Source organism: Haliotis rubra, unplaced genomic scaffold (assembly GCF_003918875.1).
Source record: "Haliotis rubra isolate DU_JTF1 unplaced genomic scaffold, ASM391887v1 Scf1125, whole genome shotgun sequence".
NCBI classification, from domain to species: domain Eukaryota; kingdom Metazoa; phylum Mollusca; class Gastropoda; order Lepetellida; family Haliotidae; genus Haliotis; species Haliotis rubra.
The window spans coordinates 71,653-143,741 of NW_025765032.1; the positions used below are offsets into that span (position 1 = coordinate 71,653).

General features: G+C 41.1%; 3 protein-coding genes and 1 long non-coding RNA gene across 7 annotated transcripts; 3 read left to right on the forward strand and 1 right to left on the reverse strand.

Moving 5' to 3' along the window:
- Positions 1–1,731: 1,731 nt before the first annotated feature.
- LOC124290537 lies at positions 1,732–18,405 on the reverse strand. The gene is made up of 4 exons (XM_046727288.1): positions 17,960–18,405; positions 7,751–8,224; positions 6,525–6,688; positions 1,732–2,817 (listed from the first exon to the last, which is right to left on the reverse strand). Exons 2-4 carry the CDS (start codon positions 8,215–8,217, stop codon positions 2,540–2,542), a joined length of 909 nt encoding a protein of 302 aa, XP_046583244.1. The 5' UTR covers positions 8,218–8,224; positions 17,960–18,405; the 3' UTR covers positions 1,732–2,539.
- Positions 18,406–21,237: 2,832 nt separating this feature from the next.
- On the forward strand, positions 21,238–32,797 carry LOC124290528 (SAC3 domain-containing protein 1-like). Its single transcript, XM_046727279.1, has 8 exons — positions 21,238–21,463; positions 22,789–22,881; positions 24,073–24,201; positions 24,925–25,095; positions 27,457–28,161; positions 28,793–28,936; positions 31,419–31,605; positions 32,591–32,797. Exons 1-8 carry the CDS (start codon positions 21,399–21,401, stop codon positions 32,669–32,671), a joined length of 1,575 nt encoding a protein of 524 aa, XP_046583235.1. The 5' UTR covers positions 21,238–21,398; the 3' UTR covers positions 32,672–32,797.
- A 1,156-nt stretch (positions 32,798–33,953) lies between these two features.
- On the forward strand, positions 33,954–34,589 carry LOC124290587 (involucrin-like). The gene has a single exon (XM_046727339.1). It carries the CDS (start codon positions 33,954–33,956, stop codon positions 34,587–34,589), a length of 636 nt encoding a protein of 211 aa, XP_046583295.1.
- Positions 34,590–52,222: 17,633 nt separating this feature from the next.
- On the forward strand, positions 52,223–56,175 carry LOC124290546. 4 transcript variants are annotated; one of them, XR_006901976.1, is made up of 4 exons: positions 52,232–52,554; positions 53,075–53,621; positions 53,844–54,098; positions 55,332–56,175. It is a non-coding gene; the product is annotated as an uncharacterized LOC124290546 (long non-coding RNA). The 4 variants fall into 4 exon arrangements; XR_006901970.1 differs by having other exon boundaries at positions 52,283–52,554; positions 54,050–54,098; XR_006901975.1 differs by having other exon boundaries at positions 52,223–52,554; positions 53,075–54,098; positions 55,314–56,175.
- The last annotated feature ends 15,914 nt before the right edge of the window (positions 56,176–72,089 follow it).

Consider the following 72,089-nt stretch of genomic DNA (forward strand, 5'->3'; position numbering starts at 1 on the left):
GTTACTAATTAATGAATGAAGAGAGAATATAGCACCAACAATACTAAGATGAGGGCGAAAACCAAACTGAGAATCCGGAATAATATTATTAGACCAATCCAAAAGCCTTTGGTTAAGAATTCTAGTTAAAAGTTTCCCAAAACAGCTGATAAGACTTATCCCACGATAATTACTTGAATTTTTACTATCTTCTTTCTTAAAAACTGGTATTATAACTGCAGAGGCCAATCTTCTGGGGATTGGTGCCAACTGTTAACCATCATACGGAGTTTGTTTCAACATTAACCACAAAACCCATTAGTGAGAATTATTGTGTAGGTTAAAATCTTTAAATTTGTAATGTTAATGTCATATTTTGTTTATGCAGTACCTAAGAACACAGAAAGTATATTTACACTAAATCATTAATCAGACCACCTATGGTTAGAACTCAACTACTGTTAAAGCCCCGTTCCGTCGGACAGAAGCAAATAAATATAATAACAGAATTAAACTTCATCAAGTTCACTCCATTCTTCCACAGAGGAGTCATCAGTGTCCAGACGAATGACAACTGGATTAACTGTTTGCTCCTTCAAGCCATCTTTGAGCCAGTACTCTTTCTCCACCTTCTTGACATGTTCAACACATGCATGCCAGCGTGCAATGTCAATGTCACATACAGCAGTGTTGACAATGTGCTTGACATCATTCAATTTGAATGATTGATTTTTCCGGGCCACTGTACTTTTAAGGTCTCCCCAGATAAGTTCGATTGGGTTGATATTACAATGGTATGGTGGTAATCTCAAGACCTTATAGCCGTGTTGGCGTAGCATGTTGTCAATGTTATATGTGGGTGGAAGTTTGTTAGGTTTAATCAAAGAGTACAACTCTGGTTTAGTGGCCTTAATTGAAAATTGTATATTGTTATTTGTTAGCCATTGTTGCATATCTGACTTCTTTCTCCACCTTCTTGACATGTTCAACACATGCATGCCAGCGTGCAATGTCAATGTCACATACAGCCGTCTGCGTTCTGCTGTTTATTTTGTTGACAGTTACATAGACAGATTCTTTAATACAAATGCATAAAATCGGTGATTTACAATGTGATTAGGTTGTCTGACAAAACATGCACTTGCACAGTTTGAGATCGATTGGATCATTGGATGATGAGATATTTACAAAAAAACACAGGTCCACATGCATTTCATGCCAAACTATAAAAAGGCATCGCCACAACGCAACAGAAATCACATTCCAGTAGAAATTGTGCAGCAAAGAGCATGCACTGTCTGGCTATAAAAATCCAGATTACTTTCGGAAATCGGCATTCGTTTTGAAGGAGTTTCAAGGTCAAATCACCACACCACGACTGGACGCTGTGACAGTGAACATCGCCATTGAAAGAATGCACGCTGGAGATTACCAATCTTTTGTTGCCAGGCATCTGAATGTTAGTCTGAAGACGAGATCACGGCTTGCAGCTCGTAACAACCATACAGGTATACAAAAGACCGTCCCTGTACAGGAAGACCTCGAGTCACCACTGCAGCCCAAGATCGGTACATCTGGGTACTACATTTGCGTGATCGTACTGCCACGGGTGACAGCAGAGCAGTCAGGGTGCCTGGACTTCGGAGGATATCCGGTCAAACTGTACGCAACAGGTTGAGAGAGATTGGACTGAGAGCTAGGAGACCCGACGTCGGGACCATGCTACATCGTCAACATCGCGCTCAGCATCTCCGTTATCTAAAATTATCCACTTGGTTGTATAGACATTTCCTTCTTCTAAACTGATGTAAAAAATCATGTACTAAAGCCTGTTTGTGGACGAGTAGTTACACATGTTTGAAAATGCAATATTTTCGCAACAGATTTATGGCCTATGCGTTTCTTTTTTTTGGATGGTATACATGCTTCTTCATTACACTAAAATCCACAGAAGGAAAATGACATACAACCAAATTTTACCCAAAAAATAACCAATCCATCCTACAGAACATAGTTGCAGGTCAACAGCCCTCAAGTCGTTCACAAGGAGATGCCCGCTCAAGGGGAAAACCAGATCGTTCAGATTTGTTGCTTCATTATTTAAAAAGTCCACACAGTCGAGCAGAAAATGCTTGATGGTAAACACTTCATCACAAGAGATAGACAAATCGGGTGTATAGATGAGAAATAATGCATCAACGCTGTAAACTCCATCTTCGGTTTCAAATCGTCACGTGACTCCCAGACGTAGGAAATACCATATATGGTATGATCAAACTGTTAGTCCCAGTTGCCTTTAGTTTGTAGCTCTTTAATATAGTTAAGGTAGATCTGAGCTTTGAGGAAGTTTACTCCTGGGCCGAAATGAGATGAGTCCACGCTCCGCACCCCTCGAGTCATGTTGAAGGTATCAAACATTGGCACATTGTATTTCCCTACAACTGCCTCCATATGTCTGTTGAAGGATTTCACGTGTTCATTAGTCATGTTTTTAAAATAATGACGTCGCCAAAGACCGTAATGGTGAATACCTGACCACACCAACTTTGGCCATTGCCGGTCAGTGCCTTTGTGGACAGCGTGGATAACAGACAGTGCATATCTCTCCGAGCCTTTTGTGTCGAACTTTGACCACATACCACAGCCATACAGAATCATAGATCGACGTCTGTCCAGGATCTGTGTGACGTCCTCGACCATCATTGGAATCGCTTTTCCCCCCAGTATACATCTTAAACATTGCCTTCACTGTTCCATTACATAGAGTCGGGCTGTAGTCAAGGTACGGTCTGCATTTGGGTGGAAATACGTACATTCCGGAGCACTTTTCCACTTTATCTGAAACAGAAAATTACGTTCACAAAACAATGCTTCTCCATCCTTCCATGCACGCCTACCCTACCCTACCCTATCCTACCCTACCCTACCGGTCCCGGTGCCGTACCGTACCGCACCGTACCGTACCGCAACGCAACGCAACGCACCGTACGGACCAGTTGTCCTGTCTTCAAGAAATTAAGAACAATTCGTGTCAGCATCCTTGTTTTACTGCTGAACTACATAATAATCTTGCTACTGGCAAATACGTGCATGGTCCTATGTTGGTTGGAATCACTGGTAACTCTATGGCTGCTGCAGCTCTCAACAGATCTGTGACACCACTTCTTATCCCATGGACTAATTATACACCTGTCATTAGATCGTACAATGTATATCCGTGAAGTAGTGGGAACAAAGGAAGTGGGACAGACAAGTAGGTATAAATAAGTTATGCATGCAATTAAACCAACCATTGGTTACACCCACTTGGGTTGTCGGTCCAGGTTTGAAGAGGTCATTATTTGACTCGAGATACACCCATGAATATTTCTAGAAAGGTGAGGGACCTTCGTTTTGTATCCCTTGTGAAGACAGAATCACGGTCAGCCATGCACTGCTTGACTGTAGAGTCATTTTCATCACGAGGGATCAATATTTCAAATCATTCCGTGAAGGTTCTTTTTAATGGTATTAGTTCTAATTTAATTATTGCCTTTTAAAACCAATTAGAAATATAGGTGCAAGCAGCGATAATGGTCTCCAGAACTTAATTAGTTATTTGGAACTTCCCCATTTGCCATTTTCCTTCTTTGTAAGTTTTGCAATCAAATGATTATCCTTTTAATTGTAAAAGTTCTGGTTTGGGAAATACAGCAAATCTGTCAATAGAAGCGAAAAATCCATATAACATTCATAAGTCTCAGAGTCGATTGTTAAATTCCGACTGAGATCATATGATATTGTTTCAGGGCAAATAGTGATATTTCTTTGCAAATAATAAATGGTGTATCTTGTATGCATCATGTCACTTCCATTGATAGGAAAAGCTTCCTTAATTAACTTTCAAATGGAATTATCATCGTCCTAGCATAGATACAAACGGGTGTGTACTCTATTTTGAATAATGACACTTGTCTCTTTGGAAACAGATGCTGCCAAGATATATATCTAATCACCAAATTGTGATAACTTTAACATCCAAAATTCAAGAAAACTACCTAACTATACATTGTGAATTTTCATTGTGCTATGAAGAGAACCAATGAAGATAGGAACTATGGTGAACAAAACTGGAATTGTTCCTCTTAGGCCCAAGGTGCTACGTTGCTGGTGCAGGTATAATCAGCTCTAATAGCCTACATCCAAAGGCAAACAGAGTAAGAGATTTGTACACGTGTATTACAGGTCAAGAACTCGCTAAGAACACAACCAAGAACCTGTTTTTGACACGTGAGCAGATCTCTAAACTGCAGCCGAGGTGACAGGGTCATGTACCTGAAATAGTTCTGGAGAAGAAATGGTTCCCTCTTTAACAGGCCATAGCTCCGTTGTTCTTAGGTCAACAAACAGTTAGTGTTCTGGAATCGCTAATACCTCTGCTGCCAGACACATACATGGTTTTTATATTGTATTTCAAGTCGAGTTTAGTTTTCAGTACTTCCCTGGTAAGTTTGCTTTTGAAAAAACCCGTGAAGAAGTCTTGGAAAGTTTTTGAAGATCACTTTGGTCCGGAAGTAGCACTCAATATGACGGCCATGCAAGGCACATCTTGACACATTTTGTGCACAATTTGCACAATGGGTACTGGACATCAGTTATGGAAAGGTTGGAAGCTCTGGATGTGATCGTTCGAGCAAACTACTAAGAAACCTGTTAAAAGCGAAGCCAAAACCTAAAATGAACCATAGCATTTTAGCGACTTAGCCAGACAAGCAAAATTGTTCAGAATTCAATCTGCTCAAGAAATTTGGAAGTCTTTTAACCGTTAGATCTGGAAATATTTGTTGTCAAACTTTGAACTTTTCGAATTAAATTTGAATTATCTGTCCTTTGCCATTGGTCCTAATTTTGGCACTGGTGATTTTTTAGAGCGATTCTTAGCACTGGTTTTTGGAGCTATGTTTAGTAAAAAGACAACAGCCGTATAGTAAATAATAATAATCCGAACGATACCAATGGGTCTCCTTGCCTTGAGGCATGGAACCCTAATTCATTGATTAATTTTGATGTTATTTTATATGTAGGTAGAATTTGATTATTAACTTTTGTGGAAATACCCTTGATAGGGGTTGGATAGGCTTGCACAATTCTTTAAGGTAATGATTATTAGTTTCAATGATAGTTTCTAAAAAAAATATAAATAACATACTGGCGTACCGTGCTACTATCTAGATTTGCCTCTTGGAGCAAGGGTAGGGGTTGAAGTACTGTAAAAATATTGTCCCATGTTATATATAAGACCACATCATTCAAAGAATATTCTATGCTATCAGCGGTTTTAATCGCAGGATATTGTAGAATTTTAAATATGAGGTTAACAACAATTACAATCGCTGGCAGCTGAAGGGATGGTATAAATCCTGCTGCAGAACCGTAAGAATATTAGGTGTTTTTCTTGAAATGACGAGAAAATACCCGAACCGAGTGCAAAATAATCGAAGCAACGAAAAATGTTAGCGTTTTATTAGTGACAGCTTTAGGCTTTCGTAACACGTAGTATGATACATCCTTGGCACTCGACACAATCCTGGTTTGATACCACATTGTGTTATTACTGCGATATTTCCAAAACGCGCCATAAAACAACAACACTCTCTCACTCACTCACTAAATATATATTATATGTACTGAATGACATTTGAGTATCAATGGAGTATTTGAACCTTTTTCTTTAAATATACACCTGAAGTCAAGTTTGAGGAAACATGAATCGTGGTCGTATAGCCTGCATTGCCCAATAAAGTATTGTTTGAGATTGAAGTTAGAAATGTTTTTGTTTTTTGGGGAGGGAAAAGTTCCCACAAACACAACATTGAAATCGAGATGCACGTGCATCATAAATGCATTCAGGCATAAATTGCCGGCTTGAATGGCAATCGTTCACTTGTTTTCTGAACACAGCAGCTATGACTAGGTTAACGAGAGATCAACCACAACAAGCTATTGGACGTCTGCACGCTTGTCAACATGCTCGAGTCATTGCTAATGACTTCAGTTGCAGCGTACGAACGATAGAACGTCTTAGAGTGCGATACAACGCCACCAGCAGCACTGATGACCGTCCACGTAGTGGTCAACCCCGTGTAACAACACGTCGCCAGGACCGTCATATCGTCCATCAACAAGTGCAAGACCTATTCGCAAGGGCCAGAGAAACAGCTTGGGTGACCATAGGAAACCACCAGCGACCAGTCAGTGACGTACCATTTGGCGACGTCTCCAAGCCAGGAACCTGTTTTGTCGATGTCCTGCAAAGAGACCCATATTCACCCAACGTCACCGCCGGGAACGTATCCAAGTGGACACAACAGCGGCGAAACTGTCTTTGGGGACAATGGAGAGGGGTTATCTTCTCTGATGGAAGTCGGTACTGCATTTCAGTGGCGTATTATTTAAAAAAAATATGTTCAAATGTTCCATTGATACTTAAATGTCATTTCCAATATTACGACATTTCTTTTGCCTTTCAGTAGGCCATACTCGCTTACTCACTCACTCAGTCGTACCTTTGGGGATGTCAGGATGGAGTCCACCATGTTGATTGTCTCCCTGGAGTATGATGATAAATGCCACAAACATCATCCTAACCAGAGAGTCACCGTAGAAGTGGTAGGTCCCTCCCTTTAACAGTTCACAAGCTGACTGTGATGTGAAGTTTTCAATCTGACATCTAAACAGAACAAAGAAGCAATTCAAAATGTTTTGTCTCCATAGCTTAAAAATGGCTTTAGATATTAAGGATCAAGGACGGCAATACCGGTCGGATAAAGGGTTGAAATATTTTATACCTTAAATCGGAATCTTATACCGATGCTCATGCTGCTAATCACTGGATTGTCTGGACCAGACTCTGTTGTTTACAGACCGCCGCCATAGCTGGACTGTTGCTGAAGGGGAGGTAACCAATAAACTAAAACACAAAACGTTCACTCGACTTTGAGACATTTGTAAACCTTGGCATCATATAATTGATATTGCGGCTACATGGGCTATTTAAAAACAATTCGCGTCTGTGTTGACGGCAAGTATAATGGTTAACACGGCGTCTTTGAGCAACTGAGTTGGTTATTGGCTCTATACAAATATTGGTATGTGTGTAGTATGTATGCATTATGCGTGATCCATCTGTAATTCCTTTGTAATTCAATTTCTTTTACTTGCACTGATTCATACTTTAGATATTCTTTAAAAGTTTGAAAATCAGATTTGTGTTGGCGATAATGTGTCTTATACTGAGAGTGTTGGCTTCCGAATGAAACAGCCCCAAATGCCTCTTTACTAAGAAAGTCTAATCCCAAAAATAACATATGGTACATCTGTCCAGTTTCTAAGAGGCTTTGTATGTTCATTACTTTAATTACACTGACAGGTGGGTACACAAAGTTATAGATTACAAATTGTCAGACTTCAATTTGGTGGACAATGCGATGGCTGAATGGGTTAAATCGGTTACTTTGTGTGATGGTGACTAGGTGCCTTAGAATGTGTGGTCGAATCCCGGATGGGACTCAACGCAAAATGTTCAAGAATCTCTACTTGGCTGAGGAAACGTTATCCCAGTTATAACAAATGTTAAAAACTGACACAGTTTCACAACTATAAAGGTTCCTTTTACGAAACATTACATACAAAGCTGTACCGTGTGTCTTTCTATATAACGTCTCCTTTATCGTTTACGGTTGTTTTTTTAGAAGACATGTTTTAGACAGAAGACATTGTTCATCATATTTACCTGTCATCATTAGGGACCCACTTCGAATACTCAGCATGTACTTCAGTTCGAAGGTCAATGCATTCGGAACACACACATTGCCCAACTTGCTTCTTCAAACACCGGTTGTTATAGCAACATGGGTTATCTCCCCTTGGATTGCACAACACACGATGATAAATCGCAGATTTACTTGATGCACCTTTTTTGAGGTAAGATATATTTCCACAAGCTTTTTTCGTGCCTTCATAGGGTGGGAATAGTTTTCCAGTGAAGAGAGATTCATGCAGAAAGGTTTCGATTTCATTATCTTCCTTTTCTGTTAAAGGCCGTGTTTGCCAAATTCCATAACGTTGTGCATTTAGAACACTTGGGCATGGCATGATGGTATTTCGGTCGTAGAAATAATGGCTGTTGTATACATTCAGTAAACCATAGACCAATGAGCCAATGACAGCTACTATCGTCACGGGTTTGTGTATTCCCATCGTCAATCTGTCGATAAACAAATGTAGCGATTAAGCATGCAATGTTCAGATACAACATAAATAATCATTTGTTTTGAACTTGAATGTACTCCCATTTTAGCAATTATTCAGCGTCGTGGTATCTCAGGGAATGGGAACGCGGTACCAAACTGGGAAGTTTGTCGTAACGAGCAAACTCATTAATCATCGTGCTTTCCCACTACCCAGGTTCAAGGTGACATCATTATTACTAATTGGCCACAGCTGATACTGAACAGCCTGTTCAACCTAGATTAATAGTCTTGCCAAACCAGAACGACGGAAGTTTACTTTATGAGATATTTTTGAATATTTTCAAATATTTCAGCTATTGTGCTCCAAACACAACAAAAGACAGAAAATGACAGAAAATGGACATGATGCATATCTAGGTATACATCTCTGTAAAGCCCGAACATTCAACACAAGTTTATATCTATTTCTCTATTGTTTTCTATATTTTTGCGATGAGCATATATGTAACATCGTTTTTTAAATCACAATTTTAAATCATGATCTGACCATTCCAAAACTACTATTTTGATGAAAATCGGTCTATCCAAACCAGAGTTATTAAATTAACCACCCAGTTATCGGTTAAAATATTGCCAAAACTGACATGACATGTTGCACCTTAAAAGGGCTCCTACACGGTAGTCACACAGGGTAGCCGATGACAACCGGCTTTAAATCAAAACCAAATCATTCCTGATTGTGAAAAATCACATTCCTGTCGGTCGTCAGAACTGCACCACATTTTCACCAGTTTGGGGGGTCTGGCTTCTAGACTAATATTGCTGAAATAATGCCGATGTGACATAAAGCCCAACTCAACTCAACCCAACCATAAAAGTAGGCGCTTAATGTTTTGTATATAGAGCAAAACGTCGTAATAGTTCTACATGCAATATTCCTCTGTGATAAAGTTGCAAATAAGTTTAGACTAAATCTGGTCACAAGCAATAAGATGTTCCTCGCTTATGTACTTTGTACACCTTAATAAGCTATGACTTTTTACAGACTCTAACGTGTTACCGATGCCTCTAAATATAAGGGGGCGGTGGGGTAGCCTAGTGATCAAAGCGTTGGCTCGTCACGCCGAAGACCCGGGTTCGAATCCCCACATGGGTACAATGTGTGAAGCCCATTTCTGGTGTCCCCCGCCGTGATGTTGCTGGAATATCATATTGCTAAAAGCGGCGTAAAACCAAAGTCAGTCAGTCAGTCAGTCTAAATATAACAATAGTTAAATGTCCGTATATTTCTAATGTATTTCTTTTGGTTTGATCGTAACTGTTTATAGTATAATCTTTGCAAACTGGTGTTAGGTGGAAATATATCCATGCCGTGTCTATGTATGAGAGCACATGGTCATGTGAAAGCTACACAGATATATTTCAGGTACATACGGGAGTCCGTCAGGGGTGTGTTATGTCACCGACACATTTCTCTGTCTATATAAACGATCTTGCGAAAGAACTTAATAATCTGAGATGTGGTATATGTATTGGCGAACTTATTTTAAGTTTGCTACTTTACCCAGATGATATTGTGCTTATTGCACCTGGTGAGAATAGCGTAAAGGAATGTTGGACTGTGTCACAGAGTGGTGTTCTAGATGGCGAATGTTAAATAAGAAGAAGACAAAAGTTGTTTACTGTCATCCTTGTTGTGTACAAAGATGACTTTGTATTTTTTTTATTGGACATAATATTTTTGATTACAATCACGCTTTTAAATATCTTTGTTTATGGTTACACGAGACCTAACGTAAACTGCTAATGAAATAGTTGATTCTGCTAGTTGCGCTTTGGGTGTAATCATGTGTAAATTGAAATCTGCTGGTGGTTCAGCATACAAGGCTTTTAATACCATTTATAAAAAATTAAGACAACCCATTTTGCCAGGTGTGCGAGTTGCACCTGTGAAATTGAAATTTCACTACACACACTTGTTGATTACCTGGTTGTTCTACCAGCAGGTAGTCCCTCCTCGTAAAAAATAGCGAAAAGTGACAACAAAATAATGATCGTTTGTTAAACAACTTTTTTATTCAGGTGTCCAAAATTATGAGACAAATCATCAGAGTTGGTCTGTCGATTTCATGTGACTGTGCAAAATTTGGTTTCGTTTCAATTATTAGACATTGTGTTAGTCAACAATTTATCGGTGTCAAATGAAATCAAAACGGACTCTATGTTTTCGCTAGACAGCTATTGTGCAAGGTGTAGCTAGACGTTTACTGTTGTAAAGAGATATTGCTTGTGATGTCTTAAAGTCAAACAATTAACTTAGAACTAACCTAGAACTAACCTAGAACTAACCTAGAACTAACCTAGAACTAAAGCGGCCTTTACACGGCAAGTTTGACTACACATGTTGTCAAAAAATTTAAAAGTTGTCAAACTCGCGTTTTCATACGTCAAACACATGTCAAACTTTCGTGTCATTTGAGCGCCATGTGTCTATCGGTGCGATCATGTGACTATTTCGTTCACTGCGATTGGTTGTTTCTGAACAACACGAGTTTGACAACACTTCATGTGTCGAGCCCGAGTTTGACAACATAGAAAGTTTGATAGAAAAGTTGGTTAGAATAAAGACCGATCCTATTTCTCGACAACAGTTGGACAACTCTGAAATTGGTGCTGGTGGCGAGTTGTTGGAATGTTCACACCCTCAAAATCGAGTTTGACAACGTGTGAGTTGCTAGTGCTGACGTTTGGTGCTTTTAACATATCAATCAAGTTGAGTTGAGTTGAGCTTTACGTCACATCGGCATTTTTCCAGCCATATAGTGACGAGAACAAGTTTGCATTAGTAAATATTGTAAGTACATACTCGGAATGAGTTTTATTTCAAAGACATTTATTGATTACATTGTCATTCAAAAGCAGAAAAGGTCATAGCATCAAATTTAAAGGCAGGCGGTTTGTTACATTTCATAGTTACAATTTATGGTTGTTACATTTCACAGTTACAATTTATGATACAGATCAACTTCCCTCAGGTAGTTCAGTATCAGTCGGGCGCTCACGCGTGAGAACAGATCTTTTAGGTTTGTTGCATCATAATGTGAGTCCCTTGCAGGCGATAAGTCCACGCATTCAAGCAGAATATGCTTGACGGTGAACACCTCATCGCAAGAGACACACATGGGGGGGTCCATCCCCATCCGTTTTCAGCAGATAGTCATGTGTAAATCGACTGTGGCCAATACGACATCGTCGTAAAATTACCTCATCGCGTCTTGACTGACAACCCAAGTAGGTATAACCGATTGTTGGCTTCAATTCATGGAGTTTGTTTCTTCCTACTTGAGTGTCCCACCTTTTTTGCATCAGGTCCCGAGTATAGCTTTTGATAGTGGGTTTGAAGTCACTGTACGGGATTAGCAGTGGAGATAGGGGCTTTTCGAGAGCTGCTTTTGCTGCAGCATCGGCCATAGTGTTACCTGCTATGCCGACGTGACCCGGCAACCAGCAGAGGATGATGTCATATTGGCTAGTAGAAAGGTCGTTGTACAGTTCTAATATGTCCAGGATGATTGGGTGACTTGAAGTCACGTTTAGAAGTGCTTGAAGGCAGGATAATGAATCTGTAAATACGATGAAGTTTTTGTCTGATTTTGCTGTTGAATGTAGGTCAAAGCTGAGAAGATAGCTTTGGCTTCAGCGGTGAAAATGGAACTGTTGTCGGGGGTCCTAGAGGAGACAGTCTTGGCTCCAATGACTGTAGCGCTGGCAACTTGGCCATCGTCCTTGGATCCGTCTGTGAAAATGGATCTGTGAGTGTTATACTTCGAACGTAACTGGTTGTATTCCTGTTGGAACACCAAGGGATTTGTTTCAGACTTTTTGAGTTTGGTGAGGGTAAGATCGACCTGTGGTTTCACCATTTGCCATGGTGGTGATGACAGAAGTCGGTATGGTGCAATGATGTCGAGATCAATTTTAGCTGCAGATATGTGTGGTTTGATCCTGATTCCAAGTGGTGGAACCAGGCTTGGCAGTTTAGGAAATAAGTTTTCATAGAGCGGGTTGAAAACACAATTGTATGCTGGATTGGGCTCATTTGAACGTAATTTAGTGATATACTGCAGTGAGAGTTTAATGCGGCGTTGTTCAAGGGAAGGTTCATTTGCCTCTGCATATAGACTGTCTACCGGAGAGGTCCTAAAAGCTCCCAGGCAGAGCCTCAGTCCTTGGTGGTGGATAGAGTCTAATTTTTCTAAATTGCTTTTGCAGGCTCCACCGTAGACAATGGAGCCATAATCTAGTTTACTGCGAACTAATGATCTGTACAAGCGAAGGAGGGTGGTCTGATCCCCTCCCCACTCTGTATTTGAAACTACTTTTAGCAAGTCTAGAGCCTTCAAGCACTTTGTTTTCAAATCATTTATGTGTGGTAAGAATGTCAGGTGGCGGTCGAATATGAGTCCAAGGAATTTGGCCTCTTCTACTACTTTGATGGGAGTACCATCTAAAGTTAGGTCTGGATCCTTGTGTGGTTTGTATTTACGACAAAAGTGAATACAATTTGTTTTGGATTTTGATCACTGGTGAATTTTTCTTTAGAGTAAATAAGAATACTTTGTCCATTTAATATATGGTAAGATCCGAACCACGATTTCAGTATGCAGGTCACACTGGCACTATTTCAGACATCTTTCATAATTGATTTAAACAATTGAACAGATATTACTGTATTAAACAATACATAATGAAAACCCCGTAATATATGGTGGCATCTGATCGATAAGATTTAAAGTAAGAAAGCGGGGCGATGGAGGTAGCCTAGGAGTTGAAGCGTTCGCTCGTCACTCCGAAGACCCTGGTTCGATTCCCCATATGGGTACAATGTCTGAAGCCCATTTTCTGGTGTCCCCCGCCGTGATATTGCTGGTATACTGCTACAAGCATCGTAAAACCAAACTCACTCACTCACTCACTCACTCATTTAAATGAGAAAGGCAGATCCTTCATTGTAACGTCAAGCTTGAAATCACAGAGTAATGTTGTCTATAGCTCCAAGTAAATGTCACGATGTTAGGTCAACCAATCACTTGGCAGAGTAATGTTGCCTAAAGCTCCAGGTAAATGTAATCATTTTATGTCAGCTAATCACTTGGTAGAGTAATGTTGCCTATAGCTCCAGGTAAAAGTAATCATTTTATGTCAGCTAATCACTTGGTAGAGTATTGTTGCCCATAGCTCCAGGTAAATGTAATCATTTTATGTCAGCTAATCACTTGGTAGAGTAATGTTGCCCATAGCTCCAGGTAAATGTAATCATTTTATGTCAGCTAATCACTTGGTAGAGTAATGTTGCCTATAGCTCCAGGTAAATGTAATCATTTTATGTCAGCTAATCACTTGGTAGAGTATTGTTGCCCATAGCTCCAGGTAAATGTAATCATTTTATGTCAGCTAATCACTTGGTAGAGTAATGTTGCCTATAGCTCCAGGTAAATGTAACCATTTTATGTCAACCAATCACTTGGCAGAGTAATGTTGCCTATAGCTCCAGGTAAATGTAATCATTTTATGTCAACCAATCACTTGGCAGAGTAATGTTGCCTATAGCTCGAAATAAATGAAGTGCCTTTTTTTATAATTGTCGATACCGCATGCCTTTTCGGCTTACTTGCACGTGCTTTTTGCTTTGCATGTTTTCGTTGTGACGTTTTGGCGAATGTTTCTTGAAACGCTTCTAGAACAAGAACAAATGTACAACTTGTCCCGCTTTGGGTCTAAAGCTGCTTAAAATCAATCAAAGACGACGTTTTAAAAAGAAATAGTATATTTGTGTTGTTTTTGCTGCAGCTACATGAGTCCAATATTCTCAAAATCGTCTATGCGTGTCTATATTTTTTAAGAGCGTATCTGTATCTATGCCTATATTTATCATCCACTCACCATCACATCACATGTACCACGGCGGCATTCGTTGGTTTCACATTACTTTTTAACTCGCTGTGCAATGCGCAGAGCGCGTGAGAACTATCCACTGGCATGTTTCCGAGTTGGTCGTCTGATTACCGATGGTGTAAATACACTCTAAATAAAAGCTGTTATGAAAATGATTTACGTTGTGACAACTGTTCATAGCTGAGTACATACTTCCATTTGCCTATGCTTTTCAATAATTAATGTCCATTTTGGTTGCAATTCCATCAGAGATGTGTTTGTTTAGTTGTGAGAAGGGGATGTGCGGGAAGGACGGTGGTGGTGAGATGTCTATATACAAGAGCTTGTTAACATAAATTAAGCTATCTATATAAGTAATCCCGCCCATTGTTTCATAAATCAATTGGGATCAGTTGATCTTGACATAAAACTATAAACTTCTTTTGATTTTTGTTTTCTTTAGAGTGTGTTTACACTCGGTTAAGCATACGACCAAACCAGCGAGTCGAACAAATTCATGGTAAAGCAACGAATGCATACTAAGCAGCTAATCTGATTCCCAGTGAAGTTTACCCATTAACCCCGTTGCCATGGACACCGTCATCAATGTACACGGTTCGATAGCTATGACGCTTATCTGACTCTCCAACTAATGCCACTGGAAGACGCCATGACGCCATTGACAGTGTGTGTAGATTTGAAGCTGTTGTAAGCTCGAGTATGTTTGTCAAGGTCATTTGGTATTCTGAGACATTTCTACAGCGTCAATCGATGCTCAAGGTTTGCCAAATTTTCAAACATAAACACGTGTATAACACAAGCCATTGGAAATGTTCCTATGATGATGGTGATTTGGAGATTTAACGTGAGCTTTTCGACGTAATGCGTGTTTCGCACATTGGCCAGCCTTGACAATTAGTGTTTGACACAATAGCTTAGATATTGTGTGAACTGTTCCACTAATTGTTAAATTCTCTCTCTCTCTCTCACTCTCTCTCTCTCTCTATCTCTATCTCACTCTCTCTCTTTTCTCTCTCTCTCTCTCTCTATCTCTATCTCTCTCTCTATCTCTCTCTCTCTCTCTCTCTCTCTCTCTCTCTCTCTCTCTCTCTCTCTCTCTCTCTCTCTCTCTCTCTCTCTCTCTCTCTCTCTCTCTCTCTCTCTCTCTCTCTCTCTCTCTCTCTCTCTCTCTCTCTCTCTCTCTCTCTGTAAATCCAGCTAGGGTCCATGCAGGAAGCAAATGCACTGTAAGTCCCCATGGCCCCTTGTAGGGTGATCAACCTTCAGTTGTTGGCACTCTATAGCCTGTTTGTATATTGTTTTGTGCTCTATAGTTTAAATGTTTTGGATTTACATACTAATGTTATATTCGTAAATGAGATATTCTAGTTGTTTTACTGTGCTTCGTTGACAGGTTATTTATGATTTATATGTATCTATCGTGAATTTATAACGTGTTTTAGTCACGATATATGGCTGAAATATTACCGACGTGGCTGTAAACCTGAACTCGCTCACCCAACTCACGTTGCACAAAAGCAATAGACTCATGAATCTTAATGAGCGCTCGGTCTACATTTGCAGATCAAGTAACCGTGTCGCTTGCTATTGATTCTCTTTACTGAAACTTTGTCATGCATTTTGAGTGAGTGAGTTTAGTTTTACGCCGCACTCAGCAATATTTCAGCTATATGGCGGCGCTCTGTAAATAATCGAGTCTTGACCACACAATCCAGTGATCAACAGCATGAGTATCAATCCGCGCAACTGGGAACCGATGACATGTGTCAACCAAGTTAGCGAGCCTGACCACCCGATCCCGTTAGTCGCCTTTTACGACAAGCATGGGTTACTGAAGATCAATATTCTAACCCGGACCTTCACGGGTGTCATGCATATTGAGGGCAATGGGGTAGCCTAGTGGTTACAGCGTTCTCTCGTCACACGCAAGACCCAGGTTCGATTCCTCACATGAGTGCAGTGGGTGAAGCCCGTTGCTGGTGTCCGCCATCGTGATATTGTAACATTGCTAAAACGGCGTGAAACTAAACTAAATCACTCACTTATGTGAATTTAGCATCAGTTCTTGTTAAATCGCCAAGTGTTTAAAATGTTCGTGATGTCCTTACTATTTTACGCAAATTATGCTGAACACATGTATGTATGATGCATTTCCTGTCAGCAGTTTGCCAGAACTACCTGTGAAAGTGCTACAGAGAGTTTTTCTCAGCGTCTGTGCAGATGATTCAAGCTACCTTGTCAGAATCAGTGAGAGATATGGCATAGTTTCCATCGATATCATCAGACTCGTGTACAGTGATAATCATGAGAGCATTGTTAGTTGTTTTCGCTTCAATTTAAATCTTTCGTAACTTGATGAAGGTGTGTGACAAGGTTGTGCTGCCTGCACTCCTATTATCTTTGACAAGGTACCAGAAAGATCCTGTTAAAATAATCCTGGTGCAACTGAATTGACAGTTTTTTCAATAGAAATACTATTCCCGTCAAAATATGTTGGTATTTGAATAAGGACGCTTGACATGTGAATTCATATCAGTAAAGATGAAACGAAACAGAATAGCCATAAAAAACAATATTGTGATCACGGATGATATTGTTATAAGTGATTGATTTTGCACAAACCATGAATACAAGATGTCATTTTTAACTCGCAAATATTAAGTATTTTTGTTTTGATAAAATAGAATTTGTTGTTTTAATCTTCAGAACATGTTATAGGCCTTTGTTACTGAGTTGGTCTTTCATTTGTACTTCTTGAAAGTTAAGAAGAGTAGATCTACTGAGTTATTACAATGTGGTCCCACCAACAACCATCTGGATCCTCTGCAGATGGGAGATAGAACTAGATCCAGCAAACAACGCATTGCAGTAATCCAACCTTGCTTTAATTAAGAAATGCAGTTCGCTCTATCACCATGTATTGGCGCAGTGACGCGATTTCATAGTGACGCAATGCAAAAATCTTATATTTTCTGATACAATACTGTCGGCACCTTTGATCTTTTACCGACTTAATATTTATTCGCAAAAAGATGCTTGCTCGAGCAGCTAACCAGGACTCTCAGATTTACTGTCCTAACAAGTCCACACAGCCAAGCAGAATATGCTTGATGGAAAACACTTCATCGCAAGAGATACACATAAGAGGTCAATCTCCATCCGTTTTCAGCAGATAGTCATGAGTAAACCGACTAGGGCCAATACGACATCGTCCTAAAACTACCTCATCACGTCTTGACTGACAACCTAAGTTGGTATAACCAATTGTTGGTTTTAGTTCATGAAGATTTTTTCTTCCTTCTTAAGGCCCCGAGTATAACTTTTGATAGTGGGTTTGAAATCACTGTACGGGGTTAGCAAGGAGGACAACAACATAATATAGTTATCGTATGTATTGATTTCTCATGGTTTCTGAATAGCTGGTTGCTTTATGCCTTTATTAACGCCCTAGCTGGTTACATCTTATCTGTTATAATTAGGTGGTTAATAAATCAGGACAATGAGTGAGTGAGTGAGTTTAGTTTTACGCCGCACTCAGCAATATCCCAGCTATATGGCGGCGGTCTGTAAATAATCGAGTCTGGACCAGACAATCCAGTGATCAACAGCATGAGCATCGATCTGCGCAATTGGGAACCGATGACATATGTCAACCAAGTCAGCGAAACTGACCACCCGATCCCGTTAGTCGCCTTTTACGATAAGCATAGTCGCCTTTTATGGCAAGCACATGGGTTGCTGAAGACCTATTCTACCCCGGATCTTCACGGGTCCAGGACAATGAAATGACCTACCTTTCCTGTCTCAGATATCGGTTACCTCCACATCAGAGGATACTGGGGGCTTCGACTTACAATGAACTTCCATCAGTAAAATGTGTGTCAACATCCGAGTCCATCCAGTAACTAGCAAGCACGTGACCCACAATACTGACAAACACGTCTATCGAGCGTAAAGCGGAACAATGGAAATGTTTCCTTTAATTGAAAAGAAAACTGTGCATTTTTAATGATGAACCGAGTCACGGGTGAGTAAACATTTAGTCAGGGGATACTAGTTTGCAACTGGGATCGATATGTTATGTACTGCGTTTGTAACTACGCCAATCAATAATGGTATGTCAATGTAATGGTATATTTCATACTGATAGACTATCGTGACATTTTACTGTTATTTAAATATCAAAGTATCTGTGTAGACTGAAGCTTATACCTAATGATATGTGGTTACCTGTGCCGCTGTTAATAGCCTGTATATACTGGGGTAAATGTTCCCATAATATATTTGCGTGTATCCTGACACAAATGATACAAATGCGTACTCCACAAAAGAAAATGATATTTTTGGGAGTGTTTTTTTTTTATAAATTTTTTATTCATTCAAAATCAGTAGATACAAGTATACAAAGTACATGATGCAACAACACTTGTACACCGTAGAACAGAAATTTTAGGGAGTGTTGATTAGAAGATGTCATGGGAGCAGGGAAACAACTACATTGTCATAGGTTTTCCCAGACAGGATAGTGATGAAAATATTTTGGAATGAATTCATTTCTGATAATATTTAATATTAAATAGAATGGACAACTCAAAATGAAGTGAAATCCATCTTCGACAGCCAGGTTGTCACAGTTATCACATATTAAGGCAAATCGGTCAACGTTTTCTATACTTTTCTTATAACGTTGCTTCGGAATCGTCAAGGTACGAGAAAGTATACGAAACTTCGTGAGAACAACTTTGAAACCTTTATCTATAGAATTTGATAAGTAAACTTCTTTAGCTAAAAGTGACTTATAAGAAATATAGTGACAAAGAAATGGTGTACTACTGATTTTTTTACACTAATTCTGAATTTATAAACCTATACACCGCTGTTTAATCATCTTAGAAAATATTTCGTATCTCTACAATCTTGGGCTTTATAGATATACGAGAATCCAGTTTATAAAAGTAGACCTGGCTCCGATTTCTCGAAAAAACTTAAGTTTTTACTCAAATTTCAAACTGAGTTTGACAATTTGAAACAGCTGATTTCTTAACTCAACTGTATTTTTTTCATAAAAAAAGCCCAAAAAACTTAAGTAGCCTATCTACCCAACTCAAATTGTCAACTATGTTTGAGTGTAATATCGATTTCAGTTCATTCTGGGATATGCATTTTCCTTCTTTTTCTCAAATTTGAGTAAAAACTCTTACTTAAGTCAAAACTCAGACTTAAGTTTGTTTCGAGAAATCGGGGCCAGATGTCGGAGTGAGTGAGTGAGTTTGGTTTTACGCCGCTTTTAGCAATATTCCAGCAATATCACGGCGGGGAACACCAGAACTCTGATGTCGGACACCCAGTTTGTACTGCCATGCTTATCGTGATCTTTATTCATAGTTTTTAATGTGATATAAGGCCGATATTTTAGCGACTTTCAACATCATTTTATATTGTTAAGCTTATTGTAAAATATAAGACATTTTCTCGCCGCGAATTAATAGCTGCAAAAGTGCTGATGCGGCTTAACCCCCTTGATGCCGAGTTTTTTTTCAGGCGCACATTTTCATACGGTTTGAAAAGTGAACGTTGTGCGAGAATTGCGCTCGCGTGGTCCTGGATCTACGTACGGCTATACAATTACACAGAGATGTAGAATATTAAATTTCCTATCCATTGGTATAAATATAAGTGCAACTACCTCGGCGGTTTGAGAAATAGACCTTGCTAAATGTTGTCCAAATTTTTGTTATGCGTTAAAAACAGTTAATTTCTCCCCTTTTTATCGCGCACCGATAAAAGCACTGTGCTACGAATTTTTTATTTTGGCATCTTTACGGAAAGTGTGAGCGAAGAAAATACAGCCTGATATCTGAACGACATAAGTGTATATGAATTGGATTTATGTGCTTATGCATAACATTATACGCTCAACATTAAAAATGACTCGCAATAAATGTCAAAAATGGATTTTCTTCTACGACGTCAAACGACGACAGAGAGGTCATACACGTTAAGCAATATTCATTCACTCTTTCATCATGGTATAACAAGCGTGCGGGTAAAGAGTCGCATCCATACGCTTGAGTCTGCCCCAACAGCTATCGCATTACAAAATGTGTGCTGCCTTGAAAAAACAAAACAAAACAAAAACGGAATAAGTCACGTGACCAGCTGAGAAACTAGCACCAGTTATAACGTTATATACATTTTTTGCACATAAGACTGTTTTAAATGAAAAATGACACGTAACAGGTTTCTTTGTCAGCTGCAGATGAAGGACATATCGTAACTTTATGTGGATATTGATGAATACATTCCTCGAACAAGGTAAGAGCCAGATTGCTATGGTTGGTTTTAAGTTTAACATCTGTATTTTGTTTTTATTCATTTGTTTTAGCATTCGGCAGAATCATTATTAGTTCGATGAGACAGACAGCACGTTGCACTTAGGGCGTGTGTGTGAAATATGATTCCCGTTGGCAGTCTATGAAATGTCAAAATATTGCAGTCATGTTATAAATGGGTGCCAGGCAAATCGACCCAGCTACAAAAACTATGCATTTATGGCATATATTTAATCATTTTAAATAAACTGAGGCATTTTGACTACCCCCCTGGGGCAGTTTGACCAAACCTGGGGCGATTTGACCAATAATCCGAGGCATTTTGACCACATTTGCTGGGGCAATTTGTAACTGGGGCGATTTGACCCTTATAAAAACAGATCGTGTACTTTTTATGAAGTTCCAAAATGTATTAAAATATAATGATAAATTCATTAGGATTACAAGAGAAAATTATAAAGACGTACACTGACTTTTTTGTTTCAGTCCTAACATTTTGTATCACAAGCAGATGAAGTTAAACTTCCAACTGTGGTCATTTGTTATCATAATAATGAAGATGGAATTATTAATGAGTAAAATAGACCCCAAACGATTCTGCGTCTGATTACGTTTCTATGCTTCAGTGAGTGAGTGAGTGAGTAATGCTTAACCCACAACGACGACGACGACGACGATGATGATGATGATGACGATATGCTGTCTCAGATTCTTGAATCATGGTCAGACACGAACACGAAACAAATCACTCAAATTCGTGATTGCGTTTTTGACAAATATATTTATTAGCGGTTAACAGTTTACGAAGTTATTGCCCCTTTAAAGATGAGCGCATTACGAAAGTAAACACGGGCAGGTTCCATTTCTAGTTTACTTAGCGCTGATCTAAGAAGTTGTCACCATGGACGACGTCCCTCGTGTTATAGGCAGATGTCAGACCATGTGTCCGGTTGAAGAATTCAAAATGTGAGTAACTTTCTGACTGTAGTGTGTTAATTGAGTTTTTACTCCGTCACTGTTCGGTTTTCGATCACTGCTGTGGTGCCGTAACACTAGTCTGTCTCACAGTCCCTGAACCATATCATTTTCCCAACTGCCTAGTCTTCCCTTCAGTGTAGACTGGCTCACAGTCCCTGAAGCACAGTAGTTACCCTACTGCCTCGGCCTCCCGGTCATCAGGTAATGTAGTCATTCTCACATTCCCTGAACCATATTCTTTAGTTGACAATACGTATAATCCGACATCTGAATTATGATTGTGATAGTAGTACATGTATGTATATTGTAGGAAGGCGTTTCCTATTCTCGCGGTACTTATGGATATCGGCTGAAAAAATAACACAAACAATTCTTATTGTATTCATACTTGTTGTTTTTAAATGAAGAGCCTTCTCCTCTAACATCTGCATCTATCAGCTGCCAGATCCATCAGGTGTATTACCACTCGTGAGCCCAGTGATAAACAATGCCATCCGCCTTTGATGAAACGAGGCTTCTCCCAGTCTAGCGGTATTACCAGGAATTAACGTTATTGAGTGTATGTAGGAGCAATCCTGCCAGAAAGGACGGGAAAAAGTAATGATATGTTCAAGTTTGTATAAACTACCCAATATTCGTGACACTGCAAGATTTTGATCACTCACAGACTTGGTCCACTTCCTAGTTACCAGTCGGTGATGTAAACAACCGCTAAGTGTCACGCATCGGCGATTTCTGCAGAAAAAGTGTTTACCACGAGAATAGGAAACCCGCGAGAATAGGAGACGGACCTATACTGACGATAATAAATCCAGTGATATACATGTACATATGTAAATACAGAATATTTTCCCCTTTATTTACCAAGAAAATAGCTATTAAGCACTAATTTCATGCTATAAGCCAGTTATAGTACTGTTTGGAAAGTATTCAAGCAAGGAGACATTGAATTATCCAACCTTCTGTATTATCCGACATTTTTTCCCGGTCCCAGTGAGTGTCGGATTATACAGTGTCCACTGTATTTCGATCAAAAGAGGGGCGGTGGGGTATCATAGTGGTTAAAGCGTTCACTCGTCACGCCCAAGACCTGGGTTCGATTCTCCACATGGGTACAATGTGTGAAGCCAATTTCTGGTGTCCTCCGCCGCGATATTGCTGGAATATTGCTAAAAGCGGCGTAAAACCATACTCACTCACTCACTCGATGAAAAGATTATGAAATAATACACACTTAATTTATACTTGAATACGAAATCTAGTTTTTTCAGTCTTTGTTAAAGGCGTTTTATCATCTATGTGTTGTTGGTCAGGAGAGAGCGGGAAGGCCTGCTACATCCGCTGGAAATACCTCAGCGGTCGAAGCCTGTTGGTAGAGGTCGAGGCCGAGGTCGGGGGAAGGCCAGGTAAGCATCAAACCATGGAAGAACTGATTGTCAGTTCAGTGCTGTTTTGGTCATTGTAGGTGAAGATCCGGGTTAGAATTGGTCTTCAGTAACCCATGCTTGTCGTAAGAGGCGAATAACGGGATCGGGTGGTCAGGCTCGCTATTTGTTATGTTCCTAGTATGGTGATCTACCTTCAGATGCTGAGGATCTATAGACCATTTTTATTTAGTGCTTCGTTACTTGCACTGGTGCAACGCAATATTACAAAGTGCAACCTAGTTGTAAGTCTAATTTGAGAAATAAATCAACAATAAATCTAACATTATAAGCATGAATATGTCAGCTCATTTTTATTCTAAACTTTGAATAGCTATGGCACTGAAATGTTGCTATTCATATACACGTTTCGGCTATGACAGCTCTTGTAAACAGGAATCAGCTGTGTCTCTGTGTTGCTATGGTTTCATAGGTACTACCTATGTTTATGTGCACCGAAACCTCTGACGTTTTAACACTACGTTGCAACCCGAATTTGGCTGGTGCAGCTAGGTTTTTACCTTAGGTTGCTCCTGGTGCAGGTAACCTCTCTTAAATGAAGCCCTGCATTGTCCAAATAGTTATATAATATTTTAGTTACATGCTACTTTTAAATCTCTAACTGTGATATTCTAGTTGTTTTACTGTCCATTGGCGACATATTTTATAATATAACATTATCTATATTATTAACATGGGAAATCTTTGGTCATGATATGGCTGAAATATTGCCGATGTGATTATTAATTTGAACCCACTCACTCACTCAACATGGTCAACAGACCTTTCAAAATGGCAATGAAGTATTGATACTTGTTTGTTAACCGTCCTAAGAGACCGTTCATGATTTAAGGCTAGAGGGGGGTGATCATGATTTTAAAGGGAGGTCATCCATTTGGTCCTGGGGGTGGGGGAGAGGGGGGTGGTCATCAACATTAAACACATGAATTAGGGATGTCAGCATTTTTGTACATGAAATTATTGAAACATTATTGGAAGGGGGGGTGGTGAGGGGGGGGGGATTGATTTTGTACGTGACATGCAGGGAGGTGGCTTACTTTGTACATAAATTATAGGGTGGTGGGGGTTTCATTCACATTGTACATGCTTCTCCATAAAAATTATCATCATCAACCCTAGCCATAAATGATGAATGGTCCCTAATATCAACAGACTTCAAGGTGACCTCAGCACTGCTGTGAAGGAATATTCACGTCCTGCTGCAGGTCGCGCTGACCCTGATCCTTCTGCTCTACGACCTCCCAGAATTCTTCACCAGACAATCAACTTCCTGTTCAGCAAGTGAGTTGGCACATTGATGTAGTAGTTCTATCAGGTAGTGACGCAATTGTGTATTTAAAGGAAAACTAAACTATTTTGGCTAAATCTAGCCTTCTTGTTTACCACAAAAGCTAATATGAATGTAATAAGTTAAGGGAGATGATGACCCATGCAGGGAATAACAGATGTTATTGATACTCCAAAATTTCCAAACATTCAAACTGTGGATTGTCAAAAGGATCCATAAACCCGGATGAGAATTTTTCGCAGATCTGTCGAATTCCGCAGATTTGTTCACGCTGAGGTCATTCTTGTGAATCATCTAAACCTGCGGCCCCGAAACCACAGCTCATTTTTCTCTTTTTTCATTCATACCCATTCTCATTATATTGTTTTTTTTCTAAATATGTACAGATGACAGGACTTCCCCTGGTCCTCCCCTGGACTTCCCCTGGTCCTTCCCTGGACTTCCCCTGGTCCTCCCCTGGACTTCCCCTGGTCCTCCCCTGGACTTCCCCTGGTCCTTCCCTGGACATCACCTGGTCCTCCCCTGGACATCACCTGGTCCTCCCCTGGACTTCACCTGGTCCCCCCCGGACTTTACCTGGACTTCCCCTGGTCCTCCCCTGGACTTCACCTGGTCTCCCCAGGACTTCCCTTGGACTTCCCCTGATCCTCCCCTGGACTTCCTTTGGTCTTCTCCTGATGTGTCGCACAGTATTTATCTTCTGTTTGATATTTCAGTATCATTTCCCTGCACCACACACAGGAGCCCGGCTGGAACCAGGTGTATGACTTCGTGTTTGACCGTCTGAGAGCCGTGCGACAAGATATGGTCATCCAAGATGTCCGAGGCCAGGACGCCATCACCATCCTGGAGGCCTGTGTGAGCTTCCATGTGTATGCTGCATACAGGTGGGTGGTGTGCCCTCTGCAGAGTTGTCTCCCTTAGGGGAATTTAGAGCCCGGATATTTTCCTTCTTACAAAATGGAAGTTTGCAAGCTATGTTAGTTGTGCTTGTGTAAATGGCTCATGTTTCATGATCAAATAATTTGCAGGGTAAAAAAAAATCACATGAGCAGATAAGTGGGTGGTCTACAGTAGAATCTCATGATGCATGTTCTGAAGAGTTGCGTCCTTTAGTTGCCATATTCAGCAATATTCCGGCTATATTCCAGTCTGTAATTAATCCAGCATCAACCACACAATCTAGTATTAGCCCTGATCTACGCCATTGGGATACGATGACATGTGTCGACCAAGCCAGCGAGCCTGACTACCTGATCTTGTTAGTCGCCTCTCACGACAAGCATGTGTTACTGAAGATCAATTCTAACCCTGATAAAATCTTTCAGTGCATGAGTGAGTTTAGTTTTACATCGCTGTCAGCAATATTCCAGCAATATTCCAGCAATATCACAGTCGGGAACACTGGAACTTGGCTTCACAAATTGTACCCATGTGGGGAATCGAACCTATGTCTTTCGCATGGCGCTTTAACCGCTTGGCTTACCTACTGCCCCTTAGATACCCCCAAAGTATACTCATGGAAACAAATAAGGGAACACATGAAAGTACAAGTGTTCCTTTATTTATTTCCAGAATTTCACCCACAGTGCAATACACACCTTGTGAAGAAACCTGGAAGAGAATAAAGGAGCACTTGTACTTTCAGGTGTTCCCTTATTTGTTTCCATGAGTATATTTCAGAAACTTCCTGTTGAAGTATACACAACAAACTTAATTAAGCTACCCTGTATTAGATGCTTGATGGACATTTAGAAGTTGGAAGGTAACATGACAACATGTGGTATGGATTTACAACTTCTTTAGTATTTACAACACAACGTTTCTGGGCTACTTCTTGCCGCTTCATCAGAAGTTTCTCAGAAACATTGTGTTGTAAATATTAAAGAAGTTGTAAATCCATACCATATGTTGTTATGTCACCCCTGTAGTTTTGCAGTGATAGGTTTTCAACGTGTTCATAAAGATTCTTGTGGTGAATACGGTGAGTTTTTCTGAACCGTATTATCATCAAAACAGAAAATTATTGGATTCTATGTTGATTTTATGATGATAATTGCTCATTATGAAAAAAACACTGATTTTCATACAAAACCATGTCTGTACAAATATGGCCCTTGAATGTTCAATGTTGAATTTATTGGTGAATGTGAACATTCAAAATGTCATTTTGCGTGTCTTACACGATTCAAGGTCAATAAGCCTTTGAGTGTTTTTTAAAAAAGCAAATAAGGCGCTATACAGATCTTGTGTATTATTATTGTATTATTAATACTGAGTGTAACCTCCATGTGACTGTATGACAGCCAGCACGCTCCTCCTCATACCCCCTGTCAGCCTCCTGATCCTCGGAAGGGCCGTCTACGTCATTCCTCGTGTAAAGCAGCTTCCAATTGGGCCAGGTTCTGTACAGGAGGATCCCTTTGTTACACATCATGACCAGTCATGTCCCAGATATGCTCTAAAAGGTTAAGATGGGGGGGTCATTCAATCGTGAGATGTGTCAGTGTTATGCTCTAAAGGGTTAAGATCGGGGGTCATTCAATCATGAGATGTGTCAGGGGGTGCTTAACTACAGCTTGTTCGGCTTGACTTGAGCTACTCTACATATGCATGACCCGGGAGGTCAAAAGGCACAAACGGCAGGTCAAGTTAACTTCATTAAAAAGGGGAGCAGAGAATGTTATTAATGCCTAAGAGCAGTGTAGGAAAGATGTAGAAAATCTAGCCTGTCCACAGGATGGCAGGTCAAATTTTTTACCAGTCCTGCCAAAATCTAGCCTGTCCTCCAAATATAAATAAAACACCTTTGGCAGTAAATATTCAAAAAGGTTATAATCATTATATATATATCATTGGTTTGCTAAAATTGACCCGACAGGAGACGGACTAGATATTTTTTTAACCCGTCCTCCACAACATTCATCTGTCTCGGACTTTGGGACGGGCTATCTTTCCTACACTGCTAAGAGCCCGAATCGGAAACATTAAACCATCTCTAGCTTCCTTTTTAAAGAAAGTTAGGACATTGCTGACGATTTCTCAACACTGAGATGTCAAACGGCGACCTTGTCTCGGCTGTTGACAATGAACTGACAAATGTGCACCCCTTCTCAATAAAGGACCCAACAAATTGTGACACGGTCACGCAACGCATTAGTATTCACTTGGTCAGGTCAAGCTGAACAAGCTGTAAGTTCTTTGTGTATATTTCCTTGGAAAAAGTTTCCAGAGGATGTTTGTTGCAGGTTGTGTACACATGGGCTTGCCACATACGACCCTGTGATCAATTCTCAACATACACAGGAGTGTCTGAAGAGGCTGCTGTATCTGTACTCACACACAGACGTTGGACAGATGGAGGATGTGGAAACCAGACACTGTTCAGACACTCATCAGAGAAGTGGCAGACATTCAGGCAGACGTCAAGCCATAGATTCAGATAGAAGCAGTGAGACAAAAGCACATGACTGTCCAGTGTCTGATCAGAGAGTGTGCCAACAGTCTGATTGTAGTCCAACAGACAGTAGATCCACAGACATCAGACACACAGACTACAGATCCACAGACTACAGATCCACAGACAGCAGACACTCAGACAACAGATCCACAGACACCAGATCTACAGACAACAGACACACAGACAGAATATCTACAGACAACATATCTACAGACAACAGATCCACAGACAGCAGACACACGGACATCAGACACACAGACAACAGACACACAGGCAACAGACACACAGGCAACAGGTCATATGATCAGAGTCACTTGGAGGATGATCTGAGATTGTGTAGTTTATCGGACACTGAGCCACGAAACAGACACACAGACTCACAAACGGACAGGCCCCACCTGAGACAGGCAGAGTTTGAGAGTGTCTATCTGCTGTATAACCTTGGTGATGCAGATGCTCTCAGACATTTCCTGCAGCTTCCCAAGTCGTTAAGGTAGGTGTTAGTTAACACATCTCATCAATATTCCCGCTGTGTGAGATATTCGGATATCGATGCAAATTAGAGAGGTTATATGCAAATTTCAGGGACTACTTTCACAGTGTAAACAAACATGGCGTCAAGGGTCGGCGGTCGTGTCCGGATTAACGGCCGTGGTTACGCTACTGTCAGTGCTTTGATCCCAGAAAATTCATGCCTGGTTTTGATAGATGGAGTAGATTACAAAGCGAAGATAGAAACTCATAGGCTTACGAAGACACCAACATCAGTTCCCCCACCAACTGTCAGTGTTAGCGAGAGAACGGTACACAGTGTCACGCTAACATTAAAGTGTATTTGGTTGTTCAAAAGGTTAATTGAAGGTTTCTGAAGTTCCACATGAATTTGTTGTTATTTTTCAAATGTAAGCTAAGATTTGTTGACAACAATACATGCTTTAGCATAAAAGCTTACTGGGAACTAGATGACCGCTGAGTGGTCATGAGAAAATTATTTCTAACCCTGATCTCCACATGTCTCAAGAGTAGGGGCATATTTGTTGAAGACAAAAAGAGAGGATGCTCTAGTCTTGAGTTAGTGATTACAATATGCATGGTATTATTTACTGTTTCCATATTTTCCCCAGATGCCAAACACTACCTCATGTTGCCTACCAGATCAGCATCAGTTACCTGCTCGGCAACACGCTCCGAGTCCTCCGTCTCGCCACTCGGCTTCCCAGCGTCCTGTCTCTGTGTGTCCTTCACCGCCATCTTGCCAACATACAGGCGTGAGTGTACCTATGTATGAACATTTCAGAAAGTATGTTGTAGAATACCCATTTAAGTTTCTGTGAACCCAGAGACACAACCGGACACTTTTGTAGTTCACACTCTACTCTCAGTTTTATGTCACAACCGGATACAGGTCACTGCACATGCATCATTACAAAATGCGAAATGTGGAATGCGGATCATTTCACAAAATATCAACAAACGCACAAATAGCACAAACGCTACATCCCGTTTTACCTTCCAATAATAAAATGGAAGAACCTGTAGAATTACATATCATTTTACAATAAGGAAACCAGGAAATCCTACTTTTTTACACACAGAAATAACTGTTTTCACTTAGTATTACTAGACTTGAGTTATTATTATTTTTTTTTCATTTCCAAACTAAAATTTTAGAATGTTAAACCCAAAATTATATTTAATGATATTCATATGTATAAAATCAAGTACTCTATTACACTTCCCTTAACTCTTCAACCAAATGGGCGGTGTGGTAGCCTAGTGGTTAAAGCATTTGCTTGCCATGCTGAAGACTCGGGTTAGATTCCCCACATGGGTACAATATGTGAGCCCATTTCTGGTGCCCCCCACTATTATATTGCTGGAATATTACTAAGAGGGGCCAAAACTAAACTCACTCACTTACTCATATGAACATTTCAGCAAGTATGTAAAAATCAATTAACCTAATACCCATCCCTTCAACCAAACAGCTCAATCATATAGCTGGAATATTGCTGAGTGCAGCATTAAACAACAACCAGCCAGCCAGCCAGAACGCTTTTTGAGCTGTTTGTTCTTCTCAACACACTGTACATGTAAGGGCTGGGACGATACACTACGTCACGATATGATACATGCGATATTTTACCTGCGATACGATACTTATCACGATACATACACCTGAAAGAATGACATGGTAACAAGATTTAAAATGATTTATTTCAAGGTATTTGTGTTTGACAATAACACTATTGTAATAAACAAACAAGTAACTCCATCATACTTGCGTATTTTTTCTCTAAATATGTACTGTAACATGTTTAATATAATACGTTTTGTATCGATACAGCAGTCGACTATACGATAGCTGTATCAAACTTAAATGTATCGCGATACATCGGTGAATCGTCCCAGCCCTAGTACATGGGTTTGATGCAGTCGTAGCTTAGTGGCATCTTTCCTTGGTTGACTGACATACACCATCCCACTTCCTAGTAGAACTGTGATTGTGTCCAACATACATGACTACGTCAGGAACACTGAGAAATGGGTTGTTTTCATTACAGTTTTGACATGTTTCACCATCAGACAAATATATGTGTAATAAATTGCATAATGGTATTCCTCAATGTCAATGAATACTCTGAATTTCCTGTTTCGTCAACACTAAAAAACAATAATGATGATGATGAGGACGATGTAATGTGGAGTGATGATGATGGTGGTGGTGATGATGATGTAAGAATGATGGTGTGTTCATGATGACTGACTGACTGACTGAGTTTGGTTTTACGCCGCTTTTAGCAATATTCCAGCAACATCACGGCGGGGGACACCAGAAATAGGCTTCACACATTGTACCCATGTGGGGATTCGAACCCGGGTCGTCGGCGTGACGAGCCAACGCTTTAACCATTAGGCTGCCCCACCGCCCCTGTTCATGATGATGATGGTGGTGGTGATGATGATGATGAGGACGATGTGATGTGGAGTGATGATGATGATGATGCTGTAAGAATGATGGTGTGTTCATGATGATGATGGTGGTGGTGATGATGAGGACGATGTGATGTGGAGTGATGATGATGATGATGATGATGCTGTAAGAATGATGGTGTGTTCATGATGATGATGGTGGTGGTGATGATGATGAGGACGATGTGATGTGGAGTGATGATGATGATGATGCTGTAAGAATGATGGTGTGTTCATGATGATGATGGTGGTGGTGATGATGAGGACGATGTGATGTGGAGTGATGATGATGATGATGCTGTAAGAATGATGGTGTGTTCATGATGATGATGTTAGAGTAATAGTGGTGTGAGTGAGTGAGTGAGTATAGTTTTAAGCTGCTTTTAGCAATATTCCAGCAATATGACATCGGGGGACACCAGAAATGGACTTCTCATATTGTACCCATGTTGGGAATCAAACCCAAGTCTTCGGCGTGACGAGCAAACGCTTTAACCACTAGGCTACCCCACCACCCCTATGATGGTGGTGTGATGATGATGACGGTGATGAAGATGATGATGATGATGATGATGATGATGATGATGTAAGAATGATGGTGGTGTGGTGATGATGATGTAAGAATGATGGTGGTGTGGTGATGATGATGATGATGATGATGTAAGAATGATGGTGGTGTGATGATGATGATGATGATGATGATGATGTAAGAATGATGGTGGTGTGATGATGATGATGGTGATGATGATGATGATGATGATGATGTGCCTCAAACAGGTACGGTCTGCGGGTGATGTGCGCGGCGTACAGCAGCAAGAACTCCAGTTTCCCTGTGAGTCGACTCAGCCAGCTGCTGGGGTGGGACACAGAGGCGGAAGCAGAGTCGGAGTGCCGAGACCGAGGCCTCGCGGTCAGGGATGGGAAGGTCACCTTCCTTAAGGGAAACTTCACACCGGCTGAAAAGGTTTGACTCTCATGTGAACATAGTAAATCTGAAGTTGATTGTATATGAAACAAGGGTCCTGAGTACACGGTCCAGCAGGTTTCCTTGTATGGCTAGCATAGGGTTGTAGGGACCTATTGTAACCAGGTATTACGCCGATCAGTGTGTTGAGGTCATGCACACATGCGCACTGATGCACAGTCAGACACACACACACAGCAACACCACAAACACATACACACACAGACTGACACACACACACTGACACACACACAGAGACTAACACACACTCTTTCTCACACACAGACACAGACTGACACACAGCAACACCACAAACATACTCACACAGACTGACACACACACAGACTAACACACTCACAGACACACACACACACACACACATAGACACAGACTGACACCCAGACACACACAAACATACACCCACACAGAGACATACACTCACACACACAGAGACAGAGACTCACTCACACTGACAGACATACGCTCTTAGACATACACACACAACTGCTTGATGTAACACAAGTTATATTTGGGATTACACTTTCTCAGTAAAGTAGAGATTCTAGTACTTATGTTAGGTTGAGTCCCATCTGGGATTCGAACCCACACCCTCAGAGTCAGGCACCTAATCGCCAGCACACAAAGCCGCTGCTGCTTTCACAAAATGCAAGTCAGACCACTGGTAGTCTAGACCACAGACTTGGTGTACCCCACTGATATGTGTAAATAGGCACAGATCTCATGGCGGAAAACTGTGTATACACAATGCCATTTAGAAACTGGTCAAATGTCCTAACCTTGTTATTTCTCCCCTTCCCCTGGTGTCATCGGTTTCCAGAGGCCATTCCTAACCAAGAATTTTGCATATCTGTGGGATGGGTGGAATTTCTGTAGTGCATACTTGATTATTTACTGACTGACACCAAATAGCTGGAGTTTTGCTGGAGGCGGAGTTAAACTACAAACCAAAAACATCCTGTTTCAGACCCAGTCTGGCAGATGGGAGTTCCTGGAGGGCAAGCTGTGCTGTGTGTCACTACCTCGACTGCTTTTGGGAGACACATGACAATAGACTCACCCATTTGGAAAAGTGATGTCACACGTTACAAGATAAGATGGGAGTGCAAGCCTTAATTGTGTGTCAGTGCCATGACTTCTGCTGAGAGGCACATAATGTCAGACTCTCCCGCTAACAACAGTGATGTCAGACTCTCCCGCTAACAACAGTGATGTCAGACTCTCCCGCTAACAACAGTGATGTCAGACTCTCCCGCCAACAACAGCGATGTCAGACTCTCCCGCTAACAACAGAGATGTCAGACTCTCCCGCTAACAACAGAGATGTCAGACTCTCCCGCTAACAACAGTGATGTCAGACTCTCCCGCTAACAACAGTGATGTCAGACTCTCCCGCTAACAACAGAGATGTCAGACTCTCCCGCTAACAACAGTGATGTCAGACTCTCCCGCTAACAACAGTGATGTCAGACTCTCCCGCTAACAACAGTGATGTCAGACTCTCCCGCCAACAACAGCGATCTCAGACTCTCCGCTAACAACAGAGATGTCAGACTCTCCCGCTAACAACAGAGATGTCAGACTCTCCGCTAACAACAGTGATGTCAGACTCTCCCCGCTAACAACAGTGATGTCAGACTCTCCCGCTAACAACAGAGATGTCAGACTCTCCCGCTAACAACAGTGATGTCAGACTCTCCCGCTAACAACAGTGATGTCAGACTCTCCCGCTAACAACAGTGATGTCAGACTCTCCCACTAACAACAGTGATGTCAGACTCTCCCGCTAACAACAGAGATGTCAAACTCTCCCGCTAACAACAGTGATGTCAGACTCTCCCGCTAACAACAGTGATGTCAGACTCTCCCGCTAACAACAGTGATGTCAGACTTTCCCACTAACAACAGTGATGTCAGACTCTCCCGCTAACAACAGAGATGTCAAACTCTCCCGCTAACAACAGTGATGTCAGACTCTCCCGCTAACAACAGCGATGTCAGACTCTCCCGCTAACAACAGCGATGTCAGACTCTCCCGCTAACAACAGCGATGTCAGACTCTCCCGCTAACAACAGCGATGTCAGACTCTCCCACCAACAGCAGCGATGTCAGACACTATCACCAACAACAGCGATGTCAGACTCTCCCACCAACAACAGCGATGTCAGACACTATCACCAACAGCAGCGATGTCAGACACTCCCACCAACAACAGCGATGTCAGAAGCTCCCGCTAACAACAGCGATGTCAGACTCTCCCGCTAACAACAGCGATGTCAGACTCTCCCGCTAACAACAGTGATGTCAGACTCTTCCGCTAACAACCGTGATGTCAGACTCTCCCGCTAACAACAGCGATGTCAGACTCTCCCACCAACAGCAGCGATGTCAGACACTATCACCAACAACAGCGATGTCAGACTCTCCCACCAACAGCAGCGATGTCAGACACTATCACCAACAGCAGCGATGTCAGACACTCCCACCAACAACAGCGATGTCAGAAGCTCCCACAACCAGCAGCTATGTCAGACTCTCCCACCAACAGCAGCGATGTCAGACACTATCACCAACAGCAGCGATGTCAGACACTCCCACCAACAGCAGCAATGTCAGACACTCCCAACAACAGCAGCGATGTCAGACACTCCCACCACCAGCAGCGATGTCAGACACTCCCAACAACAGCAGCGATGTCAGACACTCCCAACAACAGCAGCGATGTCAGACACTCCCAACAACAGCAGCGATGTCAGACACTATCACCAACAACAGCGATGTCAGACTCTCCCACCAACAACAGCGATGTCAGACACTCCCACCAACAGCAGCGATGTCAGACGCTCCCACAACCAGCAGCTATGTCAGACACTCCCACCAACAGCAGCAATGTCAGACGCTCCCAACAACAGCAGCGATGTCAGACACTCCCACCAACAGCAGCAATGTCAGACTCTCCCGCTAACAACAGTGATGTCAGACTCTCCCGCTAACAACAGAGATGTCAGACTCTCCCGCTAACAACAGTGATGTCAGACTCTCCCGCTAACAACAGCGATGTCAGACTCTCCCGCTAACAACAGCGATGTCAGACTCTCCCGCTAACAACAGCGATGTCAGACTCTCCCGCTAACAACAGCGATGTCAGACTCTCCCGCTAACAACAGTGATGTCAGACTCTCCCGCTAACAACCGTGATGTCAGACTCTCCCACCAACAGCAGCGATGTCAGACTCTCCCACCAACAACAGCGATGTCAGACTCTCCCAACAACAGCGATGTCAGACTCTCCCACCAACAGCAGCGATGTCAGACACTATCACCAACAACAGCGATGTCAGACTCTCCCACCAACAGCAGCGATGTCAGACACTATCACCAACAGCAGCGATGTCAGACACTCCCACCAACAACAGCGATGTCAGAAGCTCCCACAACCAGCAGCTATGTCAGACTCTCCCAACAACAGCAGCAATGTCAGACACTCCCAACAACAGCAGCGATGTCAGACGCTCCCAACAACAGCAGCGACAGTTTCATTCACAACATGGAAGTCAGCCACTTCTAACCGTGATGTTAGACGCTCCATCTGTTCATGATTTGATTTGTGTTTGCAATGTATTATTCTTCAATGGCAGCAGTCATTCTTGGTATACAGGAACTTTTTTAAATGAGTTTAGATATTTTGTCATGGTGGTTTACACAAACATTTTAAATGGTGGTCAAACTTTTAAAGCATTTCATAAATATTTAAACATTTACATTGTAAAGTGCATTTTATTACATTTGCATGGTTCAATGTATTTTTCTGCACAAAAATGTGACCTGGGAAGGTCCGTGTTTAAAATTGACCTTCAGTATGCTTGTTGTAAGAGGCGACTAACGGGATGGGGGGGTCAGGCTGGCTGGCTTGGTTGGCACATGTCATTGGTTCCCCATTGCATATCGATGCTATTATTTACAGACCACTTTTAAACTTTTAAACTTTGTAACATATGATGTGGGTCAACATATTTTTTGTAAATAAAGGAACAAGAATGTATATTCAATTCTTAGTATTCTTCTCAGCTCATTTTTGTGTATGAACCAGTGTCTCCACGTGACGGTTTGTCGAGGGGTGGTTTAGCTGCAGCATTGGCTTTTGTGTTACCTGCTATGCCTACGTGACCTGGTAACCATCAAAGGACGATTGCACATTGGCCAGTAGAAAGATCGTTGTAAAGTTCTAAAATGTCCAGAATGATATGATGGGGTGTCTTCAAGTGACATTTTGAAGTGCCTGAAGGCAAAACAATGGATCTCAAAAGAAGATGAAGTCTTTGGAATACCTTGTCCCTGATCAGAGTATCTGAGGCAGTATTAATGACCTAGTGATCCCATGGTGCTGACGACAACACCTTGTCTCCGAACAGTATATATGACCTAGTGTCTCCATGGTGTTGACAAGAACACCTTGTCTCTGATCAGTGTATACGGCCTAGTGTCTCCGTGGTGTTGACTAGAGCACCTTGTGTCTGATCTGTGTATGCGGCCAAGTGTCTCCATGGTGTTGACTAGAACACCTTGTTTCTGATCTGTGTATGCGGCTGAGTGTCTCCATGGTGTTGACTAGAACACCTTGTCTCTGATCTGTGTATAGAGCGTCCGAGTGTCTCCATGGTGTTGACTAGAACACCTTGTGTCTGATCAGTGTACATGACCTAGTGTTTCCATGGTGCTGACAAGAAAACCTTGTCTCTGATCAGTGTATTTGACCTAGTGTCTCCATGGTGTTGGCAAGAACACCTTGTGTCTGATCAATGTATATGATATAGTCTCTCCATGGTGTTGACAAGAACACCTTGTCTCTGATCAGTGTATATGATATAGTCTCTCCATGGTGTTGACAATAACACATTGTCTCTGATCAGTGTATATGACCTAGTGTCTCCATGGTGTTGACAAGAACACCTTGTCCCTGATCAGTGTATATGATATAGTCTCTCCATGGTGTTGACAATAACACCTTGTCTCTGATCAGTGTATTTGACCAAGTGTCTCCATGGTATTGACAATAACACCTTGTCTCTGATCAGTGTATTTGACCTAGTGTCTGCATGGTGTTGACAAGAACACATTGTCCCTGATCAGTGTATATGATATAGTGTCTCCATGGTGTTGACTAGAACACCTTGTCTCTGATCAATGTATATGACCTAGTGTCTCCATGGTGTTGACAAGAACACATTGTCTCTGATCAATGTATATGGCCTAGTGTCTCCATGGTGTTGACAAGAACATCTTTTATCTGATCAATGTATATGACCTACTGTCTCCATGGTGTTGACAAGAACACCTTGTCTCTGATCAGTGTATTTGACCTAGTGTCTCCATGGTGTTGACAAGAACACCTTGTCCCTGATCAGTGTATATGACCTAGTGTCTCCATGGTGTTGACAAGAACACCTTTTATCTGATTAATGTATATGACCTACTGTCTCCATGGTGTTGACAAGAACACCTTGTCTCTGATCAGTGTATTTGACCTAGTGTCTGCATGGTGTTGACAAGAACACCTTGTCCCTGATCAGTGTATATGACCTAGTCTCTCCATGGTATTGACAAGAACACCTTATCTGAAGCGAACATCACTGTCATATGTCAGTGATGGAGCATACACCATTGTTACATGGAGCATACACCATTGTTACATGGAGCATACACCATTGTTACATGGAGCATACACCATTGTTACATGGAGGATACACCATTGTTACTTGGAGCATACACCATTGTTACATGGAGGATACACCATTGTTACTTGGAGCATACACCATTGTTACTTGGAGCATACACCATTGTTACATGGAGGATACACCATTGTTACATGGAGGATACACCATTGTTACATGGAGCATACACCATTGTTACTTGGAGCATACACCATTGTTACATGGAGGATACACCATTGTTACATGGAGCATACACCACTGTAACTTGGAGCATACACCATTGTTACATGGAGGATACACCATTGTTACTTGGAGCATACACCATTGTTACTTGGAGCATACACCATTGTTACATGGAGGATACACCATTGTTACATGGAGGATACACCATTGTTACATGGAGCATACACCATTGTTACTTGGAGCATACACCATTGTTACATGGAGGATACACCATTGTTACATGGAGCATACACCACTGTAACTTGGAGCATACACCATTGTTACATGGAGCATACACCATTGTTACTTGGAGCATACACCATTGTTACTTGGAGCATACACCGTTGTTACATGGAGGATACACCATTGTTACATGGAGCATACACCACTGTAACTTGGAGCATACACCATTGTTACTTGGATCATACACCACTGTTACATGGGGCATACACCATTGTTATTTCGAACATACACCATTGTTACTTGGAGCATACACCATTGTTACATGGAGCATACACCACTGTAACTTGGAGCATACACCATTGTTACTTGGATCATACACCACTGTTACATGGGGCATACACCATTGTTACTTGGAGCATACACCATTGTTAATTGGAGCATACACCATTGTTACTTGGAGCATACACCACTGTAACTTGGAGCATACACCATTGTTACTTGGAGCATACACCATTGTTACTTGGAGCATACACCATTGTTACTTGGAGCATACACCATTGTTACATGGAGCATACACCACTGTAACTTGGAGCATACACCATTGTTACTTGGAGCATACACCATTGTTACATGGAGCATACACCATTGTTACTTGGAGCATACACCATTGTTACTTGGAGCATACACCATTGTTACATGGAGCATACACCATTGTTACATGGATCATACACCATTGTTACATGGAGCATACACCACTGTAACTAGGAGCATACACCATTGTTACTTGGAGCATACACCATTGTTACTTGGAGCATACACCATTGTTACATGGAGGATACACCATTGTTACTTGGAGCATACACCATTGTTACTTGGAGCATACACCATTGTTACATGGAGGATACACCATTGTTACATGGAGGATACACCATTGTTACATGGAGCATACACCATTGTTACTTGGAGCATACACCATTGTTACATGGAGGATACACCATTGTTACATGGAGCATACACCACTGTAACTTGGAGCATACACCATTGTTACATGGAGCATACACCATTGTTACTTGGAGCATACACCATTGTTACTTGGAGCATACACCGTTGTTACATGGAGGATACACCATTGTTACATGGAGCATACACCACTGTAACTTGGAGCATACACCATTGTTACTTGGATCATACACCACTGTTACATGGGGCATACACCATTGTTATTTCGAACATACACCATTGTTACTTGGAGCATACACCATTGTTACATGGAGCATACACCACTGTAACTTGGAGCATACACCATTGTTACTTGGATCATACACCACTGTTACATGGGGCATACACCATTGTTACTTGGAGCATACACCATTGTTAATTGGAGCATACACCATTGTTACTTGGAGCATACACCACTGTAACTTGGAGCATACACCATTGTTACTTGGAGCATACACCATTGTTACTTGGAGCATACACCATTGTTACTTGGAGCATACACCATTGTTACATGGAGCATACACCACTGTAACTTGGAGCATACACCATTGTTACTTGGAGCATACACCATTGTTACATGGAGCATACACCATTGTTACTTGGAGCATACACCATTGTTACTTGGAGCATACACCATTGTTACATGGAGCATACACCATTGTTACATGGATCATACACCACTGTTACATGGAGCATACACCACTGTAACTAGGAGCATACACCATTGTTACTTGGAGCATACACCATTGTTACTTGGAGCATACACCACTGTAACTTGGAGCATACAACATTGTTACTTGGAGCATACACCATTGTTAATTGGAGCATACACCATTGTTAGTTGGAGCATACACCATTGTTACTTGGAGCATACACCACTGTAACTTGGAGCATACACCATTGTTACTTGGAGCATACACCATTGTTACTTGGAGCATACACCATTGTTACTTGGAGCATACACCATTGTTACATGGATCATACACCATTGTTACTTGGAGCATACACCATTGTTACATGGAGCATACACCACTGTTACATGGGGCATACACCATTGTTACTTCGAGCATACACCATTGTTACTTGGAGCATACTACATTGTTACATGGAGCATACACCATTGTTAATTGGAGCATACACCATTGTTACATGGAGCACACACCATTGTTACTTGGAGCATACACCATTGTTACATGGAGCACACAACATTGTTACTTGGAGCATACACCATTGTTACATGAAGCATACACCATTGTTAATTGGAGCATACACATTGTTACTTGGATCATACACCATTGTTACATGGAGCATACACCATTGTTACATGGAGCATACACCATTGTTACTTGGATCATACACCATTGTTACATGGAGCATACACCACTGTTACATGAAGCATACACCATTGTTACATGGAGGATACACCATTGTTACTTGGAGCATACACCATTGTTACATGGAGGATACACCATTGTTACATGGATCATACACCACTGTAACTTGGAGCATACACCATTGTTACATGGAGCATACACCATTGTTACATGGAGCATACACCATTGTTACTTGGAGCATACACCATTGTTACATGGAGGATACACCATTGTTACATGGAGCATACACCACTGTAACTTGGAGCATACACCATTGTTACTTGGATCATACACCACTGTTACATGGGGCATACACCATTGTTATTTGGAACATACACCATTGTTACTTGGAGCATACACCATTGTTACATGGAGCATACACCACTGTAACTTGGAGCATACACCATTGTTACTTGGATCATACACCACTGTTACATGGAGCATACACCATTGTTACTTGGAGCATACACCATTGTTACTTGGAGCATACACCACTGTAACTTGGAGCATACACCATTGTTACTTGGAGCATACACCATTGTTACTTGGAGCATACACCATTGTTACTTGGAGCATACACCATTGTTACTTGGAGCATACATCACTGTAACTAGGAGCATACACCATTGTTACTTGGAGCATACACCATTGTTACTTGGAGCATACACCATTGTAACTTGGAGCATACACCATTGTTACTTGGGGCATACACCATTGTTACATGGAGCATACACCATTGTTAATTGGAGCATACACCATTGTTACTTGGAGCATACACCATTGTTACTTGGAGCATACACCACTGTAACTTGGAGCATACACCATTGTTACTTGGAGCATACACCATTGTTACATGGAGCATACACCATTGTTACTTGGAGGACACACCATTGTTACTTGGAGCATACACCATTGTTACATGGAGCACACACCATTGTTACTTGGAGCATACACCATTGTTACATGAAGCATACACCATTGTTAATTGGAGCATACACCATTGTAACTTGGATCATACACCATTGTTACATGGAGCATACACCATTGTTACATGGAGCATACACCATTGTTACTTGGATCATACACCATTGTTACATGGAGCATACACCATTGTTACATGAAGCATACACCATTGTTAATTGGAGCTTACACCATTGTAACTTGGATCATACACCATTGTTACATGGAGCATACACCATTGCTACATGGAGCATACACCATTGTTACTTGGAGCATACACCATTGTTACATGGAGCATACACCATTGTTACATAGATCATACACCATTGTTACATGGAGCATACACCATTGTTACATGAAGCATACACCATTGTTACATGGAGCATACACCATTGTTACTTGGAGCATACACCATTGTTACATGGATCATACACCATTGTTACATGGAGCATACACCATTGTTACATGGAGCATACACCATTGTAACTTGGATCATACACCATTGTTACATGGAGCATACACCATTGTTACATGGAGCATACACCATTGTTACTTGGAGCATACACCATTGTTACATGGAGCATACACCATTGTTACATGGAGCATACACCATTGTTACATGGAGCATACACCATTGTTACATGGATCATACACCATTGTTACATGGAGCATACACCATTGTTACATGAAGCATACACCATTGTTACTTGGAGCATACACCACTGTAACTTGGAGCATACACCATTGTTACATGGAGCATACACCATTGTTACATGGAGCATACACCATTGTTACATGGAGCATACACCATTGTTACATGAAGCATACTACATTGTTACATGGAGCATACACCATTGTTAATTGGAGCATACACAATTGTTACTTGGATCATACACCATTGTTACATGGAGCATACAGCATTGTATATTCCATTGTTATGTTGAGCATATAAAACTGTTACACGAGTCATATCCTCTTATATGGAGCATATACAATAGTTACTCGGGTCATATACATTATATTACATGCAGAACTCATCATTGTCAATCGGAGCAAGCGCCAGGCTTATTATTTGTACCGGAATTCTGCTCAGAAACACCGAATACTTGGCTTGGTTCATGTAAACCAGCTTCACGAAGCAGGAGGCTTTAGAGAATGTGTCTCATATGCAAGTCAGCTTCTGGGAACATGTGACTCAAACTTTAATTTAAAATTCTAAAAACCGTATGTTAATCTGCATACCACAATCAAATTGCATACTCAGTTCTATGTTGTGTGAGTGAGTGAGTTAGGTTTTACGCCGCTTTTAGAAATATTCCAGCAATATCACGACGGGGGACTCCAGAAATGGGCTTCACACATTGTACCCATGTGGGGAATCGAACCAGTGTCTTCAGCGCGAACGCGTTATGAAATGACCGCTATGTCGGCCATGTATAAACTCGATTCAGTGACGCCATTTATTGGTTTGCTGAATTCGAACCTCACATATTAAAAACTCTGCGGGTTGGGGTAAACATTCTTACGTTTTAGTAAATATGATGATTAAATAAATACAATGAATATAGCTAAAACGTCCTTTGGACAAAGTCAAATTTCAGTAACTCCATCTGGTAATTGCTGACAAAGTGAATAAATGTTTGCAACCTAGGACCATATCTACAAACCGTTCGTAGCAGAACTTTATTCGTAATCCTATGATAAAGTTTAAAGTTACGATGGGTCGTAACGTTACGTACGCTATGTGTGTCGTGATCCTGGTACACACTCCTCTCACACACTCCACAATATCTTGTGAAATTGTTGCACGAAAGTGAGTGAGTGAGTTAAGTTTTACGCCGGACACAGCAATATTCCAGCTAAATGGCGGCAGTCGGTAAATAATCGAATCTGGACCAGATAATCCAGTGATCAACAGCATGAGCATCGATCTGCGCAATTGGGAACATATGTGAACCAAGTCAGCGAGCCTGACCACCCGATCCCGTTAGTCGCCTCTTACGACAAGCATGGGTTATTGAAGGCACATTCTAACCCGGACCTTGACGGGTGTGCACGAAAGTGTTTAGATTATCGATATCAAAGTAATCATTACCGAAACAATAATTCATATGATGATAGGCCGTGTAGAACAGAGCAAAAACGCTCTTGCTTTCACAAATCGTTTTCATGAGTATCATTCTCCCAGCACAGGGATAGTTGGCGGATCCTTCGCACATAAAGTAGATGTCGCCCCATCTCCCTGCAAGATAACATGAGTGAATTAGTGAAGGTAGTTTGATAACCCAGGCTTGTTCTCCGTGGTCTATCCTGCTTGGGTATGATGCCAAATAATCTGATAGTAAATATCAGCATTTTAGTAAAGTCGCCTCTTTCGACTTTTGTGAGGTTGCTATACCTAGCACTACGGGTATAAGAGGACAACCTGTTTATAGTGAAGACTTGATCAAACAAGCCGGTGATTGACAGTATGAATGTGCTTGCTGTATAATGGCGAACTTGACAATATTACAGCCATATGACTGAGTCGCTGACCTCCGGAGAAGGCCATTGGGCCACTGAGAACGTCGTGAGGCCATTGGGATGGTCCTTGGGGGAATGTCTCAACGACAGGTGGCTACACATTTCCACTGCCACCGGAACACCATTTCTGCACTGGTGAGAGGCTACCAGAACACAAATGACGTCATCGATCGGCCACGTTCTGGACGTCCACGTGTAACAACGCCAAGACAGGACAGATGGATAAGGGTGACCCATCTTCGCCACAGGTTTCCGACTGCAGTGATGACTGCCCGAACCATCCCAGGACTTCGCCGTATCCACCCCAACACAGTTCGACAACGTTTACGTCATCACGGGATCAGACCACGACGTCCCGCCATACGGCCTATCCTGACACAACGTCATCGACAAGCTCGCCGAATGTTGTGCCGAAATCATGTCCGCAGATCCTTGTTTTGGTGGAGAAATGTTGTTTTTACAGATGAGTCCAGGTTTAACATTTCCCATAGTGGTGGACGTCAACGTGCCTATAGACGCGTGGAAGAACGTTATGCACAGGCCTGTGTTTGGAGAGGAATTGCTTTTGGTGGTGGTTCCGTGATGATTTGGGGTGGAATAACAGAACGCCAAAGAACTCCTTTGGTGATTGTTCAGGGCAACTGAACTGGTGTGGGCTACAGGGATCAGATTCTTCGACCTGTGGCAATTCCATTTCTGCAACGTCATTCCAACAAGACAATGCCCGCCCTCATACGGCAAGGGTTGCTATGGATTTCTTGCAACACCACAACGTTGACTTACTGCCTTGGCCTGCAAATTCACCGGATCTCTCCCCGATAGAGCATATTTGGGACGAGATGGATCGACGTCTACGCTGTCTTCCTCATCCGCCAGATAACGTCCTTGACCTTGCAACTGAACTTGAGAGAATCTGGCGTGACATCCCACAAGCCTTCCTTGCACGTTTGATAGGCTCTATGCGTCGTCGATGCACTGCTGTTCTCAATGCCGATGGTGGACATACCCGTTTTTAAGCTTGTGACATGGTCGTTTGACCCCTGTCCCGCTTGTGGACTCGTGACGTCATTGTGATTGACTTTTCGATTGAAATTCTCCCAACTTGTTATGGTCTCAAGGTCCCTCCATGAAAAGTTTATATGTACCTTTGACATTGTTATCGTACTTATCAACTGGGATAATATTTTGACAATGCAGTTTCTTAATGTGGCTAGTATATCACTTTGTTTTTAGAAACAATTACCAAAGCATCAGGTGTGTACTTTTTTGGACACCAGTTTATTTCACAGAGCTACGATTTCACCATAACTATGTTCCTGTCACCCACCTGTGCTGTATATTGGACGCTCGGTTCCACAAGCAGGAAAACTTGGCACGCCACTAAGCGGTTCCATGCCTTTATCTACGCTGTACCACCCAGAACGGATCGAGGAGTCACTGGCTTGGCTGATCACGTGGTTAGATGGCAGTCGTTCATCCATTCGAGGTAAGGGCGTGCTGATGCTGCATGGATCTTCAATGAGAAGGTTAACAAAAACAATTGTGAGCATTTGTACATCGGATGGAGCTCAAACAACGTTAAGCCACACAACTATAAGGCGTATATATTCACTAACACAGCTGTATCAACATTCTGTTGTGACAACAGATTGTGTTACATTTTACAAATTATTACCCTTAACCAGGTCCGTATTCAAAAAGAAGGACCCGAGATATTTTTCAGAAAGAATACATAGCTATGTTCGTGTATATTTTTCAAATTTGAGACACATAAGCCATTAAACTGTCTAACTGTGTATGTGTATGTTTGTTGTTTTAAGCCACAGTATTCCAGCAACACGATAGTGGCGTGTAAATAATCGAGTCTGGAACCAGACAATCGGGTGATCAATATTGTGAGCAACGTTTGTCGCTGTCGGAATACGATCACACAATGAACCGAATTACCGAACCTTTTGGGTGACTGAGTGAGTGAGTTAGTTTTCCGTCACACCTGTATTATACTATTCACACTTTATTAAGGATCAAATCATTGATTCAACAGAAAAGTATGATGTGGGGTATATAAACTTGGTATAAATATATAGGTTTATTGTAAGAATGGATCCTAGTTTCAGTATGTCATTTAATGTTGTGGATCCCATGCCTGCTATTGAAAGGTGTTGTGTACTTGTAAATGACTCGTTCCATGATTTGCAAAATGGTTGATTGGTACCATGAAAACCATTTTCATGGCTACTCATGTATCAAGTGCATTTGGTTCAATTAAAATGTCTGTTTGCCTAAAAAGGGGTTACTATATTATTATTTATCCAGTTTTAAAGGGATACAATTGCAAATTATATATCTATGTTAAAGTAAAGTTGGGAATTTTTGTGGTCCTTAGCAAAGTATGCTCATGTACACATTTTACATACAAAGTTACAAAGTTGAAAGTAGTTTCTCAAAATTCACATTTCTTCATTACTGTCTATAATTTGAAACCGTTAAAACACCACATTTAAAAAACAGTCAAATTGTTGTACACATGCATAGTTATAATTCATTATACAGTCCAAAGTATATCAAGTAGTTAACAAATAGATGTCTGCTCATTCGGGGAAACAGATCTTTCTGATTTCCTGCTTGATGATGCGAAGCCCTTGCATTGGAAAACTCCACACAGTCAAGCAGAATATGCTTGATGGTGAACACTTCATCGCAAGAGATATCAATAGGAGGTCCATCTTCAACTGTTTTGAGCAGACAGTCATGAGTAAACCAACTGTGGCCAGTACGATATCGTCGTAAAACGACCTTAATGTGTCTAGACTGACAACGGAAGTAGGTAACTGATTGTTAGTATTGGGGGCAGTATTGGGGGCTCGGTGGGCGAGCTGGCTAAGACGCCAGGCTAGTTATTCAGCGAGATTGGAGGTGCCGGGATCGAGCCCACCTGTAACCGGGTGTAAAAAACCTTGGAGTGAACTTTGTGTGCAGACTCTTTAAGTGTTGTCACAACCCCTAGTGTACAGTACACAACCCTGTGCACTTAAAAGAACCCACGAATCCGTTGGTAGATGACCAGATGGTGGCCACATGAATACGTGCAACTAGGGTACAGCAACGTGCAGTAAAACTTGGACAAAGTGCTGTGACTATGTGTCCCACTCCACCCAGCTGTGAATGGGTACCTCGTTAGGATGGAAATCCACATTAACTCGGTGCTCCCCAAGGAGTTGAGATTGAAAACACGATGTGCCGTTGTGATTGACATACAATGATCGAGGGAAAACAAAGCGCCTTTGAGCAGTTGTACTGGATATCGGCGCTATACAAATGTTTGTGTGTATGTATCGCGATGAGACCAAACTCAGTATATTTAGGGGATAACTGTACTGTGTTTGACGAATTGGGGGCGTATACAGGTGGTTATATAGCTGCAAATTTAGTTTTGTCAGTGACACCAGCCGCGGCAATGACATCCTCGGTCTTTTCACATGCCAATGTAGCCAAAATGCTATCGATTTCTTCAACAGCAAGTAGAAAGTTTAGATCGGTTATCCCACTTTCAAATGTTTCATCGTAATCGATATTCATAGAGAATATCACACTCGGTCTCATTACATACGAATTATACGAAACGAGTGTCCTTTCTATGGTTTCGCTCGGTCAGATAACATAGGAAGGTCACGAGTTTCGTATAATTAGTATGTAATGAGACCGAGTGTGATATACTCTATGTATTACTCTCCCGTTGAAGATACTGCAGTGTAATATTTTTACGGCAATATTACACTAGTGTAATATCGCTAGACATATGACGTCATAATGGTAACAGTTATGACGTCACAAAACTAATACCTCCATCACAATGGTATTAGACCTTGCTTGACTCGCGGAAAGCTGAGAGTCATCACACTGTAAGCAGTTTCTATCAATTGATGGTGGAGAGTAATAAACAGAATACTAAACTCGCTTCCGTGTTTTACCAATTTTATTAAACCAATGAAAAATTTAGTATCAAACGAGCGAAAGCGAGTTCGATACCAAATCATTAACTCGTTTAATAAAATTGGTATTACACGGAAGGTCGTTTAGTACCCCCTATGTATTTCTTAAACATCACTGCTTCATGGCACCCAACAATATTGAAGCATGAATCGAATCCTTATTATTTACGTTACATGACATAAGAGTGCATGAAACAGCGTCTAATACTCCATTGCATAAGTTCACTTTAAATTAAGCGTTAAAATATGGAGAATTGTTCTTTCTGTGTGATTTTTTATACTCCTTGGGCACCAACGCTGCTATAAAACATATTTTTTATATAGTGGCTGCCATTCTAACTTTTTAGCTTGTAGACCCGGGTTCGAATCCCCACATGGGTACAATGTGTGAAGCCCATTTCTGGTGTCCCCCGCCGTGATGTTGCTGGAATATTGCTAAAAGCAGCATAAAATCCAAACTCAGTCAGGCAGTCTATAGTTTGTTGCGTTTCTAACACATCGAGGGATAAATTTCCACAGCTCTGCGATGAAATTTGAGCATCTTTCATTATTTTACGTCAGGGTGACGTCAGCTGGTGGAAGATTGGTAACACATAAACTTGGTAACACATAACACCTATAAACAGTCTTAAATGCATAGTTTTGCCTTCTGTGGCACACATTTAGGTTCAATTCACACGCATTTGTGTTGTCTGTCAAAATATTCCCTGATGCAGCTTGGTGTTTTAGTCTACAGGGTTCAGAAAGTCGATGCAATTATTTCAGTTATATTTCTGATAGGGATATTGATAATTTGAGATGAGTGAATCGTAACGGATCCGGATCATGGCCCCGTTTCACAAAGCTCTCGTAAGCCTAAGATCTCGTATTTTTTCTCGTAGCATTCCTATGTTACAGTATAGGAGGTACGAATGCTACGAGAAAAGTTACGAGATCTTAGGCTTACGAGAGCTTTGTGAAACGGGGCTATGGACTGTAAGCAATGTAATGACAAAGCTCATGATTTGTTTGTTCGCCTTCTTGTTTAACGCCGCTGTTTATCAACTACAAGAACATGGGAAACATGGGTTCCTGAAGATCCATTCTATCCTCCATAGGTAGACAAAATGATGGTCATGATAGGAAATCTCACAGTATATGTTTTGTTTGTGTGTTTGTTTTGTTAATATTCGAGTCAGACAATCCGGTGATCAACACCATGGGCATGGAACAACGCAATTGGGATGCGATAACATGTGTCAACCAAGTCAGCGAGCCTGACCACCCGATCGAGTTAGTCGCCTCTTACGACAAGCATGGGTTACTGAAAACCAATTCTAACCCGGAAATTCACGGGTTCAAAGAATACGAAAATAGTGATGTGAGTTTGTAGTGAATTGGTAAGGATTATAAGGAAACATATAGTAAAGTAGAAGTTCTAGAACATACTTTGGGCTGAGTCCTGCCTAACGCAAAATCGCCAGCACACAACGTTAGCGATTTAGTCAGTCATGGCTGTGACCTCATCCTCGTCAAAGCCTCGTGATGCAGTTTCATTGTTTGTATGTCTCTCATGAAATATCGCTGATCTCACCCTAGATCTATGTTTCTGTCACTTGGTTTAATTCTCAGAATATGGTCTATCAGTCGAGTTATCTGCCCTGTCGGCGACTCACTCCATATTTAGATCACAGTGGGGCGGAGGGCTGTCCTACTGGTTAAAGCGTTCGCTCGCAAAGCCGAGGATCCGGGTTCGGTTCCTCGTATGGTTACAATGTGTGAACTGAAACCCATTTTGGATGTAACCAGTGGTGATATTGCCTGAATATTGCTACAAGCGGCGTAAAACTAAACTCACGCACTGATTCACATCACATTTGTCGAGAACGCGTGTAGTCAAAGGGAGGTAACTCTGTGAGGGTTACCTCGACCGTCGCAATTCTCTCAGTCTGAGATAAAGTACTTACACAGACACACTGTCTGAGACAAAAATGCACTTCTGGTAAAAATATATACTTCACATGTTGTATCTTTTCTTAGAGGAATCGAACCAGGACCATATTCGTGACGAGCTGACGCATTAAAACTTTACTAATCGTTCATAGAGTATTGGAGTGAGTGAGTGAGTCAATATTTAACGTCACATCGGCAATATTTCAGCCATATCGTGACGAGAACATTTGATATTGAAATGAAGTATATGTATATTATAAAAAACCTGCCGACGAAGGACAGTAAAACAACTAGAATATCACAGATATGTATGTAAAACTAGTAATTAAATCTAAAACGTTTTAACTATAGGGGAAAAACAATACAGTATAAAAATGGGCTATAAATCGCCAATAACTGAAGTTAGATCACCATACCAGGGACCATTGGGACTTACATCGAGTATCGGAGAAAATGCGTTCATTACTTTTACTGGGAATATCAACACTGGGATATATACTCATATATCTTACCATGTATCATCAAACAACAATAATGTTCCCTTTAAGCGGATAAAAAGTGAAGTCATTCAAGTCAAACGTTATTGCAAATGTTAAAAAGCTTTTGAATTTATATTTGCCCGCATCGTATGTAGATATTTGCAAAAAAGACAACGATTCATGTCACAACTTTGAATTATTTAGTTATCAAAATATTGCATTATTGCGTTATAGTTACAGAATGCATAGCTCGGTGGAGATTTTTGGTTAAAATAAATATTGTACAGGAATTTCGTACCACATAAACTGACCCGTCATGAGACCATAGTAAAACTGGTAGACATTTATCTCAGTATAACGTGCAGTGTCGTCACTTAATCCAGTTTTGTACCCGTCCATGTCAGTGCATCAGGGAACAGGGAACAATTCGATTACGATAAAACTCGTGCATAAAGGTCTGACCCGGAAGTGACATGTACAACAAGGAAGCCGAACCTCCAGGTAGGTGTGTCCTGTTCTGTCCCAGCACCTCTCAGTAAATCTGTCTTGATATAGATAAAGTTGCAAACGAAATCAGTGAAATATGTACGCGAAGATGGTAGATAATAAATTATCTACTTAGGTCATGATGTAAGCTTATACTGTCTAGCGTCAAATCAAACAGGAAATCCTGTCATTGTCAATCCTATTTCAGAGGCCATTCCTCGTAGTGTGTTGTGCACGATCCGTGTAATATAACTCTTAAAAAGCAAGAACAGGACCTAGATTTTCGAAGCTCTCTTAGCGCTAAGATAGTCGTAAGTGCCATACATTAACATTGATTTGGATGTATTTTACAAGGAATAACCTGAATCCCATAGTTGTGACATGACTTTGAAGTGTTCAATATCGTCCCCATGAATGCTTTCAAAGGGGCGTAAACGTAGCAACGCGACAGGTAGGACAGGTTATTTTGAGATTATTAACAATCCTGGAGACATGTCACGATGACCTAAACAGCCGGCGATTGTGCAGTAGGTTATGTAGGTCGGAGTTGCGAGTTGGGTGACAGTACGAGGTGTGTGATATACGGGTGGAGTAGTAGTTTATATTGCAAGAATCGGATGATACGACAAGTGTTTATTGGCAGATGGCACGCGTGGGAGATACGGGTGGATTTGATGAATTAAATGGGTGTTAAGATGTAGTGAATTGTACTGGTGGACAGTGCAGGGTTGGGTATATACGATGGTGGGTGGGGGTTGATAGTGTATGCCAGTAGATATGACACCATGTGGGAGGGGGGGGGGGGATTGTAGAAGTTCAAGTTTTGGGAGATACGGAATGAGACAATGATGGTAACGGGAAGACACCAGTAGTAGTATAGTGAGTGAGTTAATATTTAACGTCACATCGGCAATATCTCCATATCGTGACGAAAACAATTTATACAATAAAAAGTGAAATATTTTGAAGATTAAAACCTGTCCACGATGGACAGTAAAAATACTAGATAATCACAGATATAATATAAAACTTGCGATCAAAGCTAAAACATTCCAATTAATGACTGACTGACTGAGTGAGTTTGGTTTTACGCCGCTTTTAGCAATATTCCAGCAACATCACGGCGGGGGACACCAGAAATGGGCGTCACATCCAATTAAAGAAGACAATACGATATAAAACACGGGCTATAGAGTGAGTGAGTGAGTGAGTGAGTGAGTTAATATTTAACGTCACATCGGCAATATTTCAGCCATATCGTGACGAGAACATTTGATATTGAAATGAAATATATGTCAATTATAAAAACCTGCCGACGAAGGGCGGTAAAACAACTAGAATATCACAGATATACATGTAAAACTAGTAATAGAGTCTAAAACATTTTAACCATAGGGGACAACACAATATAAAAGTTGAGTTGCATTATTCCAGCCATATAGTGACGAGAACAAGTCTGCATTAATATACATTGTAAGTACAAAGTGGTTTCGTTTCAAAGACATACATTCATTACGTTGTCATTTTAGAACAGAGAATGTCATAGCACTAAACTGAAAAGCAGATAAATTCGTTACACAGTTACAATTTATGATATAGATCAACTTCCCTCAGGTAGTTCAGTTACTAGGAACCATGGGGCCTTACATTACTTTTGCTACCTGCATGGTCCCTAGTTGGATTTACACCATCCCTTCAGCCGCTGGCGATTGTAGGACAAGTTTAGTCGAAATTTAAAGGAACAAATATGTGTAGCCGTGACATTTCACTTTGTATTATGTATTCTGTTTTATTTAAAATGTCAATAGAAAATCATATAGAAACATTTCTTGGTGGTGTTATACAGTTTTGTGGCCAACAGTATTATTTGTGCTTGTCCTGTGTAGGCCAGGTTAATGAATATGCATTTCACGTGCATTTCATGTTTATGGGAATCTTTGTTATAACACGGATGATTTTGATTGGTTGATTGGATCGTCTGCTTCAACATGATCATACCTCGTGGTGTCTTGTGAGTTTCATTGCATTCTGAGGGCTGATAATGTGAGGTCGAGTCAGAGGAGTCACCAGGTTAGTTATATTTGGTTGTAGAATGGTTTCTAAAGTTTTAGGTTATAATATCTCACTAATGCATATAAAATAAAGTTCTAGACTAAAAACGTTTATTAATATTAAATAATGTTGGATTTTGGATATGTAAATATGTTGTGCTAATCCGTGATAGGCTGTAAAGTTTTTAATGCCTCAATTGGATTGCCATTATACATATTTTCACATAATGTTTCTTGCATGGGTGTCGTGCGTGTAGTCTGTGTGCGCTGTGGTGGTGACTGTTGAGAATATGATGTTCACTTCTGTGTGCTAGTGATGGGTTCACAGTGATTCATATTAACTTTGTTTTCACTTTATTCTACAGTATGTTATCTACCAGCAGGTACTTGTGAGTTTGGGCTAGGTGTGCGTGCGTTTGATTCAAATACAATTTTGACTAAGTACTTCTGTTCAGCGCATGTTTTTTTTTCTGGAATCAATATGCCATTCTTTTAAAGTGCAAAAGATGCAAGAGAACCACCTATATTATCTGTCTCAGAATGGAAACCTTTCCTAAGTGTTCTGTTTGCCATCAGCAGTTTACCCTGAAAGGCCCCGCCCCTGTCTACACGCTGTGTGTGAGACGTGTGTGACATCTGCAGTTGGGTGTGTGATATCATGCTCTACATGTCAGAGGGAGGTCAACCTCAAAGACACAAGCCTCCAGAAGGATGGAGCGAGACAGAAGGAAATATTCCACCTGACAGTCAAACATCGCCCTACAGAGCTCCTCTGTACAACCAGGCTGTGTGTTGGTGTCGGGAGTGTGAAGAGTTCCTCTGTGAGTACTGCCTGAACATGCACAGCCGTGTTATAGCTACCAGAGGACATGTTGTTGAAACCTTTACGGATAAAACACGGGGAAGTATGTACGCTGAATCACAATCGTTCACACTGGAGAGATCAATACAAGACGCACCGCACATCAATTCCACCAGTGATGAACAGAACACCTGCAAACGGTTTCATCACAATGGGCCTTGATAAATTGAAATCCGACATATCCGGGTTTGGGTGTGTCAATGGATATGGCTCAGTACAAACAGGTACTTAATTACTCTGAAAGTATCTCTTTATATACCATATATTTCCGATTACAATTTTTTTTAAGTTTATAGTAGGAGTAAATATGTGATGATTATTTAGGTGCATTTACCTTGATGTAGCTTTAAGATGGGATGAAGAAGATGTTTGCTTTGTTCAATCCTTGCAACAAGCCAGTGTGGTTTAAAAGATTTGATTTATAATCACTGGTGGTCATTTTACAGGCAAAAGAACACAGACAGATGGAAATCATCTAATTGATGCTGAGAGCACACACGGGCATAAGTATTTCTTAATCAGTGAGCATGAGTGTATAGTTATCGTTGTTTTCTAGGCATTTAACCGTTGCTTATATGTTAGATTTTAAACCAACCTACTGTTGTTTCAATATTGATGAATTTGGACATAATATGTGTTTTTTTGTTACAAGCTGAAGTTCTTGGAGGTTCCTAACGATCCAGCACCACTACCACGGTGTGGTAAGAATATTTTTGATAACACATAAATAGGAAATAATGATATGGAAACTGTCTGATCTGTACCATCAGCTGGTCACACCCGAGATGTTGCCAACTTACCAATGATTTCATTCCTATTTCTAGACGGAGATCAGTTGGTGTAAATGTGAAATCTTCTATGATTCTCAAGATTTGGTGTAGAGAAACAGATTCGGGAAGATCGCGATCGTCTGCTTTGTGCCGATCCTCGATCTTTCGATCATCATGATACTCAAAGAGAGAGGAAAGTAGAGATCGGGATCGATGGACCGCAGTCAACCCTTCTTAGATAGAGCATATTGGAAAATAGGGGGATAAGATTTCTCTGCTGGGATCCCCCTACCTAGAGGATCGTAGACCGGTTTCGATCTCCTCTCTATGCATGAATAGTGATCGACCTGTATGTCACAGATTTAGGGATTACATTAGAACAGACTAAAGTCAGGAACTGCAGGTACCATCGGCAATGGAGGGATTGGTCAGCTTCTCACGATCGGGAGGATCGTATGATACTTTGCTAGGTCTGGTCGATCCAACTCACATTTTAAGATGCGGTAAGGTAGCTCGTTATACCGTGAGTGAGTGAGTTATTATTTAACGTCACATCGGCAATATTTCAGCCATATCCGTTACACCGAAGATCCAGGCTCGATTTCCCACATGTGTGAATGTGTGAAGCCCATTTCAGGTGTCCTCCGTTGTGATGTTGCTGGAATATTGTTGTAAAGCAATGTTCTGTCTCCCACTCATTCACCTTTTGGGGATCAAAGGTCTCAACCGTCTCTACTATCCTCCAATTACATCAATTCTCTCTAACATCAATTCTCTATTACATCAATTCTCTATGACGTCCATTCTCTATCTACCAAAGGCTCTAACTGCAGCCGCTCCATGAGATCACAGAGTTTGGTTATTCAACACTCCAGGCATCAACTGACTAAGAATTGGTGTTGGTAAATGTTTTGGTGTGTTTAAACTTAAGAATTATAATTCTTAAAACTAAACATATACTGGACAAAATAAGTTAGGGATATTGGTATTTTTAAGATTGATATTTTATCAATGTGTCAATGAATAAATACATCATTATTCATAATTTCAAAATTTGCATACATCCCTAACTATTTTTGCCCAGTATAGTTTTAACATTTAAATATGTATTAACACGTCTTCTTTCTGTGTTTCTTCGACATGTAGCGTGGGTGTATGTTGGAGAAGCTGGGCGTGAAACCTTCACACGTGAAGCAGGGACGACGACGACGGTGACACTACAGTGTGAGTACAATCAGATGCTAACTGTCTTCAACACTTGCTGAAACGACATTGTCCGGACTTCATAAACAGGATACCAGACGAGGCGTGAAGTTCCGGGTTAGAATTAGTCGTCAGCATCCCATGCTGTACTGGGCGTGACGTACACGGGATGACGTACACGGGATGACGTACACTGGATGACGTACACTGGATGACGTACACGGGATGACGTACACGGGATGACGTACTGGGCGTGCTGTACACGGGATGACGTACACGGGATGACGTACACGGGATGACGTACACGGGATGACGTACACGGGATGCTGTACACTGGATGCTGTACACTGGATGCTGTACACTGGATGCTGTACACTGGATGACGTACACGGGATGACGTACACGGGGTGACGTACACGGGGTGCTGTACTGGGCGTGCTGTACACGGGATGCCGTACACTGTTTTTCGCCGCTTTTAGCATAATTGCAGCAAAATCACGACGGGGGACACTAGAAATGGGCTTCACACGTTTTACCCATATGGGGAATTGAAACCGGGCCTTCGGCGTAACGAGGAAACGCTTGAACCAGTAAGCTACCCCACCGACCCCACCATGTAGAGATTATATTGTGTGTTTCGTGAACCGTCCTATTTATCACATACATCGTTGGTTGTCGGCTTACCATTTTAAACAATTACACAAAATAGTACCGTATGACCAGAAATTATCGAGAATTTTTGGAATATGTTTAATTGGATGTCCAGTATAAACAACCTTGACCAGCTATCAAGTGCTTGGTTTCATTTAGGAGACACAACTCCGTTAATCCTTTTTCATAAGTTTGTGAAGAGTTATTCCCCTTTGTTTACTTGCTAGCAGACGACATTTTCAGTGATCCCCAGTATGGATGATTTAGAGATGGGGAAGTTGATTTTAGAGTATTATAACAAGGACATCAGAAAAGCTAAAGTGATTTCAAGTAGAACAGGCATCCCTTTGTCCACTGTTTATCGTGTTTTGAAAATATTGCAAATGGATATGGCATTGAGCACCAGGGAGGCGCAGGTAGGCCCAGAAAATTGACTGTCGGTGACAGGAGGCGGCTTGGTATTCTTGTTTCTATAAACAAACGAAGGAGTTTAGAAAACTTAAGGCTGGATATGATTGACAGAGGAACTGTGGCTGTCTGTAAGGAGACAATTAGAACTGAGCTGCATGCAATGGGTTGGCAGAAAAGTCGAGGAATTCCATCACCGATCATAAAACCTGAACAAAAGGAGCGAAGTTTGATATGGTGCTTACAAAATAGAACTTTTAACTGGGACAATGTGATTTTCTTAGATTAAAGTTCTGTGTGGTTGTTTCATAATACACTGAAATTCTGAACCAAACAAACTGAAAAACCTTTGTATCAGCTCCCAAAGTACAGTCCGAAATTTAACGTCTGGGGTGGCATATCTGTGTTAGGGGCAACGCCCCTCTGTGTATTTGAAGGGAATAGTGAGTGAGTGAGTTAATAGTTAACGTCACATCGGCAATATTTCAGCCATATCGTGACGAGGCCATTTTACATTGAAATGGAACATGTGTATATTATAAAAGCTGTCATCGAATGACAGTAAAACAACTAGAATATCACAATTAGATTTAAAACTAGTGTGGAAGGTTGAAACTAATAGCACTATTAGGACAATACAAGATAAAAACAGGCTATAGATCGCCAACAACAGAAGGTAGATCACCATACTAGGACTGACTGACTGACTGAGTTTGGTTTTATGCCGCTTTTAGCAATATTCCAGCAATATCACGGCGGGGGACACCAGAAATGGGCTTCACACATTGTGCCCATGTGGGGATTCGAACCCGGGTCTTCGGCGTGACAAGCCAACGCTCGAACCATTAGGCTACCCCACCGCCCCATACTAGGAACCATGTGGAGTTACATTACATTTGCTACCTGCATGGACCCTAGTTGGATTTACACCATCCCTTCAGCCGCTGGCGATTGTAGGAAAATGTAGCCGGCAGTTAAAAGAACAAAGATACTACGTTTCAAATATGGCAAATTTACATTTTACTTTGAAAGTTTTAGGGCTTACATACCCTCTCAGGAGGACAATAATTGTACGCTACTTCAACCCCCTTTGAGGGTACAGCCACTAACAATCTGTTACTAATCTAAACTACCAACAATAAAATATTTAGCTATTTACAGATCAGTCAACAAATCTAATTCTTTTAAAAATTCAACTATTAAATGATAATTAACATTATAAAAAAGATCCATCAATGTTTTGACATTGCAATACTTCAACACAGTCAAGCACAAGGGATGCAATACGGAGGATCTTCACCTTTAAGTAAATATTCGTGAGTATATCTAGTGTTGCCAATGCGTCATCGTCGCATACTGACCTCTTCAAATCTGGATATAATATAAGGTTTTATTTCATGTAATTTATTTATACCTACTTGGGTGATCCACTTCTTCTGCATCAGATCACGGATGTAGGTTCTAATACTAGCTTTGTAATGAGAGTATGGGATAAGAAATGGTGTGGTGGCAGCAAGACCGGCCATTGTGTTCCCAGAAATGCCAACATGGCTCGATAACCAACACAAGACAATGTCCCATTGGCCAGTAGCAAGTTAACTATACAATTGAATAATTTCTGTTAAAAGTGGATGTTTAAAAGAAAGATTTTTAATATCCTGAAGGCAAGAAAGAGAATCAGAAGAGATTATGTATTATGTTTTCAATGTCTTTGAATATATTTAAGAGCCTTTAATATGGGGTTTGCATCTGCTGTAAAATGTGGAGCTGTTATCCGGTATTCTGAAACCGCGCCACCATCCTTGGACCCATCTGTAAATAATGATTTGTATGTATTATATTTACTTTTTTGACTGATTAAATTCTTGTTTATATTGTAAGTCATTTGTTTCTGATTTTTTAAATGTTGTCAGTGTTAGGTCAACTTGTGGCCTCACCAATTGCCAAGGAGGAGAAGAAAGGAGACGGGAAGAAAATATACTTTCCAGCTCAATGACAGCAGCAGAAATGAATGGTTTAATTCTGATCCCAAGAAGCGGAACAAGAGAAGACTTTTTGTTGTACAGATCCTCATAAAGAGGATTAAAAACAGTTATATGCAGGGTAGGACTCACTAGAATATAGTTTGTGAAATATTGTAACGATAATTTTAAATGGCGTTGTTTGAGAGATGGCTCATCAGCCTCTACAGAAAGACTGTCAATAGGAGAAGTTCGGAAACATCCAACACAAAGTCTGAGACTTTGGTGATGAACAGAATCTAATAATTTAAGATTGCTTTTGCAGGCCCCACCATAAATGATGGAACCATAATCGTGTTTAGAACAGACTAGTGATCTGTATTAGTGAAGGAGGGTTGACTGGAGCCCTCCCCACTTGGAGTTTGAAACAACCTTTAATATATCAAGTGCCTTCAGACATTTAGCAATCAGAGATTTAATATGTGGTACGAAACAAGATGTTGGTCAAATATCATTCCCAGAAAGTTAGCTTCCTTTACAATTTCAATTGGAGTGCCTGCTAGATGCAATTCTGGTTCTCTGTGCGGCTTATATTTCTGACAGAAAAGAATGCAATTAGTCTTAGTTTTTGAAAACTTAAAACAATTTCGTTCTGACCAATCAATAATTTTATTGAGGCATAGCTGCAATTATCTCTCAATCGTGTGCATATTTTTACCTCTACATGACACATTAAAATCATCTACAAATAATGAACCATCAAGGGATTCATTTCAAACTTTAGATAAGCTGTTTATACTGAATAACGTTACAGATAATATGCTACCTTGCGGTACACCTTGGTCTTGATAATACATATCAGACATGGTGGAACCCACACGTACCTGGAACTGCCGATCTGTTAAAAACTGAGATATAAATTAACACAAACGGCCTCTCAATCCCATTTCATGAAGATCTCTTAAAATTCCATACTTCCAGGTCGTATCATATGCTTTTTCTAAATCGAAAAATATTGATACAGCATGTTGTTTCTTGATGATAGCATCCTTTACGAACGATAAAAATCTAACTAAATGGTCTATGGTACTTCTATTTTTTCTAAAACCACACAGAATATTTGTTATAAGATTATTGGTTTCAAGGAACCATATCAGTCGGTTATTGACCATACTCTTCATGGTCTTACATAAACAGCTGGTAAGAGATATTGACCTATAACTAGAAGGGTCTGTATGATCCAGGCCAGGTTTAGGTATAGGAATGACGACAGCATTCCGCCATAAAGAAGGGAAAATCCTAGTAGTCCATATATTGTCAAAGATACATAATAGTACTTCAAGACTAGTATCAGGTAAATGGTTTAACAGTTGATAATGAATATTATCACCCCCTGTTGCTGTGTCGTGTGCTTGCCCTAAAGAAGTGTGCAATTCATGTAAGGAGAAAAGTTCATTATAGTCCTCACCGTTATCAGAATTAAAATTAAGTTTCTTTCTTTCTTCCTCGTCTTGAGTGAGTGAGTTATTATTTAACGTCACATCTGCAATATTTCAGCGATATCGTGACGAGAACATATTTGATTTTGAAGTGGAATATACATCCCTTCAGCCGTTGGTGATTATAAGAAATGTTAGCCAAAATTAAAATAACAAGAATACTACGTTTAAAAATCCTGGTAAGTTTAAATTGACTTTCAAAGTTTTGGGACTTACGTACCCTCTCAGGAGGACAATAATTTTACGATACTTCAACCCCCCTTGAGGGTACAGCCACTAACAATCTAAGTTACTAATCTAAACTACCAATCATTAAAACACATCTATCTACAGAACATATTTATCAAAATTCATTAATTAAATCAATTTCTTTTAAAAAAGGGATACAAAACGGAGGATGTTCACCTTTCAACAAGTATTTGTGAGTGTACCTTGTATGGCCAACGCGACATCGTCGCATGATGACCTAACAACCCTAGTAGGACTGACAACCCTAGTAGGTGTAACCAATATAGGGTTTTATTTCATGTAATTTGTTAATACTTATTTGGGTGTCCCACTTCTTCTGCATCAGATCACGGATGTAAGTTCTAATGCTAGCTTTGTAATCAGAGTATGGAATAAGAAGTGGTGTCACAGATTTGTTGAGTGCTGCCTTAGCAGCAAGATGAGCCAGCGTATTCCCAGAAATGCCAACGTCGCTGGGTAACCAACAAAAGACGATGTCGCATTGGCCAGTAGCAAGCTCATTATACAATTCAATAATTTCTATTAAAAGTGGATGATTACAAGAAAGATTTTTAATAGCCTGAAGACACGAAAGAGAATCAGAAAAGATGATGTATTGTTTATATTTACGGTGTTTATTAATATATTTAAGAGCTGTTAAGATGGCGTTAGCTTCTGCTGTGAAAATATAGCCGTTATTTGGTAATCGAGATTGTTCTGGATCCAATGACAGTGGCACATGCGACTGCGCCACCGTCATTGGACCCATCTGTAAATAAGGTTGAGTTGAGTTGGGCTTTACGTCACATCGGCATTATTCCAGCCATATAGTGACGAGAACAAGTTTGCATTAATAAACATTGTAAGTAGATACTCGGAATGAGTTTTATTTCAAAGACATATATTGATTACATTGTCATTTAAAAGCAGAGAAAGTCATAGCATCAAATTTAAAGGCACAGGCAATTTCTTAATCACATTTCATAGTTACAATTTATGGTTGTTACATTTCGCAGTAACAATTTATGATACAGATCAACTTCCCTCAGGTAGTTCACTATGAGATGAGCGCTCACGCGGGAGAACAGATCTTTTAGGTTTGTTGCATCATAATGTGAGACCCTTGCAGACGATTAAGTCCACGCATTCAAGCAGAATATGCTTGATGGTGAAAACCTCATCGCAAGAGACACACATGGGGGGTCCATCCCCATCCGTTTTCAGCAGATAGTCATGTGTAAATCGACTGTGGCCAATACGACATCGTCGTAAAATTACCTCATCACGTTTTGACGGACAACCCAAGTAAGTATAACCGATTGTTGGCTTCAATTCATGGAGTTTGTTTCTTCCTGCTTGAGTGTCCCACCTTTTTTGCATCAGGTCCCGAGTATAGCTTTTGATAGTGGGTTTGAAATTAGCAGTTGAGATAGGGGCTTGTCAAGAGCTGCTTTTGCTGCAGCATCGGCCTTGGTGTTACCTGCTATGCCGACGTGACCCGGCAACCAGCAGAGGACGATGTCACATTGGCCAGTAGAAAGGTCGTTGTAAAGTTCTAATATGTCAAGGATGATTGGGTGACTTGAAGTCACATTTTGAAGTGCTTGGATAATGAATCTGTGAAAACGATGAAGTTTTTGGAATGTTTTTGCTGTTGAATGTAGGTCAAAGCTGAGAAGATACCTTTGGCTTCAGCGGTGAATATGGAACTGTTGTCGGGGATCCTAGAGGAGACAGTCTTTGCTCCAATGACTGTAGCGCTGGCAATGTGGCCATCGTCCTTGGATCCGTCTGTGAAAATGGATCTATGGGTGTTATACTTCTAACGTAACTGGTTGTATTCCTGTTGGAACAGCAAAGGATTTGTTTCAGACTTTTTGAGTTTGGTGAGGGTGAGATCGACCTGTGGTTTCATCATTTGCCTTGGTGGTGAGGACAGAAGTCGGTAAGGTGCAATGATGTTGAGATCAATTTTAGCTGCAGTTATGTGTGGTTTGATCCTGATTCCAAGTGGTCGAACCAGGCTTGACAGTTTAGGAAACAAGTTTTCAAAGAGCGGGTTGAAAACACAATTGTATGCTGGATTGGACTCATTTGAACGTAATTTAGTGATATACTGCACTAAGAGTTTAATGCGGCGTTGTTCAAGGGAAGGTTCATTTGCCTCCGCATATAGACTGTCTACCGGAGAGGTCCTAAAAGCTTCCAGGCAGATCCTCAGCCATTGGTGGTGGATAGAGTCTAATTTTTCTAAATTGCTTTTGCAGGCTCCACCGTAGACAATGGAGTTTACTGCGAACTAATGATCTGTACAAGTGAAGGAAGGGGGTCTGATCACCTCCCCACTCTGTATTTGAGACTACTTTTAGCAAGTCTAGAGCCTTCAAGCACTTTGTTTTCAAATATTTTATGTGTGGTAAGAATATCAGGTGGCGGTCGAGTATGAGTCCAAGGAATTTGGCCTCTTCTGCTACCTTGATGGGAGTACCATCTAAAGATACGTTTGAATCCTTGTGTGGTTTGTATTTACGACAAAAGTGAATACAATTTGTTTAAGATTTTGAAAACTTAAAACCATTTTCATTGGCCCATTTTTGGATTTTGTTAAGGCAGAGTTGTAGCTGCCTTTCTGTTGTGTGCATGTTCTTACCACGACATGAAATATTGAAGTCATCCACGAAAAGGGACACATCAACGCAACTGTTCAGAACGTTAGTGAGGCTGTTAATTTTTATGCTAAAATGTGTGACAGACAGGATGCTGCCTTGAGGGACGCCCTGATCTTGGTGGAAATAGTCGGACAGTGTCGGACCCACCCGAACTTGAAATTGTCTTTTGTTTAAAAACCGAGATATGAATTGAGGTAGTCTACCCCTCAATCCAAACTCGAGTAAGTCTTTTAGGATACCATGTTTCCACGTTGTATCATATGCTTTTTCTAAGTCTAAAAATATAGATACTGTATGTTGTTTGTTGACAATGGAGTTTTTGATGAATGATTCCAGACGCACCAGATGGTCAATGGTACTTCGTTTTTTTCGGAAACCACATTTGAGGTCACTGAGGAGATTATTGGTCTCCAAGTACCAGATTAATCGATTGCTGACCATGCCCTCCATGGTTTTGCAGACGCAGCTAGTTAGGGATATAGGACGGTAGTTTGAGGGAAGATTTCTGGTTGTACAAATCCTCATAAAAAGGAATAAAGATACAGTGAAATGCAGGATTCGATTCGTTAGAACATAGTTTTGTAAGATATTGTAAAGATAATTTTATACGTCGTTGGGCAAGAGAAGAAGGCTCGTCTGCTTCGAGTGAGTGAGTGAGTTAAAATTTAACGTCACATCGGCAATATTTCGGCCATATCGTGACGAGAACAATTAATTTTATGCATAATAAGCAATGGCAAACTATAAAAACCTGTCAACGACGGACAGTAAAATAACTAGATTATCACAGATTCGAATTTAAAACTAGCAATCAAATCTAAAACACTCTAACTATAGGACAATACAAGGTAAAAACCGGCTATATATTGCCAACAACTGAAGGTAGATCACCATACTAGGGACCATGGGGACTTACAGTACATTGGCTTCCTGCATGGACCCTAGCTGGATTTACACCATCCCCTCAGCTATTAGCAATGTTAGATAATCTAGCCATAAATTAAACGAACATATATTCTACGTCGTCTGCTTCGACGTAGAGACTGTCAACAGGGGAAGTTCTAAAAGATCCAAGACAAAGTCTTAGACCTTGGTAGTGGACAGAATCAAGTAGTTTTAGATTGCTTTTGCAGGCTCCACCATATACGATGGAGCCATAATCAAGCTTCGAGCGGACAAGTGATCTATATAGGTGTAGGAGGGTAGTTTGGTCCCCTCCCCACTTTGAATTAGAAACGACTTTCAATAAATCGAGTGCCTTCAGGTATTTAGTTTTTAGGGATTTAATATGCGGAAGAAAGGTTAAATGGGTGTCGAAAATCAGACCCAAGAACTTGGCCTCTTTTACAACCTTAATGGGAGTGCCATTTAAAAACAGTTCTGGGTCTTTATGTGGTTTATATTTACGGCAGAAATGTATGCAATTAGTTTTTGATTTAGAAAATTTAAAACCGTTTTCAAGACACCATTTATTTATTTTGTTTAAACACAACTGTAGTTGCCGTTAAGATAGTATGCATATTTTTACCGCGACAAGAAATGTTAAAATCATCCACAAAAAGTGATCCATCTATTGAATCATTTAAAACCTTGGATAAACTGTTGATCTTAATACTAAACAATGTTACAGAGAAAATACTGCCTTGTGGGACACCCTGATCCTGATTATAATGGTCAGACAGAGTTGAGCCCACTCGGACTTGAAATTGCCTGTCTGTTAAAAACTGATATAAAGAGAGGCAAGCGGCCTCTCAAACTAAAATCATGTAAATCCTTCAAAATGCCATGCTTCCAGGTCGTATCATAAGCTTTCTCAAGATCAAAGAAAATTGATAGAGCATGTTGTTTATTTACGATTGCATTTTTAACAAAGGATTCTAAACGTACCAAATGATCAATGGTACTACGATTTTTCCTGAAACCACATTGAATATTGGTTATAAGGTTATTGGTTTCAAGATACCAAGTTAATCTATTATTCGACATACGTTCCATGGTTTTACAGACACAGCTAGTCAGAGAGATCAGCCTGTAATTATACGGATCTGTATGATCCTTGCCAGGTTTTGGTATTGGGACTACAATGGCATTACGCCATGAAGGAGGAAATTCTCCAGACGTCCATATTTTGTCAAATATATCTAAAAGTGTCATCAGACATGGTTCAGGTAAGTGTTGCAGTAGCTGGTAATGTATCTTGTCATCACCCGCTGCAGTGCCATGAGCTTGCTCAAGAGCAGTATGTAGCTCATGTAATGAAAATACTTTATTATAATCTTCACCGTTATTTGATTCGAATTTAAGTTTTGTCTTTTCCTGTTGTTTCTGATATCTCTGAAACTCAGGGACATAGTTTGCCGATGATGAATTTTTGGCAAGAGTTTCGCCAATTTTATTTGCAATGTTGCATTTGTCAGTTATTAAATTGTCACCATCTTTAAAATGATGAACAGCAGATTTGGAGCCTTTGCCTTTTATTATCTGAACCCTGGTCCACACCTTAGACATGGGTGTGGGCGAATTAATTTTGGAGACATAGTTTCTCCAAGAATGGCGCTTGATTTGCTTATATGCCAGTCGTGCCTTGGCACTGGTAATTTTAACATTGTTCAAATTATGAACAGTAGGATGTTGGCGAAAATATTTTGCTGCCTTCTTCCTACATTTCCCGGCTTGTTTGCATTCGTTGTTAAACAATGGTTTACGAATGTGAGGATTTGCAGAGAACTTAGGAATTCCCGGTCTTTAAATTTCTGAAATATTGGTGTGTTATTTGATGAGGAAGAATGTTTGGCTAAAGATTGTCAAGTTTGTTTGTAATATCTGCTGTATCTGTTAGTAATGTGTTACCCTCCTTTAGATGGGGAACACGAGATCCGGAACCTTTTCCTTTAATGTTTTGTATCATTTAGACATTTGAGTTCTGGAATTGATTTTAGATACATATTTGTGCCAAGATTGGCGTCTAGATTGCTTGAAGGTGCGTCGGGCTTTAGCATTAGATATCTTAAATTTGTTTAAGTTGTGGACGGTAGGGTGATTGCGAAAATATTTTCCTGCCTTCCTCCGAGCTTTTCTAGCTTGTTTTACAGTCGTCGGTATACCATGGTTTTCGTATATGTGGATTTGTAGAGCATTTAGGAATAGTTTCATTTGCAATTGTCAGTAATTCTTCTGAAAAGATCTGAATCGGGTCAGAAGTGTTAAAAATAAATTCAGGTGTAATTGTACGTTGACATAATGTCTCAAATAAAGTCCGATTTGCCTTAGTAAAATTATATCTTGATAAAGGTGAGTGTCAGCTGGATGAACGAGTGACAGTAAAGTTGGGAAATGGTCACTTGTTACACTATTGGGTGTGCATAGAATAATATCACCATATTATTCTCAGTGGACCGAGAAACTATAACAAACAAACAACGCTATAAAACAACCTGGAATTTTCGGCCAAGAACAAATAAATAATTAACTTACCTCTCTCAGCACTGCTAGCTGTCGCGCTCTGTGTATGAAACTGGCATATGGTCACGCTGGACAGTATCACGGATTAACGAGCTGAGCTCCAGACAACTGTGACCCCAGGCTGACCAACTGTACAATGCCGCCCTGCCACAAACAGGGTAATATCTCATAGTAATGACTCGCCTGTCCACTGGAGGTAGCATAGACGGTTCGAAAACAGCAGTAACTCAGACTTAACAAGGGACAATGGCACATCCCCCTGTCCACTGGTGGCATGATGGACGGACAGAAATCTGCTTATAAGGACCCACTGTGCAGTGGTCAGGAGAGACTCGCCTCGACCGCCTCAAGGAGTACATCTCCCTCTAGGAGCAGCATCTAGCCAGCCAGCCGCCCTGTGCTCTACGCTCTGCTGATGTTCCTGACCCCCCTCGAGCCCTGCTGTCTGCCACGCCTTCCTGCAGCTCTGAATAAAACCTGATCACCTTCCTTTGCTGTGCTTGTGTTCTTGTTCTGCCCGTGCAACTCTGTTACACGAAGGGACGAGACACTTGATTTACAGTGCCGTGACCGGATCTGAAGACCAGGAGTTAGTGCAGCATCGGTGAGTAACTAAGGTTGTTTGTATCTTCACTACGAAATGGCAGCTCCGGAATTAGGAGAATTTTACAGGGAATTGCAGGGCAAATCACGGGGCAACTTTCAAATTTGTCAGCAGCGTTAGGAGCTCAGGGCATTGCTAGTGCTGTACCAAATTTCCAGGAGGAGAACCATCCTCCTTCCGTCAATGGGTTAGGTCAATAGAAAATGGGCTATTCTGACTAATGCTAATGATAACCAACGCAAACTAATTGCTTTCCAAAGTAGTTCAGGGACCGTTAGCGATTTCATACAAAGGTATATGAATGATCATGATCAAGCCACTTGGGCAGCATTAAAACAGAATTAGCTCAAAGATTCGCTGAAATTACGGATGCTCAGCATGCTTTCATGTTACTTAGATCTATCAGACAGATGTCAGGAGAAAGTGTGCAAATGTTTGCAGAACGCCTACTCAATTTAGCTGAGGAAGCTTATGCAGGATTAGGCCAGGCTGGGAATGCGGCAGTAGAAAGGCAACTAGTAGGATTTTTTACTGACGGGTTAGCGTATGATTACCTCAAGAAAAAGATTATGAGAGAAAATCCAAACAATTTGGCAGCCGCTGTAACGTCGGCAACACAGGAACAAAATCTTAGGGCCCGTTTTGACCTTAGGCTAGGCAAACAGGGTAGGACAGAACCTCTTTCTCGTAGGACAGAACCATCCCCCCGTAGGCGTAGTGACTCTGTATCACCAAATAGGCATTGGGGCAACAATCACAATAGACAGGAAGAAGCAATGGATGTCAGTCATTTCAGGCCACAACCTCGTTGTCATAACTGTAATAAACCAGGTCATAAAGCTAGGGAATGTCGTCAGCGTGTAGGATTGTAAATGGTGTCTCCCAACAAGCTATGTCTCCCCCTCCAGATCCAGACAGATCACGTGTTGGCACTGTAATTTACAAGGTCATATCAGAGCAGACTGTCCAACACTCCGTGGGACACGCCGTCCTAGTCCCAAACCTCAGCGTGAGAGTCAGATTCACAAACACTAGTACGGAGAATTCTTTAAACTAGACCCTCTTCCTCAACGAGAAGCCATTGAGGAAGAAACTGACCCTGAAACGTTTTCAATCAATCTAGCTGGTAGACCAAATTCTTGTAGCATAAAGATAGGAAAGCAGAAGTTTAGATGTTTAGTGGATTCAGGCTGAAGTATCGATCATACATAGAAGAGTATTTGAGTCATTAAAAGGGGTCAAGTTAGAAAAAAAGAAAGTAGCCTTGCAAGGGGTAAATGGGAATTCATTGATAGTAGACGGAAGTGCTAAAATTCAGTTTAAACTCCGAGGTCTGTCCCTTGAACACAAATTTTATGTCGTCAGCAACATGAATCGCAATGTTATCCTTGGACATGATTGGTTGACAGAAGCTGGTGTTAGGATATATTTCGACCTAGGTAGTATGAGAATAGGCAAAACTTACATCCCTTTAGAAGAAGACATCCATATCTCATCACTTGTTAGAGCAGCAGCTAGAGTGACCTTGGCCCCTCAGAGTAGGTATGTAGTAAGGGCAAAGGTCAAGAACAGAGATAATGTAGGAACAAGCCAAGAGTATCAGTTTACCGCACTAGAAAGAGGATATGTAAGTAATGAATCAGGACTTTTGGTTAGTAATAGCGTAGTTAAGGTTGACAAGAAACAAGACCTCCCTGTTATGATAGTGAACAATACCAACCGACATATTAGGCTTAAAAGAGGCTGTCTACTTGGTAAGATAGTAAGCCAAGCATCTGAAAATGTAGTTAGCCTGACGGACTTGTTAGATAATGACAAAATTCCTGCTGACAACCAAGAAGACATTGACTTAGCTTCAGAGAATCAGGTTGACATTCAGAAACTCATTGACAGCAATTTGGACTTATTCGCCACAAATGACATGGACTTAGGGCATACTGATACGGGTTCGCATGAAGATAGACACGGCATGACCACCCCCAATCAAAAGAGACCCTACCGAACTCCCCTGACCAAACGTCCCATTGTAGACAAGGCCATCAATGAAATGTTAGACGCTGGCATCATTCAAAGATCTCGATCTCCTATTCCTTTTCCGATAGTAGTTATTCAAAAGAAAGATGGTGGAAATAGATTCTGTGTGGACTTTAGAGCGTTGAATAAGATTACCGTCCTGTGAGCATCCCTCTACCGTTAATCGACGATATTCTAGTTCAATTAGGGCTAAGCGAGGTACTTCACGACTCTGGATTTAAAGTCAGGATATTGGCAAGTTTTGATGGATGAGAAGGATAGAGAGAAGACTGCTTTTATGCCATAGGGGACTCTTTGAATTCTTTGTAATGCCGTTTGGATTGGCATGCGCCCCTCGATCTTCAGAGAATTGATGAACATTGTACTAGAAGACATGGAAGCATTTGCCCTAGCGTACTTAGATGACATTCTAATTTTTTCAAAGACCCGGAGTGAACATATTCAACATATTCAGGCGGTATTTGACAGGATCAGGCAACATTCCTTGAAACTAAAACTGTCCAAGTGTAGCTTTGCCAAACAGGAGACCAAGTACCTGGGATTCGTGATCAGCGATCAAGGGATCAAGCCGGATGGAGACAAGGTCAAGGCGATCCGAGAGATGAGTTCCCCAACTTCAGTGAAGGAGGTCAGAAGTTTCATTGGTATGTGCAGCTACTACGGCGTTTTATTCCCAACTTCTCCAAGATCGCCGAGCCCATGATTCAACTCACAAGGAAGTATGCCAGGTTTGTGTGGTCTGACAAGTGTGAACAAGCGTTTAGGTTTTGAAGCAGAGCCTGACAGCTGTACCATTACTGACATACCCAACACCAACCCGACCCTATGTACTCTACACTGATGCCAGCGACAACTGTGTTGGCGCTTGTCTCACCTAACTTCACCCGGCTGACGATGGAAGCACCGAGGTAGAGAAGCCAGTCCACTTCCTGTCCCACAAACTGTCCGACACCCAAAGCCGTTATTCGACAATTGAGAAGGAAGCTGCTCGCCATCCACTACGCCCTGCAGAAACTGGACCACTACCTCCACAATGCCAACTTCGTCATCAAGACGGACCACAAACCACTGAAGTACCTGTTGGAGTCACCAATGCAGAACAGGAAGGTGCAGCTCTGGGCCTTGAACATAGCAGGATACAACTGTCAGATAGAATACATCGCTGGGACAACCAACACCGTCGCTGACCTATTATCCAGAGTCCCGGACAGAAACAACTTGACACAAGAGCAAGCTGAAGAAGAGACAGAGACAGAGATTGAACTTGACGGACCTAAGAACGCTTTGGAGGTCAACGTGATTGATTCAAGCCATGGATCCCTCAAAGACTACGCCAGTTGTGAGCCTCCAGAGTCTAAGGATAACCACAAGCCCGCCACTTCATATGGTACCCTTGACATGAAAACTGAACAAGCCAAGGACCAATCAATTCAAGGGATCAAGGAACAGCTGAACCAAGGACAAGGTGACAAGGCCTCTTTGAAGAGATACATGTTGATAGACGGACTACTATACTTCATCAGTGAAGTGGACGACGAGCCTAACCCGAGGTTGTATATTCCTGAACATCTGCAGCCAATGGTGGTCAAGCAATATCATGATGAAAATGGACACATGGGCATTGACAAGACATTTGATGCCATCAAGGTGCGGTACTACTGGCCGAACTTATACAAAGGTCTGTACTCCTATGTATCCAGATGTGTCACTTGCCAAGCACGCACCATGAAGAAGCAGAAGCCACCCCTACAGGAAACGGATACGCCGCCATACCCCTTTGCCAAGCTCAGCATGGATCTTAGCGGTCCTTACCCCACCACGCTCTCGGGAAACCGTTACATAATCAGCTTTGTGGACCACTTCAGCGGATGGCCAGAAGCATTCCCAGTACCGGACAAGACTGCGGAAACGGTGGCCCATCTGCTCATCGAGGAAATCTTTCCGCTTATGGGTCCGTGCTGCAGCTCCTGACAGACAACGGCTCGAGAACTGCAACCGTGGTAAGAGTAACACTAACAGCCCTAGGCATTCATCATGTGACCACATCCTATTACCATCCTCAATCCAATAGCCGAGTCGAACGTTTCCATAGAACACTTCATGATGTGCTAGCCAAGAAATTAGATGACAATCTGACAACTTGGGATCTTCACTTGAACCAAACGCTAGCGCCATCAGATTCAACATCAGCGAATCCACCAAGTGTTCACCTTCTTCCTCCTGTACAACCGAGATGTGGTGTTGCCACTAGACAATTTATTGCAACCCAGGCGAAAGTACCAGGGAGAAGACGAACACAAGATGGCCCTACAACAACAACACAAGTCGTTTGTTCTGGTCCACAGGAACATGAAGAAAGCCAAGCGTCGACAAGCCAAGTATGCAGATAGGAACAGCAAGCCAATCCGCATCAAGGTTGGAGACCCAGTATATTATAGGTTTCATCAGCGCAAAGAGCAAGCTACAGAACAGATGGAAACCATTCTACCGTGTCATTGATCAAACGTCACCAGTAACGCACATCATCCGAAACCAGCTTGACGGGACCACCACCAAGGCACATGCTGAACACCTACGCATAGCTGACATTGATGAATGGCATCCCCTAAGACTAAAGATGGGCTTAACCAAGAGAAAAGCACTTATGTAGTTTCCCCATCCGATTCTAGCTCTGACGAAGACCAACCACAACCACGTGACCCCTTGAAACGAATTGCTAAACGCTATCGTAGGGAGAGATCAGATTCAGAGGATGAAGATAATATCCCCTTAGCCGAATTAGCTAAAAGATTGAGAAACAGTAAGCAAGATAATTACAATAGTAACTCTGACACCCCCTCTGACCACCCTCCTGACGAACAATCTGACATGACCCCACCTAGTGACGAACCAATGGACATCGTGAACACGGTGAACAGTGTTCAGACTAATGAGTCTGAAAGAGACCTGAAGGTCAAGACCCTTCTGAAAGCCGTAGCCAGCTTATTATAGGGCTTCGTGAATAAGACTGGAGACAGGTTAACTTGTGCATAATCATATATGGTCTGTTTGTTTGTTTTACCATTACCTAATTATTGACTCAGGTATGTATGTAACGTCCTATTCCATCCCCAGGTCCAAGTTCTTTCTCATTACTAAGGTTATAGTTGACCACAGGCATTATATAAGGACGATAACGACAAGACGGACAGATAATAATGATT

Bases quoted from the DNA above. Each gene is read 5' to 3' on its own strand.
- LOC124290537 (XM_046727288.1), bottom strand. From the start codon at position 8,217: ATGGGAATACACAAACCCGTGACGATAGTAGCTGTCATTGGCTCATTG. The intron at 6,689-7,750 runs GTAAATATGATG...TGTTCTGTTTAG, and splicing joins TGGGTCCCTAATGATGACAG to ATGTCAGATTGAAAACTTCA. The intron at 2,818-6,524 runs GTACGACTGAGT...TTTCTGTTTCAG, and splicing joins CCATCCTGACATCCCCAAAG to ATAAAGTGGAAAAGTGCTCC.
- LOC124290528 (XM_046727279.1), top strand. From the start codon at position 21,399: ATGGACGACGTCCCTCGTGTTATAGGCAGATGTCAGACCATGTGTCCG. The intron at 21,464-22,788 runs GTGAGTAACTTT...GTTGTTGGTCAG, and splicing joins CCGGTTGAAGAATTCAAAAT to GAGAGAGCGGGAAGGCCTGC. The intron at 22,882-24,072 runs GTAAGCATCAAA...TAATATCAACAG, and splicing joins CGAGGTCGGGGGAAGGCCAG to ACTTCAAGGTGACCTCAGCA.
- LOC124290587 (XM_046727339.1), top strand. From the start codon at position 33,954: ATGTCAGACTCTCCCGCTAACAACAGCGATGTCAGACTCTCCCACCAA.